Here is a 55,155-nt window from a genome sequence, read left to right on the forward strand (position 1 = left end):
GGGTGGGGATGACAGAATGAGAGCAAGGAACAAAGAAACCACTCTCAGTATGTGTGTGATAATACAGTATATTAGCTTTCTTGCATACGTGCATATTCTGTTGCATGCACATTTTAGATGTTTCAATATCAGTAACATCACGGGTTGTTTCTCACAAGTCTGTAATGCCCATTAAAGCTCTACATGCACTAATGCACGAACTAATTTAAAATCTGACCAGCTTTAAACTCTTGTACCTTCTTTTAAAATAGGCCCACATGCACGGACGAGCACATCTGCTTGAGAATTTAGCTAAGAGAACCAAATTGCATTCTGGGTCACTCACTAAGCCCTAATACCATTACGTTTGCTCCAGCTGATGTTTCCTCCTGACTTCACATCATGTTTGGATGGAACTTGTTTGTTGTAATTTGGTAATTTGATGCAATTTACCATGGGTTATGCATTTGTGTTTATGTTTCGAAATAAACTACGTACTGTAAAATAATGTGGAAGTAAAACAATACTGTTTTTTAATTTTGCATATAAAAAAACATGATTTTTCTTAGGGAGTTTAACTTTTAGGGGTTTAACGTTTTTGTCTCAGGCTTCTGAGCCTTCAGTCACTTTACTGACTAGTTGTGTAAATTACAAGATACATATTTACAGCAGAGTTTCATTGTAACAAATGAATAACGGTATTCCAATATATAAATCAAATACTGGTTACTGTTTTGCATTTTTAACAAAGAAAAGTTTTGTTTAGGATTGTGAAATTGTCAAAACTGCACAACAATTGCTTACAAAAAAGGGGATGAATTAGGCACTAAGATAATCTAATCTAATATCTAATATAAAATATTATATTTCCAGATAAACTGGACTCTAAGGAAAGTAGCAATCAGACACGATCAAATATAATATGATATAAAACATAATATATACACATGGGTTATGCATCATGCATATTTATGTTTCTAAATAAACTAGTTTAATAAACATAATTTGACATAATCAAATATATAATATTTAACATGGGTTTATGCTTCAGTGTCTATGTTTCTAAAACTAAAGGGAAGTAGGAGAAAACATTATTATTATATAATATTCACATAATTTAATATAATCAAATATATGACATCTAACATGGGTTATTCAATGTTTATGTTTCTAAATAAACTAGACATTAATGTGAAGTAGATTAGATAATATTCACATAAATTCCTATAATCAAATATGATATTTAACATGGTTTATATGTCAATGTTTGTTTCTGAATAAACTAGATTCTGAAGGAAAGTATAGAGGAAATGTAATATGTTACATGAAATAAAATAAAATATTTACCATGGGATATGCGCTAGTGTTCATATTTAAAAAACTAGACTCTAAAGGAAAGTAGGAGGAAATGTAATATTATATAACAGTCACGCATTATAAACGCAAATATAATACAAAGCACGAGTTATGCATCAATGTTTATGTTTCTAAATAAACTAGGAAAACAGGAGGAAAATGATTACATAATATTCACATACTATATACAAACAAGTCCACCCCTCGGTGTTAAAATCAAGTATGCGTGTATAAAGCCAAAGTTAAGATTTTTGCCTCCATGGTAACAAGCTAGAAGTAGGCTAATTCGTATCAGGGAGCAAAAGAAGCGACTTCCCGACATCTCCTGCGAGAACCTCTTTTGTCTTTGGCTCGCAGCGGTGGCGTAACGAGGGAGAATTAATTGGATTCTCTCGAGGCAAGTTTCCTGACTCTTTTCACCCCGTATGTCAGTAACAACAGTGACGGCGTATCAGGATGGATGGTGGTTTTGTTGAACATGTAATTGGGGTGTCATCAGTTAATTAGGAGCTGCTTTGTGTTTTATACCCACAGCCAAAAATACGTCGCTATTATATGTCGCCGCGATCACGTCTAGACTCGAAAAGACTTATCTTTCCGCACCTGCACCGATAGATAAGAGGCTTCCAATAAATCTTTGAAGATATGGCCTAGTTGCCATTCTCCTCTTCATCATCTGGTTCATTAAGCGAGGTCCACTGTCAGAGGAGAAAGAATTACAAGTGACAGGAGCATATTGAGCCCATCCAAAACTCATTTGCTCCAAAAAAAGGGATCTGCTCTCTTTTCAAAGGAAACAAGTGCAGCCATAAAATAAAATCAATGCGGTTACACTTTGTGTGACACCGTTCAAAAATAGACATGATGGCAGAATGATGAGAGAAGACATTTTAATGACGTTATATATATTTTTTCCCAGCCGCAGGCTTCAGCGTACTCAGAAAAATAGAGCAGTTCGACAATCTGCCTTCATCTTGGGCTTCTGAAGATTTGCGTGGATATCTGACAACACCTAACCCCCTAAATTCCTTTGTGCAGACTTGCCGCTCACATCGCGAGCAACGAGGAAATCTGCTGGTTTCAGATGACACATCTTTCGTCACTGAGGAGTTGTGGTTTTGTGTACTAATGATGAGAAGAGATAATGCTGGTATACTGGAAATCTCATTTTCACTATGTGTTCCAGAAAATAAGTTGTTTGCAGCTTATACGGAAACCGATTGTTTCATAAAGTATGATGCATGCTTTTTTTATCCAAATTTCTGTGCAGAAAGGAGGCCAAATCTATCTGCATATCTAGCATTATTTCAATTTTTTTATTTATTTTTCCCAAATACGTCTCTCAAAATAGCACTGCATATTTTATGCCTAAGCAGTCTGTTTCGCAGGGCTTCATTACTGCTGGAGCTGCTCGGAGGTGTTTTGGAGAAGACTTTGATTCGTCTCTCTTCCCTGTGCTGTGTTTGACTCTTCATCAAACATCACCGCACTTTTGATGAATTATAATTTCTTATTTGATGACAGTTGATGACTATTTTCCAGTTATATTTCAATAACAACTGAACTCCAGTTACTATGTTTTGCTGAAACTATAATTACCATGGTACTCTTCTTCAAGAGTTGTCAATGAACAAGAACATGTAAAATGTATACACTAAGCGAAGCTAGCAATAATCACTGTTTATTAAATATAAACATACCCCTATAAAGCCTACTGTATCATATTTGAAACACAAAAGCTGCAAACTGATCTGCATGAACACAGCTTTGCTGTCACCATCGATTACATGCCTTCTTTCATCTGATTAATAGTTTGTATTTTTTTTGTAAGTAAAAAGTCTGTTAGTGTCATTGTAAAAATTTTCACCTTGATGTTGTAATGTGATTTTTTTAAAAGTAAACATAAGAATAACATTTATATTGTTAATAATTATAATAATAATAATAACTAATTCATTTGATTACCAATACGATCATTTTTTTTGTTGCTTTTTGGAAAAACCCTGTTAAAATGTAAGTATCAAATGTGATCAGGCTTTTGATAAACGTTTATCTCGCAGTCATCATCGTGTTGCATTGCATTATAGGCTTTGACATCTATAAAACTATAGAGTTCTACTTATAAAACAGAAGCAATTAAATATATATCATCTTACTCTTACTAAGACATTACTGGGAGATGTCAAGTGATAACTAATATGCATTGTTACAAAGATCTTATTGATCTGCATTACATCCTTGCATATATAAATATCAGCATCTGCACCAAATTGCACATTTGTACTCAGTTTGGGCCTCTGAAACTGAGTTTTTTTCCTCGAGTATGAGCTCCATATTCCCACTATATCATACTATTTGAGCCATAAAAATCTGATGTACTCAATTCTTTTTAATTTGTTGTCTATAGGTTCAATAAACTCTTCAATTTCAAAACATATCTGACTATATATATGTGTGTGTGTGTGTGTGTGTGTGTGTGTGTGTGTGTATGTCAGGCTTTGCAGGGTAGGCTAGGCTAAAGAAAACATAATGCATGTTTAGTCAATGTTAAAAAAAACAAACATTTATGTTGATTATATAATAGCACGGAATAAATCTTATAACAAAACTTCATAATATTATCTTAGCCTGAAGTCACCATTTCAAGCAGTAATATCACATAGCCTATCCAATTTAACAGGAACCAGGATTACAATAACGTCCATTATTTTACAGTTTTATTAGCCATTAGGCTAATTAGGCTATCTTACATTTTTTGATATTTCCTGTTACCTGGACCGGTTTCGTTCGGCCAACGAAAATACCTCAAAAACGACCAGTTGTAGATATTAATAAAACACAATTTAGTAGGTAGAAAATTAAACTGATTGTTAGCTTCTGGTTTTTGCTGTAGCCCTTCTAGCCAGAACCCAAAAACATCGCGCGTCCTCGGCAACACGTCACGTGTTTCGCTCCTGAGTGCATTGATTTGCTCAGTCTGTGCCTCTGAATAAAACTGAGGAGCTCTTTTCAAGAGTCATTAAATATGACCAAAAGCTTAAATCAACGATGACAGCGGTTGTCAACCTCATATACCGCCAACACTCATTTGAACTTTAATGCATTCTTAAAAATATATTGTTCAATAAGGCTCAATAAACCATTCCATTAATAAGAATAATAAAAAAATCATTACATCCATCAGGAATATTACAGGGTTAAATACAACCATTATATATATATATTTTTTTAGTTTTTTCAACATTCTTGCGGTAGCCTGAGTCCTTCGAAGCAACAAATTATAATTTATTATTGGCTTAGGTTTTTCTCTTTCAATAGACTGTATACAACAGATGCTAACTGAAGAGCTCTGACTTGTCATGAAGTGCAAGCCCACCATCTAGAGGTAAACATTCAGCAAGACTGAATATACACAGGACAACCTTTTGAACAATTTTGTCGAGTTTCATCTGGTTGCCCGTTGAAGGCAACAATGCCCAAAAAGTTGCCCCGTGTATCATCAGCCTAAGAGCACCAGCTACAATCCTGTGGTTTTCAACCTTCAAACATCTGCCATTAGTGCTGATCTAGTAAGGCATGATTTAAGATTATTAAAGAAAGAAAAATAAACCACAAGCAACTGCACCCATGGTTTTAAGATGTTTATTTAAAAAATAAAATAGAAAAAAAAATATTACATAAAAATATTGAAGGAAAACAAAAACAATTCCTCCGTCTGACCTCTTGGATGCTGAGCAGGCCACACTGAGGGCTTTCAGTTAAGGATTGACAAAGAGTGCTTTTGGCCACTGCGACATAACAGACGTCAGCAAAAAAAAAAAAAAAAAAAAAAAAAAAATTACATTTAAAATCCATCACTGAGATTCAATGAGGAGCGTCACACTGTATCAAGTACATCACTACAAATGTCAAACCATTACAGAGTGAAACACTTCCACCTTTCCAGCACACCTCCACAGATTCACTCGGGAAAAACAGGGAGCCGTTTCCATTCAGACAAAATCACCTGTAAAGTAGGTCCTTATGTGAACCGAAGGAGGGGGAGAGTTGCCTCAATGTCTGACCCATTTTGCAAAAGATGCTGGTTCTATCTAAAGCAGAAACTGCTTTTAGTGTTACATTTGCCCTATTGCATTGAGAGGCAGGCGAGTCAAGAGTTACAAGGACAATCCGCAGTCTCTGTATCACATATGACTTTGTAAAAACAAGTCACGTAAGCCTGTGGCAATCAAAGTCATTCCATACAGACTGTAAGTCATGGTTGTAACATTGTAACAGCAGTAAAATAGTCTGGTTGATCTTCAGGAGGAAATATCTGCTCCGCAAAAACTCCAGACAAGACGTCTGGCTGTTCTCCCTCCATCGAAACAGACTGAACTTGCATACAGGAACGGTTCACGTGTACCTTGATGCGTTGCTCTCAGGCCTGGGTCCGTCTACGGTCACTTTGACAAGATTTACAAGCAAACGGCCGTCGTGAGGGACACAGGAACAGAGGTTTTCAAAACTCCACTTGCATAGTAACTATAACCTGTATGCCTGTGATGTTCAGCAACGGCAATACAGTTTTAGTGTGCCATATACAAACAGAACCCTCCCCTCCCCCCAAAAAAACAATACAATACAGTACAGGAATAGGTAATTACCAAAAAGGCATATATTAGAGCATGTACCTGGCAATAAATGCACATCAAGATTCCAGAAAGGAATCAAAATAAATTCCCGTTCTCCGCTAATCTGATTCGGATGCCCGTTCAGAACTCGAAACGGTCCGATAAGGGCACCTTGCATAAAGCTGCACTGATCTGGAGTCTGCTCGCACGTTCATTAGAGCTTCCCTAAAATAATTCACGTCTCACACTTACCTAGAGCGATTAAAAAAAGGACAGACACACATATAAATGAAAGCGCGTACAGACTAAGGGCTTGAGAATTTTTTCAATGTCTATCAGTCGGTTCTCAATCGGTTAAATCCAAGGCCTAAGGCCTCAATGCCACACAACTACAACCTTAAAGACGAACGAGACGAATAAAAGCCACAGACGAGACTCTGAAGCTCAACACAAAGTGGGAAATGGTGACACCTACAGGCAAGTCGTTCTGCGAGATCTACACTTGGCCGCTTTAACTCGCGCTCGTCCAGGTGCAATTTATGCAGAGAAAAGGGGAAGAGGGAATATAAACTCTCAAAAACAGTTTTAAAACTGACTTTTCCCCTTAAGGAGCCTGTCTGACAGGAATCTGTAAACGATGAACGAAATTAAAAACATTACAAAAATAAAAACGTTTTTACAAAAACAGAATGCGGGACACAGAAAAAAAGCGAACAAAATCAAAAAAATTAAACATGTTTCTGGAGTGAACAAAAACACACAGTTATTGCACAAGAAAGTAAAGGTTGTGTGATGTGAACAGTCAATATGGTGGAGGATCTGGAAGCATCTGGAGTGCAGGATTCGAAGCCAGCGTCACACATACATACACCCCGAAACAACAAAACACACACTTGAAATCCACTGAATCCAGGTCGTCCCACATGTGAAGGGTGTCACGTTTAGACTGAAAATATGAAGACAGATAAACAACGGAGCATGAAACACACCAACAAACAAACAAACAAACAAACAGGAAGTTGTGGATTAGACGATCAAAAAACAAAACAAACAAACAACAGTTCCTGTTCTCGAAGCTTCCTCAAGAAGATTGCACAGGTCAAAAAACCCCAAATCGAGTCAACATATACATGCAGAGATTCAGTGGCAGACTGAACTACTTAGCACCACCATCACCACAACTACTGAACGAGGAGCTGGGTGGCAAACGCTGGTCTCTCAGTGCTCACACCATCAGCAGGAGGGCTCAATGAGTTCTCATCGTCTTGAGATGGGACCGGAGGGGTGGAAGAGGAAGTGAGGGGTGGAGGGGGAGCTTCTGGAGGGCAGGCGCGAGGGCTTTATCTGCTGAGGTTGTCCAGCACATTGTCCCTCTTCCTGCGGCGCCAGGTGTTGCGGTTGTACTGCATGTGGCTTCGGCTGGAAAGGACGGGACTGTGCACCACGGCGGGGTTGTGGAAGCCCTTCCATGGGAACTTGGGACCTGTCTGCAGGAGACAAGACGAGACAGGGTAACTTTATCTGAAAAACGACTCAGCACACATACATAAATGGATCATAAATAAATAAAAATGAAAACACATGCATACCATTTGAAAGTCTGGGTACAGCATTTATTCTGACAAGTAATTTGTATTATTTTTACTCTAATATATTTTATTATTTATTTATTTTAAGATGACAAAAGTAACAGCAGAGAGATTAATATAACATTGTAAAAGATTTATATTCCCACACTTGTGATCTTGGCCACTTGAGGACAGGAACTAATAGCATAACGCCAAAGCACAGTGCCCTTGAAGCACACTAAATACACACACGAGCACTATTCAAGACTTAGTGTATCCCATCATTCATCCTGTTTTGGAAATTTTGCTGAGATCTCGTGAGAGGTCACGGAAACCTTTCCAATGCAAGTTAAATATTAATATAAGTAGTAGTAGATAGGCCCTATCATTACATATCATTTGGTAGAAAACCAAAGTGATGCACATTTTATTGGTGCAAAGGTGAGTAATGGTGATATTTTGTACAACATTTGCAACTGATAATCAGACTTAATTAGAAGCATCACAAATTATCTCATGTTATAGGAATAATGAACAGATATTTAGACAATGATTTTATAAATGTAAAAATCCAAGTGTTTACAATACTATAAGTGTGTCCCATCAAGTAATGAAAATTTCTACAAACTTGTGGTCCTTATCCTTACTTTCCTTATCCTTACTTATTCCCACAAAAATATTAAGCAGCACAACTATTCAAATGATATTAAAACATTCACTTTAAAGCAAATTTGAATAAAAAAAAAAACACCCAATAATTAAATTAGTTCTTAATTTTTTAATTACATTTCAATATTGCTGCTTTTGTTGTATAATTGGTAAAAAAAAAAAAAGGGGGGAAAAAAAAGGAAAAAAATACCCCAAACTTTACATTAGTAGTTTAAATAAAAAAATCCTTATTTTTATTTTTAAATGCAATAAAAGCTAAATGTTGCTTTCCATGGAAAACTGCAAAAAAACTGCAAAAAAACTGCAAAAAAAAAAAAAGGATAAGATGAAATGGTGTGATGCAGCACAATTATCTCTACCTTACTCACTGTAAGGCATTTTTAAAAAGATTTTATGAAAAATGTTTTAGAAATATAATTTCTATTTTTTTTTTATAGTATTGATACATGGTTAGAGCAAGCCAAGCTGATGAAACATTACTCATTTTAGAAAAAATAAATAAACTTTCCATTTATATAAAGTTACTTAAAACCTGCATTGCATTCTTGATGCTGATTTGACATTGAGCATTGCTGAATTTTTTCATCTTAATTAAAAGTATAGTTCACCTAAAAATTAAAATTCTGTCATTATTTACTTACCATCATGATGTTGCAAACCTGTATGACTGTCTGTCATCTGTGGGACACAAAAGATGATAGTTCTGGATCCCATTGACTTCCACTGTGTGGTCAAGAAATACAATAGAAGTCAAAGGGAACGGAAACCGTTCTGTTACCAAAGTCTTTGGAAGAAAGCGAGTCATACAGGTTTAAACGACATGAGGGTCAGTTAATGAAGACATTTAATTTTGGAGTAGACCGCCCTTTTACTTCGTCATTAGACTAGACTGTGAAGTCTTGATGAAGGAAGGAAGGAAGGAAAGTTGGGCTCACTGTCAAGATTAGAGATGCACTGAAAAGATAACTAGCCTGAAAAATAAATCAATTAGTAAGTTGTAAGTAGTATTAGTAAATTAGTATTAAAAATAAAAGTTATGTAGCCTATTAAAAAGCACAACTTGATTTTAAAAATGCATTATTAAATGTTGAAATTTACATTAAGATTAATAAATGCTGAAGTAGTATTGTTTATTTGTTAATGTTTACTAATGAACCTATTATTAAAAAAGAAAAATGTTCAATTTTATTGCTACTTTTAGTAAAAAGTATGAGGTGTTTTTTTATTTTTTTTATTTAGCATCATTAAATATTGAGTTAAATTGAAAAGTCTTATAAAAATACTTTGTATTATTTAATAAAATGATAAATAATCAGAATCTGCGCTTCGGTGCACCCCTAGTCAAGATACACACAACATCTAGAGGGAGGCACACGCAGGACACCGCCTACCTTGGGATGGTGGTGGGGACTGGGTAGAGGGCTGGGGGGAGCTGGGGGGGGCATGTGGAAGTATGGGGGTGGTCCATCTGCCATACACACCTGTCTGCCAGGTAGAGCGTGGACAGAGAAACTGCCGGGGATTGACACTCTCGCCTGGAGAAAAACACAGAGAGGAAGCAACCTATCCATCAAAGAATCCTCATCAAATTCAACTATTAAGCAAAACAGCTTCTCACCTGGGCAGCCGGAGGCATGCTGAGTGCTGCCGTGATGCTGGCTTTGCCCGTGTGCATCTGAAGCGCTGGGGGCAGGGGACCGGGTGCCAGGATCTGGAGAGGGAAGGGGGCTACAGGTGGAGCCACATACGGTGTGGAGTCAGAGTCCTGAAGGAGCAGAGGTCACATATGAGAGAGTGAATGACAAACTGAACATCGTATAACCCTGACATATGAAATAAGTCAGAATTATATATAGAAATATTTCTTTTCTGACTATTATTTCATATGTCAGTCTTTTACAGGGTATATATATGAAGAGTTCAGACGCAAAAGCCTCCAAGTGCCATCTGAAATGTTCTTCTAAAATGAGCAGTTTCCTCAGGTTCCCTGGTGTTTGTTCAGTCATTTCACTTCAATGGCAATGAATAGGTAGTAATGGAGTAGTGTTTTGAACCGCTTGACAAAATAGTGAAATAATATTTTGGATATTTTGAGTATCATATCTGATAAATCGGGTTTTATAGTTTTTATAATGCCCTTGGTGCATTAGCTGAAATTAATATGGGCAAAAGATGAAATTCTGATAGCTTGTAATGCAAATCAATGAGCGCTTTATAACCACATAACAGTTAACGTACATAAAATACATATAAATATCAGTTGTCACTATATCTCTCAATATGACTTCGTAAGATTATATTTAAATGCTTAGTTTTTGCTTAACAGAGCTCTACAGCTTTCATATTAACAACAAATTTATTGAGAGATGAACAAAACACAATCCTCATAAGTCGGATGCATTTTTAATATGGACATTTTAACACACATTCTATAAAAACATAAGGGATGGATAACCAAATAAAGCTAAGTTTCTTTAGGTCAGTAAATGGTCAAGGGTCAAAGACAAGAAGGATCTTCAAGAATAAAAACAAAAGTTTAATACAGTTTAATTACATAAATCATTTCATCCATATTCTGACATCTTAAGTTTTTGAAGCATTAAAGCTGACACTTTCCTTACTTTTAATATACTTTTCATGCAGATAAAATCAGTTTTCACGATTTAAATTTAATGCAGACACCAAATTGGGACCTTTCGTCTTTGACCCTCATCTTAAAATGTCACCAACAATATTAAAGCTATTCTTACATACGCTTTCTAAAAATCCTTTATACAGCAAAACGACACATGAACAAGAACCTTATAAGAGAGGGTTTTACAATTACTGAAAGGCATATATATGACAACAGAAGGCATGTAGTAGAGACGGTGCACAATAGCTGTTGTTTCACAAAGTTCGGATTGAGCTCATTTAGAGGCCCTAACATGTTGAACATCCCGTGTAATGCATTATGTTTGTAGGGTTGAAGGGCAATGCTTACGATATCACTGCCTGACAGCGAGGACGCAGAAGAGGCGGAGGAGTGCTGCTGAGGGCTGGAGAGGGACATGGGGGAGTCTGCACTGTGAGGGGACACCGAGTCCCTCTGCTGCTGCTCCTCCACACCTACACCCAGCAGTGTGCCCGTCTCCACCTGCTCCACCGAGTCTTTAGGAGATGCACCTGCGCTTCACAGACAGGACAGCAAAAACATCAGCCATACACGACTACAAGTTACGCTGAATCAGAGCAGGTTACACTATGGTGAAGACTATGAGGAAGACTTCAAGTCATCCTAACATTGCTGTAAAACGTCTTGAACAGGACATCAGTGACTGCTCCGCTCAGATGGTCTGTAATGCCTCAATGATTACTGCACATTATGAAGTACCATCAAAAACACAAACACCCTGAATGAAGTTAGGGTGGTACATTATGAGCAAGTGTCTTCATATTCAGACGCACCTTTGTTCCTCTCAATGCGGGCGTTGTGTCTGCAACCCCACTTCTTTATGATCCACTCCCTGTAGTTGATGACTTCCTGGGTGACTTTAATAATGCGGCCCAAAGTGCTGAGGGGACGAGATAAGTGGCAAATTAAGTCAAGAGTTAGAGAGGACTAGGGTGAAGGTGCTTGTATGCAGATGAGATGTACCTGTCACTGTCTTTATTGGGGTAAGAACGTGCGAGAGGTGAGACGGCGTGACCCAGTATTATATACGCATAGTCGAAAGCCTCCTTCACCTGCATGGCACCATACGAACTTTTGCCCACGTCATTACCTAAACAATTATTGAAAAGTAGTAACATACAAACATATTATATACAAATGCATACACACAAACATACAAAACCTATTAACAAAATTATTTTTCACCGTTTGATTTTTGTAATTATGTGGTGCTAACTATTGTACACTTTTTTTTCATGATTCACTATATAATGATTCACTGCACTATTAATGATACACAAAAGGTAAATTGATTTTTGTATTCAGCATGACAAACTTCAAAAGAAAAACTAAAAAGTGAAAACTTAGTTTCCTGGTGTAATGAGTTATTAACGGCTAACTAAACTTTCAGTAAATTGCTTTCAGTATTGCTTGCATCAAATTACTTTTATTGCTTAAAAGCAAACGCCAGCAATCAACGGTCATCTCATTTTCTCAAGCAAATTGCAACGGCTCTTTTCCAAAACCTAGCGAGCGGCCTACCTAGACAGCATCTTAAGACATCACAGACGAAGTTAATCTGAAATCTGTCCTAAAACATTAGTAGCTGTGTTTCTAGATATCTTATTCAGGCCAAATTTGGATTCACTGAAAAAGCAATACAAGAATGCATGGTGAAAGAACATACATTTTATTCCATGCCATAAATGCAGGTTTTCCAAAACTACACATTAAATCATAAAACACAATGATCAACCGAAATATTCTCTGGGGGAACTTCAAGTAATATTTAAAGAGTCCTGCAGACAAAAAAATAAATGATAATAATCATAAAATAATGGGCATAAAATACATGTTTTTCTGCATATTAGATTAATAGGTTGAGCATCATGCTAAACCAAACTGTACTGAAATTGAGCAGATTCTTCATGTCAGAAATGAGTGAAATTGGTCATTTATGAGGTTCCAATTCATTTAGGACACGGTCTCAGAAAGCAGTTGCCAATGTAGGCAGTAGACAAGAAGCTCACTAGGTTTTGCATTATTGGACCGATTATTAGATAAAGAGCTTGAACAGTACCTGGAAGAAGAGGGTCCTCGATACAGAGCATGGAGGGCCTGTAGCCATTACTCATGGCCTTCATGATGTCCTCTTTAGCCATGTAAGCGCCGCCGTTCTTTATCCTGATGCCCGTCTTCAGGTAGTTGAAGTGTCTTCCATACAGCTCGAAGAACTCGATGAGCAGAATGCCAAGGTTCATGTTGGGATTCCTAGCATCAATCCTTGGGTGTAACTGTGGGTGTAGGCCAAAAAAACAGCAGGCAAAATGAGACTCTCTCTTTATTTGATTTTTGGCACAGTCATTTATGAAATGAGTGCGACTGACAGTTATACAAGGGTAGTAAAAAAATGCTCGACAAGTAATGACAGATCTCTAAATGAGACGAGATCAAGCTATTATTATTATGAAACCCTCTTAACGCTTCTCTTGGGCTGCTAACGCTGCACCTGTAAGAAGCTGATGACCATCAGGATGAGACTGTAGGAGCTGATTCCTCCCGTGAAGACTTCGTTGAGGTCTCGCTGCAGCAGGAACTGCTTCAGCACCAAGATTAAATAAGGCAGCACGGTATACTTCTGTGTGGGAGAACAGAAGAAGACATTTTAGACTTTAGCACATCAAAAACCAAACAAACCTCATCTACACCACACATGTCAAGAGCGACTCCATTTAACACTTGAATGATCACAGCAAGGTCTTTTTTTTTTATTAACCATACAATAGTGCCTCATTACACGTTGACGTCAGGAATATCGAAAGGGTTTCGTGAAGCCTTGCACATGTATGTGCCTAAAACATAGGAACTGCGCACATGGTTGTCTCTCACAGTAGATAAAATGCAGCTGTTCGGAAGCTGCAGAAATATTTACATAAAGGTGAAGTGTTATGATAACTGGGGACGTTCCTCCATGCAAGATCGACACAGTCTTGAAGGCATTGGGTGTCATTCACTATTGAAGTGTTTCAAGTCCTCCTGGGAAGTTGGAATTAAGTTATGAAGTCAGTTGCGATGTATTACTTTAGTAAAAAATGATAAAAAAAAAAAACTTCAGATGCTCTCCACTGTAGTCCTTCATAGAAAATGCAACATTCGGACATTACCTTTGCATACAATTTTTTTTTTTTTTTGTTTTACAAAAAGCAAAATTTTGGACCAAATATAAAAAAAAAATCTTTAGGACACTTTAGGACAACGTGACTTGTAAAATCCATCTGAAGGAGCATGTTTATCAATATTTTATTACAGAAGTTACTGTTAAATATTTGTGCACATGCACGTTTGGTGAATCAGACGCTTCACCCCTAAATGCAGTATTAAGGAAACATCTCCTGAAGGATGCACAGATGAGAGCCATGAAGGTGATCTTGCAGTCACAGAGGAGTACTGCAGGTCTGCTCATGGAAATGAGCTTGGCCTTATTCAAACATCTGCACTGAGAGCTTGCTGACAGATGTTCAGTTATGCTTCACCCTCCTGCTCTCTTTAGTCTGACACTGATACTTTAAGACTGACATCAAATGAGCAAACATGGAGCAAATCTAGGACACCTCAAACATGTAAATACAAGTAGAGTTCAAAATGTACATCCTGCCTTTAGCAGGTGGGTCAAATTAACTGAAAGAATATTATAGATTTATAAACATTAATAGCAGCACCACACAGTGGTCAGTCCCATAGCAAAACGCTTCTTTTCGACATCAAAACTATTCGAATCGTGTGCATATTTTCATTTTGGCAGCTGAACACAAGGAACGCCAGCACACAGAGTTCCAGAGACACTACAATAACAGAATTCATTTGGACTTTGAAGCCAAAGCCTTTCATTTGTATATCCTTTGTGTATAACGAATCCGGTCAGAGTACTTTTATCAGTGATGGCCAGACTGTCATTATTGGCTTGGGACTTAAAGTACAGCATTAAAGAACAACGCAATGGTCAAGGCCCATAAAATGTTTTCACAAGAAAATGTAGAAAGATTTATGCAAAAATGCAACCACAAGCCTGTTGGGAATTGCCTGCATGTGCTGAAACAACTGAAGACTGGTAAACTGAACTGCTTTGCTTTTGTTCACTAACACGCATGCATAGTCTATAGTCAAGACACAAAATGTACAACTCACATTTACAAAGAACAGGAAGTTTTGCCAAAACAGCAAAACAATAATACTTTGAAATATAACAATTTAAAATAAGTTTTCCATCTGAATATTCAAATGTTATTTATTTCTACCATGCAAAGCTGCATTTTCTTCAGCCAGTACACATTGGCGTTTTCAATATCACATGATCATTAAGAATTTTTTTTTTGGAAATAATGTCAAATAAAAAGTTCTTCTTAGAGACTACAACAAAGTGATATGCTACTTTAGCAAGACTAAAATTATTGAAAGACATGTGCTTTGAATTCAGTACTAATTTAGTTCACACAAATAAAAACATACAAAATTAACGACAAATAAACCAAAGCAAACAATATCCAGATGTTCTGCACATCTTGAAACTATACATTTAGTTATTTTTTTTTAATTAGATTTTCTAAATATGCCAAAACCTTTTTTACCTTCACATATTCTTTGATGAAGTTAGCAGCTTTGATGCCCGTCTCCACGTTAAAACTTATGTCCACTTTCACCTCGGTATCCTGATCTGTCAGTTTGATGATTGGTACCTTCAGAATTCAAAGATATGAACAGAACACAAGTAATGACCAAGAATCCCCCAAATGTTAAAAATTAAAGCAAAACATCCAAACTGATGAAAATACATTAAGCCACAATCACTGAAAATGAAGCTGTTTAACGGAGTGTAGTTGGTGTAAAAGCAACAGAGGGAAGCTGGTACCGTAGCTTTGTCCAGAACTTTGATGGAATATGGTTCTGCCACATTGTGTTTTCGGAGCGCCTGCTCCAGCTGCTGCAGGGGAGGTTTCTCCCATTTCCCAAACACCACCAGGTCAATGTCACTACAGTGGAAAAGCAGCAGCCAGGTTAACTTTAAGCAATTTGTTCAAATCAACACTCTCGATTAAGCCATTGAAAGCCCAAATATCACATGAAAACAAAAACATCTTCCAGCAAAGCAGTTTGCTGTAAAATAAACTAACATTCATTTGTCTTTTTAGAAATGTTCAGTCAAATACACGAGGCCTACGGACTAAAATTAACAAGGAAAGTCTTTCAAGCTTTAGAGACCTTTTTTTTTGGACCGTACAAGTTTTGCAAGCTACGGATCTAAGATCATTCGTGCAATCCTCAAATCTGGAGTAAACAAACTGCAATTAATCATAAAATGTCAGTTTAGTTATTGAAAGACAGCTCAGAAGGCTAGCAGTCTATGGTTGTGATGATGATGATGATGATGAAGCACGTGCTCCAATCCCACTAGTCTGTGAGAGTCATCCAACTGTGAATAATGATAGGACAACAACAGCGTTGTCACTGAATGTGTAAGATTAAACATGCATTCATTTACCTGGTTGGGAGAAAGAGTCCAGTGCTAAAGCTGCCAAAAATCTGGACCTGAGTACATAACAATAATGAAGAAAAAAAAAAAAAAAAACATTTGAATTTTTGACTTGCATTTATAATAGCTCCATTTGAAAGACATCATCTCTTAAGCTGGCTTACTTCAGCGGTCGGCCACAACTCTTTGATGACCGACTCTATCCTGTCCACCACCTCTTGCCTCATGGTGGTCTCCTCAGGACGAGGAGATATGAAATTGTAGAAGTCCATGATTTCTTCATGCAAGCTTGAAGAAATGAGAAGGATTACAATGGAAGGTCATTGGTACAATTTAAGAGGTCATTGTTGCATTTCCTTCACAATGAGTCAGAGCAAGAATCTTAACATTGTTTTTCTTCAATTGTTTTAACCAAAAATCAGTGCAACAGGACAAAGAACTTGACTGGTTAAATGCTAACCAATAGCCAGCCGTTCAACAAATTCACATTTCCAGATCTGGCAGAAAACATCCACATTTCACAATCCAATCAATTCCCTATGGATAAAAATCAACTGCCGGTTGTTAACTGCCAAGTATTTAATGCATGAACCATGGAAAAGATACTCCAGATTCCAGTACAATGAAGTAAAAATCACCATTAGGAAATTCCAAGTGTGAAAATAAAAGAAATTAAAAAAATATGCACGGAAATCCTACGAAAATATAACCATACAGAGAAACATGATCAACAATGACATTTAGTGTGGTTAACAAATTTAGATGGGATGTATTGTAAAATTTATTATCCAAACTTTACATTTGGTCGTCCAAATTGTGAATATTTCGTAACATCACTGATGAACTGATTGGGCTTTCATTTTTGTTTTTAATCATTTTTACACTACCACTGCATATTAAAAAAAAATTGCACATATGAAATACTCATCACTTGTAGTTTAAGGGATACTCCATCCCAAAATGAAAATTGTCATTAATCACTTACCCCCATGCGTTCCAAACCTGTAAAAGCTTTGCTCGTCTTCAGAACACAATTTAAGATATTTTGGATGAAAACCGGGAGGCTTGAGACTGTCCCATAGACTGCCAAGTCCATGGTTTTCTTTCAAATCAAAGCATAAATACTCGTGGAAACAGTGCGTTCTTAAGCCACGGCTGACACAGAAGAGCATAGTTTGAGTGATGTGGAGAGACACAGAGGAGACCGTTGACAAAAGGAATTGTTGAATGAAGTCATTATTTGCTTTATTCGTGTACAAAAAGTATTCTTGTCGTTTCATAACATTACGGTTGAACCACTGACGGCAGATAGAGTGTTCTGACGATGTCTTTCATACTCTACTGGACCTTAACAGTATTATTTACTTGCTAGTCTATGGGACAGTCACAAGCCTCAATGGTTTTCGTCCAAAATATCTTAAATTGTGTTTCCAAAAACAAACAAAGCTTTTAGGGGTTTGGAACAACAATGGGGGTAAGTGATTAATGACAATTCTCATTTTGGGATGGAGTGTCCCTTTAAAAGTTCTTATTGATTTCCCTAGAAAATTAGAAATAAGAGCTGGAAATACCAAGAAAACCAAAGCCCACCAATCTTAAACACCCAAACAGTATTTTGTACCTATGAGTGTATGACACGGTCATTGCCTCATTCGGTTCCAGATTCTTCCGTGGAAAAATTCCAGCGGTCTGGAACCATCCACCACAAATATCACAAGTTTATGCAACAGATTGGTCACTTCTTACAGGCCTACAATTGCGGAGTTACTAAAGATTTAAGCATGTATTGTATTAAGTGTCCAGTGTTATAGTCATAAATCAGCAAACACCAAAACTGGATCCAGCAGACAGCCAACATTAGCGTACAGGCGATGACAGCAAATGTAACACAAAACTGTTAGTTAAAAGCTAGAAGCAAACAACAAACCACTTGCTGTATTTATAAATGAAGTTACTCAGGTTTGAACAGGTTCAGGTCATAAAAAGTCATGTAAACCATGAACCAAACCAGCCAGCTACAAGAGGAATCAAAACATTACAAACTGTGACTGGAAGCAGAAAAAATATTTGAGAATCAGAAATTGAACAAGAATGTGAGCTTAATGGTTTTAATGCGGAAAAGAACTACAATCCCATTAAGAATTCCGAATAACAATCAAATTAAAAAGATAAATATAAAACCACTGATTTAAAACAGTTGATTATACATATAGAAAAAAATACATTGTGTGTTCACTCACTGCAAATTATAAATAACTATAACTGCACATCTTGCAGTGAATAATGTACATGCATAGTCAAGTGTTTAAATCAATAGTTTTATTCATGAACTGATATGACTTTATATGAAAGGATAAAGGAAGATGTCACTCAGTCCCAGAGTTTTTCCAAAATTGGGCCAAGTAGACTAACAAATTTTGTCTCAGTTCTCAGATTGGTTGGGATTTCTCTGCTGAATCATGGGGCATTTTTCCACCAAGTGGTCAATGGCTTCAACATTTGCCTATACTGCTGATTAACAACCTTGTGGCTTCAAGTAGATCAGTCTTTAAAAGATGTATTATAAGTTATCACTGAAAATCACTTTCCTTTAAGAAAATGAACAGGCTTTTTACTTCTGGAACCCACATTAAAACGATTGAATAAGCCTATTATATATTTATTTTCCATCAAGTGTTAAAATGACTATATATCCTAACCTGAACTTTAAGTTTTTGCTTTGATTTAGCCAATCAATCATAATTCACGTAAACAAAATTGTGACCCTGGGCCACATAATTAGTCATAAATTGCGCAGATATATTTGTAGCAATAGCCAACAATACACTGTATGGCTCAAAATTATAGATTGTTCTTTTATGCCCAAAAACATAAGGATATTATCAGGTCATGTTCCATGAAGATATTTTGTAAATTCCTACCGTAAATATCAAAACAATTTTGATTAGTAATATGCATTGCTAAGAATTTGGACAATTTTAAAGGCGGTTTTCTAAATATTTTGCACCCTCAGATTCCAGATTTCCAAATAGCTGTATCTCAGCCAGATATTGTAAATGAGAAGACATTACATGTTTGTTTCTCGTTTTAACGAGTCGGTGAGCTGTTGACTGGAAAAACCCGCTCTAAACGATTCGAGAATGAATCGTACACACCGATTCACTGATCTAAAAGATCCGAATCAAAAGATCGAATCGTTGACGAATCAGATTCGCTTCAAACGGTTAATCAGACGCTCACATTCCACAAGTGACCCAACCCACAGACCGCAGCGGTTCCGAACCGAGCCCAGGACACCCCTGCTAACGTGCTAAAGCTAATCCCCGGCCCAACACGACAAAAAAAGGCCCACTGACACTTATCACACACGAAAAGGCCACAGAAAGACAGCGCAACATAATAACGCCCCGCTGCTGCCGTTATAAATCAAGCTCATCTCACCCGTCCACTCCTGGGTTATATTTCCTCGTCTTCCACGGCGTGCCGGTATTGTCATAATTGCCATTAGCCCAGTTAGAGAGCAGGTAGTTTATCCCATAGGTGCTGGCCTTGTTGTCGCTTTTCCTCCGGCCCGGATGATGATGGTGGTGGTGATGGTGGCTGTGAACCGCTGCTGGATGGGACGGATGCCGCTTCATGCAACTCTGCTGCTGCTCTTGATGAAGGAGATGCCGTAGATGAGGAAGAGGAGGGTGATGATGATGATGGTTGACATTATTCAGCACGCTCTCGCTGCAAGTAAAAAACGCATGTCCCTTGTTCATATTCCCAGCGATTATATTAGGGCTCGTAGTCCTTATTTTAGAGCAGCTGGAGGCCAAATTCGCCACCGAGCCGGTCTTTTGGGTCATTTCGCCGTCTCCCGTGTTTCCATTCAACGCGTGAGCCGCAGAGCCGCTGCTCGAGTTCGCAGTGCCGTTGTTTTTAATGTTAGTGCTGTTATTCGCATTGGACGCTAACGTTACAGTCTTATAACCGTCAAACGCCGGGGAGTTGACACAGAGGTTGTTGTGGTGGTGGTTCTGGTGCTGACCCGTGTTAGTCCGGTTGACCTGAGACGTCTCCCACACACGCATCCATAACGCGTTCGCGGGACCCTTCTGTTCCGGCTGAATCCAAGCGACCCTCGGATCCATTCAACCCGTCTTTCCAACACCCCTGTCAAACAAACGGACGCCTTTCCCCCGTTCAGCGGAGAAGTTTGATTTCGGACCGCGAGAACGAGCCTGTAAACGGGGCTACGCGAAACGACAGGGAAAATAACGACGTGCCGAACGACACAACCAACGGGAATCAATTAGTGGCTCTTTCCCCCGCTAGCAATAAACTGTTAGCTAAACTATACAGTGTTTCCAATATGGCGTAGCCTATTCCCTTGAACCCCAAATCCAGTACGCATGTGTAGGATTTAAACCATCGGGGCAGCACACACCCCCAGACTCCAGTCCACACACCGAGCACGCGCAATCGAGCAACCCCACCCTTTCTGAACGGATTCAGAGCGAGGAACACACATTTGAATTTACAACCTTGCCTAAAATCGATATGCACCGCGAGCGACGCGGCGCGCTTAACACACGCGACGCGCGAGAACTGAGAACAGCTTGTACAGTGGCCGAGTGGATGCGTGCAGTAGTAGCTACTGATGCATCTAGATTTATTTTTTATTTTTTACATTTCAGTTTCATAGTCATCATCTATTTTATATTAGACTTCCAAGACACCAACTAAAAAAAAACACAACAAACAAACAAGAAACAGAGCACAGCTTATAAATATGGCAAGTAACCACAGGGCATTCCACATACATACATATATATATATATATATATATATATATATATATATATATATATATATATATATATATATATATATATATATATATACACACACACACACACAATTGCATATGCATTAAAATATATAATTATATTATAAAAGTGAAAAATGCAAACAATAATTTGGCATCTAAAATATTTAAAGCATTTATTTATTTCAGTATATATATAAAAAAATATGCTTCTATGTTATTAACGTCTGTTACCCCAAGGTCACCTATGTTGAGTAATTATTGAAGGTCTCCCTAACTATCCTATTTTTATGCTTCTGCTGAAAAATTATTTCATTATTTAAACAAATAAAATCTAAATAATTAAAATAATTATGATTAACCTACATTCTAAATACATTCTTCCTTTAAAAAATAAAATAAAAATGTGTATGAAATTTTTTTTAATGTGTTCTTGATGCTGAACTAATGCAGAATGTGTTAAACAATCAAAACATCGGAGAAAAGAGCTCCATATGTTTTTATGACCAATTATACAACCCGCTGATTTAGTGGTGTGCCAAAAAAAGCTGCAAATCAACATTTTAATGTTTAAGAAAGCTTTATGAAACTGGAAGCAATGCTGATTGTACTATGAAAAAATGTACAGTAATTTCAAGTAAAAGTAAAAGAAATTCATGCTCCAATTTGAAATCAATTTATTAACAGAAAACACTGATGAAAATCTTAATCATAAAAAACCTAATAAGCAAGTAGCAAATCCGTCACTTTTTCTCATAAATAAGAGAACCCTAGTGGTTACTTTTCCATCTTGCTTTCGAGGAAAGAACAGGCAGTCTCTGTTTATGATAATAAATCATAATCTGACACCATGAAGAAGAAAGCAGTGATAAGCTCCTCCCACGGTGATTACACAACCAGTGCTTTGCCTTCAGCTCACGTGCAGCGTGTGTAACATGGGGGAAGCCAGGTGTCCTGACATTTTATCCTACCCTGTCAGATTTTCCTACGCGGGTTTACTGCGCACGCGCACATCAATATCGCGTCCTTTGTCTCATGCTAAACAACGATATTTAATGTATCTGCATTACTGTAAGGGTAGGTTTAGGGCTGGGGTAGTTGTAGACTTTAATAAAAACGCAATCTAATTGGTAGAAAATAATATTTATTGTTGGTTTCCTGCAACTGTATCCCTTCTAGCTACAACCGCGAATATAACACATAATTACTGTATTTGCAGTACTGTAAGGGTATGATTAGGGTTGTGGTAGGTGTAGACGTTAATAAACCATAACTTTACAGTAAAATTTTCGTTTTGGAATTGTACTACCCACTGTTTTGGTGGGAGGTAGGAAAATCTGACAGCGTAGGACAAATCGACAGAACACCGGCACAGTCAGAACACACACCTCGTGTTCATCTGCATTGAGTCACACTACATGCAGGGATGGTTCATCCATACAGCTGAATTTCAGTGCTGCTGGTCTTGAGGGTTACATTTTTTTGTGTCAAGTCTTTTGCATGCTTCTACATCACTCAAAGCCTAAAACCCAGGCGAGGGGGTTGCTCAGTGTTGCAAAAGGTTATGTATGCATGCAATGCGGTTTGCAGAGGGATTTCATCATTGCTCTGCTTAAGGCTGGGGTTATTTCTCCAAAGAACGGTCAGATTGCTCTCTGCCTGACATGACACCTCCAACAGCTCCAAACGGACCACGAACATCTGAGGGGAATCAACTAGAAGGATTTTTTTTTTCAACTTTAATGTCAATAAATGAAAGCTGAAGTACATAAGTGACTTAGAAAAAAGTGAAAGACACAATACTTTTTTCCAAAAAACTAAAAATCAAAATTTTCCCCAACTTTTGAAAAAAAATGCATAAAATACTTCACAGTTACACACTACAGACAATGGGATGTTTCTAAGCAATTTAGATAAGCTTCCACATTCCAGCGTAAATCAACCATCACTGACATTTAACACATAACTCTCGCCATACTTCACACATTACACCTGAAGGTATTATGACAACATGTTAAATCATGTCGGCGATGGTAAATGATGATTTTGCAAGCATAACTTATGTACAAAAACAGTTTCAGCTATTTGGATTGAGCTGAAATATTATGACATAATGTTGTTGTACATTCATTGTAAAAAATATATTACGGTAATGCTACCATGATTTGTGTGATTTTTACTATTAGTATGCATCTTACTATGAAGTAGAAGAGCAAAACAAATGCTTCATAAAAATAACTATATCTGTCCTTTTAAGGCAAGGCATGCGCTTCTTTTTCCTCTGAGAGCAGCATTCGCTCTTGGGATACTTCTGGTTATTGATCTTATCTTAATACTTCATTTTGCCAGCTTCATGTATTGACCCTATTGCATATCAGCCATCTGTTGACAAAAATATCTTGGTAAACATCAGGGGGAAAAGTGTTTGGCAGAAGGTGCGTTTAGTTTGTTTAGATGGAATCGATTGGAGGCTTTATGGTAATGACAAATGATGACATCCAATAATAAATCCATGCACTGCTATGCCCCTGTTGAAATTCATCCAATTTCATTTCTTAAACCTTCTAAACAGTCCACTTTGGGGAAGGGGTTAAAGATCGACACATGAATCAGTAAACAATTTTAAATTGAAATCTATTTTCATAACATTTAAAGAGATTTTATTTGAACACATGTATAGCATAGCTTTTCATTAAATAGGGAGTTTCAGAAATGTTCAGTCCAAACTGACACGGAGGGCTGACTATTTCAGATCAGAAGATTAACGGTTCTGTTATCGTCACACGTGCAGTACATGGTTAAAAGTTCTCTCTCTTCAGAGGATAAATCATGCGTTTCCTTGCTTTTTCTGAGCTTGGACAGCCTTGTATCCGTCACGATCCGTCCATATTTTGTTACCTTCCTGAAGAAGAGGTGGTTTATAAGCAACGTCTGGATTATGGCAGCAGCTGCCTGGCATGTGCATTTCATCTCATCTGAGACACTGTATGATATCTCAAAGTAATGCTGTTTTTGCACTTCATAAATGTGTGTGCTGCTATAGAATATAATTAAATAATTTATCCTGTAGAGTTGAGTTATTGTTATTGTGTAATGCTCGATCTCTTCCCAGTCTCTGTACAGTATTATAGCACTTCCCTTGAAAACCATAAAATATTTGTTGTGCAATCATAACGGGGAAAAGATCACCGTATTGTTTCTGTGGAAGTGTGGCATATGGGCTTACCACAGGATCAGAACACAAACGGTATTAATGCTTTCCTTGATTTAGGATAGTCTTCAAACTTTGTGAGATACCATCTGTAAAATTAAATTACAACACATTACAAAACAATCTCATATAACGATGTCATCATACAATAAAAATGTGTATTGGTGGATCTGTCTAGGACACGTCTACAAAAACAGAGACATAATAAAAAATAAAAAAAAATAGTAAAAGCTTTCTTTTAATGAAATACAAAGTGGCTTTATATATATATATATATATATATATATATAGAGAGAGAGAGAGAGAGAGAGAGAGAGAGAGAGAGAGAGGTTGAAATGTTATTTTAGTTTCTCCTAGATATTATTATAGTATATACATTAATATTTTAATTAATATTAAATTATTAATATTTTGACTTTAGTTATTGTTTCATTTCATTTTAATTGGTTCATACTATTGTCTATAGATTTATTATTAAAAAAAATTATTTAAAAAAAATAATAAATTTCACAATGCACATAGTCCTAAAATGATTCTTGAATTAATTATGACTCAGACATGAGAATTGCAAGCATACAAAGTTTTTTGTTTCTTTGATAATTGCAATCAGATTGGGCAAGAATGTTTGATATGGTAATGTCTTACTTGTGGTGGGCCACTCCTCTGTTGCACAGCACAATGAGAGTGAAGAGAGCAAAAGCTGCACTGTGGACCGAGTGAGCAGCCAGAGCAAATCCACTCCATTCCACGATCTCCCCAAAGAAGTTTGCTCCTGATACATACTCAAACAAGCCCCCTACAAACAGAAATACTTATGTAGAGATATTTGATCGGAAGACATCACAATAACAATGTGTTTCCTGAACAATAAAAAAACTATTTCAAATCACATCACATGAGTCTTATTAAGTGTGAAACCATCGGACTAGCATGTTGTCTTTTTTTATATGTCAGAAAAAAAGCATGTTTTTATTCATATTTTTTAAGGGCTTACCGACTCACATTATTATGCATATTGTGATTTTTAATTTAATTTATTTATTTGATAATACCCTCTAAAGTTGTGATGGTAGCTTTGAAACACTTAAAGAAAAAAGTAAGTGAAGTAAAAGATGATTGCATTTGCATCTTGCACGGACTGTATGGGAAAAGAGACAAACTACTAGCATCTCTGGAGCAGGGTGGTCCCGACAAGTTGATAAGGCAATGAGTCACGAACAGAAAGGGCATCTATTCTTATTTTCTTTCAGAGGCAAAGTCAGATTCAAAGGGAAATAGATTTTTTGCATTGTATTAACATTTAAACCAGCACTGAAGAGGACGCCTTAGCACTGAACAGTGTGTGTTGTGGTTCTTCAATGCTCTTATTCAGTACTCTTGAATTTGCATGTATATTGGCACTAAATTTTATGATCATTTTTGTATTTAGAATATTCATATATTGTGGTAAAATCAAAATGCTGTTTGTAAAATTCTGTGATTTTTTTATGTGAAACATTTTAGTCAATTTCGATCCATGATTTTATGCCACACTTCCCACTCTAACACATTTCCAATTCATAAATTTGTGTTTTACCTCTAGGTATCTTATAGTCTGTCTCTCCAGGCTTACGGAGGTTCCTGAGAATATGGTCAGAGTGAATATTAATGATGCATCCCAGGAACCACATACAAGACCCTGAGAAAAAAACAATACAAAAAAATATAAAATACAGTAAAAAAAAGAAAGTACTATTGTCAAATATTATTATTTTTTACAATTTAAAATAACTATTTTCTATTTTAATATATTTTACATTGTAATTTATTTCTGTAATGCTAATCTGAATTTTTCAGCATCATTACTCCAGTCTTCAGTGTCACATGATCCTTCAGAAATCACTCTAATATGCTAATTTGGTTCGCTCAACCATGACAGGTCAGCGAGAGTTCAGAGATTTTACCAATATCTCTACTCTGCAGTGGTCAACGTTACAGTAACCAGTCAGCTGACCAACTATAAGGTCAAGAGAAATGATCTGGAACCTGAGACTAACAAAGACCCTGCCAAGTAACTATTTATGTATCTTCCTTGACCAGTAGAGAGCATGCATTGTGCTGTGTCGTGTGCTGATGGATGAATTCCAGCATCAGCTCTTAAAAAGTATATAGAAACAAACACTATATTCTTGTATGAAAGAGGATAAGCAGAATGATGGAAATGACACTTACACACTGAATATTTACTCCCTAGCACCTACCTATGATGAAGCAGGGATGTGTGACCCATCCAGGTGGGTAATCTGCATAGTGACTCAGGTATCTCGCCTGCAGGTACCCATTATAAATACAGAAGACAAAGGCCAGGACAAACGAGATCAATGGTGTGGATTTCCCTCCTCGAATTAAAAATGGGTAGATGAGGGACCTAAGAGAAATACATGTTTCAGATATAGTGTATAAAATAACACATTTCATGGCAAAATGAGGTTATTTATTCATGCATGTCCAATGTCCATAGATATTTTTTTTCTTTTTTATGTTGTAGATCATAAAATCTAAAATCATACCTTTGCAAATAATGGAAAATGAACATGAGCAGAAGTAGCTGATTGGGCAGGTGCGTTATCTTTGCACAGTGACTCCAAAGCACTAAACTCAAAGGCACCAGAAAAGCAGGCAGCTCCTGAACAAACCAGGCAAGTTTAACATTCACAGGGAACCCATACCGGCTGGATGCATATCTGCCATAAGGCACGTGCTCATAGAGTAAAGTCACAAAAGTTATGAATCCCATAACCATCATCAAGTACGATAAACAGACCAAAACGTAAACTTCTTGCTCCTCCGAGAGGAATAATGTCTTATGAATAGCGTCCATTATTGCTTATACAACTTAAGTAGAAGCAAGGTACAGCTAATGTTTGATAACTCGTGCACATGCACAAAACAAACTGACATCGCGAAGAATCCTGGAAGACACGCCCATAATACGGGTTTCGCCAATCAAGAAAGACAGTGGGCGGGGCATGTCAGAAACACGCCTTAATATAAGCAATTTCTAAAAGCTAGTGCTGCATAAGCTTTTTTTTGTTTATTTATCTTTTACTGTTAATTTCCTATTTCAATATGTTTAACAAATTTAGTCAAATGCAGAATTAAATATTGAAATGCAAAACAACATCCACATATTTCATATAATTTCGATTTTGTTTTTATATAGCTGTACCATGGTAAGTTGTATATTATTCTTCTGACAATTAATTAATAAGGATTGAAGGTCAAAGGTATAAAGGCAGAGAAGCTTCTGCATTTAAGTCAGGCAATATTGTGGACACCGAGTAAGCGGTCTTTCAGTCGAGTGTGCGCTTGTTTAGATTGCGTCACGAACACGTGAATTCAGCAGGAGCTCAGAAGCGCAGTTCAGTTAAAACGCATCGTTTATATCCAGAGTTATATGCGTGTCCAAAATGGGCAGGAAAAACAGAAACAGACAAAGAGCTCAGCAGAACAGAGACGGAAGACCAGAGGGGAAAAGAAACCGAGATGATGCTGTGAGTTTGCTAACTGCTCTAGCTTCTTAATTTTCTGCCCCGTGCCAACACTGCAGATTCATTTCTGGATATGATTTATGCTGCACGGTGATTGCACTCATCATATAGTTCTGTCATTGTGATTGTGCATCATATAAAACAGTTTGAGGGTAATCTCAAGGTAAATGACATGCAGGAAGCTAGTAATAGTCACTCACGTGGGTTGTTTTGGCAGGGCTGGGGAGCTGGATACTCTGAGATCATCAAGGAGAACAAACTCTTCGAGCATTACTACACAGAGCTGAAGATCGTCCCCGAGGGAGAGTTTGAGCAGTTCATGGAGGCCATGAGAGAGCCCCTGCCAGCTACAATACGCATCACTGGATACAAGAGGTGACCTGATGCTTTCTGAAGTTATCATAGAAGGACAGACAGTGCTTTGACTGCCACATCGTTTGAATTAGGACTTAATTGGTTGAAAAATACTAGTTAGATTATTTACTGCTGTCCGAATCGTGATTTACCACTTTTCCAGTTACCACTGACCATCATTTTAGATTGACAACTTTCACGGATAGTTGAGAAGACCTTGTGATTTCATGAGCTTGAAACGATATGCTCTTGTCACGATTCTGTTTGATATATGATACTGATACCATAATATGATACTCTTATGATACTTACATTTGTTTAAATTATTGCTTATAAGGCATGACTAAAGTACTGTTCATTTATATCCAGGGATGCAACGTAAGTTATTTTTATTGACTTCCATGAAATTGTTTGCAAAATATTAGATAAAAAAAAAAAAAAAGCAATGTTGTTTTGGCAAGGGACTAAAATGAAATAAGATGAAGTTGTACTAAAATGACAAACTCGAATTAAAAAAAAATTAAAGCTACTTAGAAATATTTAAAAATGTCAAAAGCACATTACAATTGCTGCAATTGATCCTGTTTTAATTTTAAACATGAATTTATACCGCGATATTAAATAACACTGCACATATGATAAACAGTTAAAAGAAAGTACTGTTTATTAAAATGCTAGATTTGCTGCGATATTATATTAGGGCCGGACTTAATTCTATAAGATTGGGCTTGGTCCTGCTCTCCCATGCAGAGTGTGCGATGACGACACCAGAATAGAAATATTCATTGTTCTGCTTTACTAAAAACATAATTATTTAAGACACACTCTGTACCTCTCTACATAGGTTGAAAAAGTTTTGAAGTTTATTAATAAACATGAAAGCTCAAATGTCTGACTTTCTGGGTTTACCATATTTGATGCAAATTTTTTGCTTAAACCTTAATTTTAGATCGAGTATACACCGTATATTTTTTTGGTCCACAATACTTCTTGCTTGCATATATGCATGCATGTGTGTATTTATATATGCATGATAAATATACACAATACACACAATGTTAACACACTTATTTTGGATGTGATTATTTGCAATTAATTGTTTGACATCACTAACAATTCAACTTTTTTTTCAATTCAAGCTGTTTATTGAGCTGTAACAAAACATGAGTGTAATTCAACAATGTTGTAGTTGAAGAACAGTAACACAAATAAATAAAGAAGAAAAAACTGGCACTTTATTTGTGTTTCACAGTTCTTTGTTCCTTTTTCAACCCCTGTAATCAGTCACGCCAAAGAAATCCTTCATACTCTTAAAGAGAAATACTTCAAAGAGGTGCAGGATCTTGAGGTGGATGGGCAGAAGATCGAGGCTCCTCAGCCCTTAAGTTGGTAAGATGAATAAAAAACTATTTGATTATGTCTTTTACCTTTTAAATGAGTTCTGAATGTCTTTGGAAATCTGTAAAACGTTAGTCTCACTGTGCTATTACAGGTATCCTGATGAACTGGCGTGGCACACTAACCTGAGCAGAAAGATTCTGCGCAAATCCCCGCTCCTGGAGAAATTCCACCAGTTCTTGGTCAGCGAAACCGAATCGGTAAATAAAAAATCAGCAACTCCTATCATGGAACTTCATTTTTTTTTTTTTTTTTTTTTTTATGAATGCAAATATTGTTTGTGACAAGCCATTCTTTTAATCCTGTTTCCTCAATCAGGGGAATATTAGCAGACAGGAAGCAGTCAGTATGATTCCTCCTCTTCTACTGAAAATTGAGCCTCAGCATAAGGTACATCTTCAACAGCACCATCACGAGTTTCCTTAATTAAAAACCAGCTGGGTGTTTTTCTGTTCCATGTGTTTTCTGCACCTAGAGAATCTTTCTAATTGTGAAGTCTCCTCTCCATCTTTCTGGCTCGTCTGACTAGATTCTGGACATGTGTGCAGCTCCAGGATCAAAGACTGCTCAACTAATAGAGATGCTTCACTCAGACATGGACGTACCTTTCCCTGGTAAACAGTTACTCATCAGTATGGGTTTAAGTTTAAGATGATCATATCTCATAAGGTATCCTCTACTGGTCTCTTCTGTGTCTTCAGAGGGTTTTGTAATTGCCAATGATGTGGATAACAAGCGCTGTTACCTGCTGGTCCACCAGGCCAAGAGATTAAACAGTCCATGTATTATGGTGGTCAACCATGACGCCTCTAGCATCCCACGTCTGCACTTTGATCAGGACGGGAAGAAGGAAGTCCTGTTTTACGACCGAATCCTGTGTGATGTACCCTGCAGGTGAGTTGTGTGGTTGCCAGGTTGGGAAGTTTAAGTAAACCACAGAGCAGAAGATGGTTTTTTTCATGAGAAAAGCACTGATTGGGGGATTTGAAGTATTGACATCTGGCAACCAGATCCATGAACGGTTGTGGAGGCTTGTTACCAGTGCAATATAATGGAAATGGCAAATTAAAGTGATGCACCTTCAAGATATATAACTAGCAGGCAAATATCGAAAACGATTACTGGTATGCTTAAATCAAGATGAGCAGAAACCATGATCATGATTAAAATGCAATTTATCTTGCAGCCTTAAATGACTAAATTACTGAATTAAAAAAATAAAGCCATATTGAAACTGAAAATATAAAAATAAACGGTCTTTCAAAATATTAAAATACTATAATAGTATATAAATGATGCTACACAAACCCCCATACACTTACACTATATACAACCCAACTTAAAATAATTATTATTTTGGCAAAGTATAAGGTCATAGATGCCATACAGAAAAATAAGTGGCTCAATCTTTTAATTATAAAACCTGGAACTGATTTTAGTGTATATGAAATGAGTTTGTGTGGCTTCTGATTGGTTTTAGTTAGGTGTCTTTCAACCCGCCCAATCTTTCTGGAAAAAAAACCCGTCTTAAAATTCGGTGTTGATCTTCTCGCAAACTTCGCAGAAGCTTCAACCTTACAGTCTGGTTCGTGATTATTGGTTGCTTAAAATGTCATCTGCTGGTCTCTTCTAAGCGGTTATACGTCAAAATAAGATGCAAGGAGATCAGTCTGGGTACTTTTGATGTGGATTATTAAAAATATTCTGTAGATGTATAAACTGCTTTCTTGTACACAGATAATGAAGTTCAGATTGTCCACAGTGTATGTAGGGATCATAATTATAGATGCGCACACATACCAGATCTCTGTGTTTACAGTCGAGCAGTGAATCTCTTCCCAGTGTGTAACATCATATAGCAGGGTTTATAGCTGGTGGAGTCTATACTCGGTCTGCAGCAGAATCAGGTGCCAAGCACAACACTGTCTGCCTCCTTACCAGCAGGCCAAACAACACACACACACACACACACACACACACACACATACACACATACACACATACACAATGTGGTCAGCCTGGTTTTGCTGCCTAAACATTTCTCTCCATCGGTGAAATGATTTGAAGTGGACTTTAAGATGTGATTATGGCTTGCCTTTTTGCCTGAGTAGGATTGTAGTTTCCTAACTTTGAGTTCATTCCTGAATGAACGAATGAAAGCACTTTTATTTGATTCAAAATTTGCTGCATTGTTAACCAAACACTGATGCGGTTGATTTAAAAAAAAAAAAAGGCATATGATCTCGTGAGATCACAGGAAACTCTTAAAATTTAATACAGTCCAGTTTAAAATTAGTTGAAGGAAATAAATTTGGTAATAATACCACTATCTGTAATCTAGTAAAGAATCACTAATTATAACAAGTAACTGGAGTTACTTACTTTGTAATCGTAATCAGATTACTTTTTCAAGTAACTAATAAACAGGGTGCACGGAGGTATGCAAATACATATGTTGACAAGCAGGCATTACAGCCTATCATAATGTTCGGACCGAATAATCTGATTGGTCGAGCATTTTATGGTCCTACACCTTCCACAGATTATATACATGCATATAAATACATTTAGACCACTTAACTTAATGATTGTTATCGGGATGTCAGGAGACTTTCAACCAGCATAACAAAAACATTTTTTGATCCAAATCACATACCCTGCCTTTAAATGTAATAAGGATACCATAAAATAAAGTGTAACATGAAATGATATGAAATTGCATTGCAATTAAACTGCAAAAAATAAACATTTTCTCTACAGTGGAGATGGAACGATGAGGAAAAACATTGATGTGTGGAAAAAATGGACAACCAGCAACAGCCTCCACCTCCATGGGTAAGACTAGTCCAGTTCATTTGGCCAGTGTTCAGAATAGTGTACTATAACTGTTTTTCCAGTGTGTAATTTGTGTGCTGTGAATACAGGGTTTCTGCAAACACGCAGAGCTTTAAATGTGAACTGGTGGATCGATAAGAAGACATTTGCATTATAAAAATCTAAACTGTATAGGGGTGTGTGATATGCATGGCCTATGATACAATTGTAGTATCTGTTTTAATGATGTACGATTTGATATTGTCGAGTATATCACGAAAAGCAGACAAAACACACCTACAGAGTGCATGCATACATTAGGTGAAGAAGTCTAGTAAGTTAAAGGGTTCACCCATAAATGCAATTCTGTCATTAATTATTCACCTTCGTTCATCTTCAGAACACAAATTAAGATATTTTTGACAGAATCTGAGAGCTCTCTGACCCTCCATAGACAGCAAGGATATTACCAAGATCAATGCACAGAAACGCACCAAAGACATCAGTAAAGTAGTTAGTGTGCCATCAGGGATTCAACTTTAATATTACAAAGCTACGAGAATACTTTTTGTGCGCAAAGAAAACAATAACATTTTAGCAATTGAGCAATTCTTATACTTAAGTTACCGTCTTCCGCCATTTTGGAGAGTACACCAGAACGTAATCCGCAGTGTTTGCGTTCAGTAGACGGCTTGCGCATGCTGAACTTAAACAACGCTTAACAGTCTCTGACAGCAGATGGCGCTAGACTGCATTAAATACAGCCTTTGCTCTAGAAACCCCATAAATAAAGCAGCTGCTACTTTCTAAAACACATTTAAATTATAGCCATTCAGATTTGTGTATTTACTGTGGTGTTCATCACAGCGCCAAATACTTGAACTTAATAGGCTATTTATTTTCAACTTTTTTTCATTTTAATCTGGATATTGTTTGAAAGCATTTTAATTCTTTATTGTTCATACACATTTACATTAGGGCTTCATTAGTTAACATTAGTTAATTCATTAGTTAACATAAACTGCCAATTGAAAATTCTTCTGAACATTCATTAATCTTAAATATTCCAATATTTAATAATATTTCATTTGAAAAGTAGCAACTGTATTATTTAATGAGCTAACATGAACTAAGACTTTCATTTTTTTTAACAAAGATTAAAAGCTTCTGTAGCAAATTGCTCATCGTGAGGTCTTGTTGTAAAGTGATACCTATGGATCTTTATAGTTTTTTAGCACTTTAATCAGTGTAAAACTTTTTATTTTTAGTGTTTATTGTATTTAAATGTTCAGTTATTTTTGTTATTAGAAAAAAGGTTATTTAAGCTTTTATACTGTATTATGACCACTTTTTTAAAACTAAATTTCAAGAAACTTTCCAATGTCCAATGCATTATTGCTGAATAAAAATATAAATTTTACATACACATACAGATTATTTATTTTATCAGATGACTTAGATCAAGACATTTATTTATACTACTTGTGTACACAACTGCATTGAAGTCAATATATCATAGTTTTGCACTACAGAGTATACGGTTCAGTTAGCAGTACTCCATTCTGAACGTGTCCCAGTGTCTTCATGCTCTCCGATGAACCCAAAGGTCTTGATACATGAAGATCAATGTGTCTGGAGCTTAAGCACTTTGGCAGCAGCAGTGAATCAGCAGTGATGTGTTTGCTATACCTCGTTATTGAAACGAGATGTTGTATTCTTTTGGTTGCACTGTCAGCATGGGTCTGTGTGTGTGTGTCTGTTCTCAAGCTGCAGTGGTTGCAGAACAGAGCAGTTTGTTATGCTCTAAGTGTGCGTGTCTTTTCCATTCCTCTGTTTGTCTGTCAGGCTGCAGATCAGGATCGCAGTGCGAGGTGTGGAGCAGCTGGCAGTAGGGGGCAGGATGGTGTACTCCACCTGCTCTCTGAACCCCATCGAGGATGAAGCGGTTATCGCTGCTCTGCTGGAGAAGAGTGAAGGTATGTCTGCTGTCCTCCGGCTTCTGCCTCAGAAACATTTCTGCCCCGTTTCCTAAGTTTTATTTTAGGACCTTTCTTATTTGAATTTATCACAATATTTTAATGAAAGTTAAGAAATTTTCACCCCAGTTCTAATTACCATTATATAGCTTTTAAGTGTTTCCTACTTTTTTTTTTGTTTGTTTGTTTTTTTCTCATGTGGCTTTTTTTGTTTGTTTTTACTTTCTGCAAATTTTTAAAAATAATTTTAAATCTGCAAATATAAAAATAATTTTAATTAATATTTCTGTTTTAACTTTTGAAGTCTTAGTAATTTTGTTGTGTTTTTGTCAATATGAATGAAAATTTTTGATTTTTTATGAATTTATTTTATTTAGTTTCAGTTAATGTAGTCTAGGTTGAGGGGAAAAACTGGTGTTTTCCTTTAAGCTGCATGTATTAGTCTTATTTCTCCTTCATCTTTTATTTTCTAATCTCACTCTTCTGTGGTGGTTTCTTCACTCTTATTTATTTCCCAGGTGCTTTAGAGTTAGCAGATGCCTCTGCAGATCTCCCAGGACTCAAATATATGCCTGGAGTTACATCTTGGAAGGTAATGAAGCATTAGCCTCCACTCTCTGACATCAGTTTCTGTTTCTGCTTATGAATGTTGAGTTTGCCCTGGTTTACGTCTTTTGCGTTTCCCTTCATTGACTGCAGCGAGGGCATTAGACTCTAGTTAACAGTAGTCCTCACTGGAGCCCACAATAAAGCTCTTTTGATAATCCAAGATATCTTGGTAACATTATTAAAATAACATGCCTATGCTCGTGATAGCCTCTCTAACCAAATTGAAAGTCATCAGATCTTGTACTCTGGTTTTGATATTGTAAAGTTCAGACAGTGATGCAGAGTGAACATGACATGTGTGGTTGGCAACTTGGAGGCTAGTCTTTAAAGGAGACCTATTATGCCCCTTTTTACAAGATGTAATATAAGTCTCTGGTGTCCCCAGAATGTGTCCGTGACGTTTCAGCTCATAATAACCCACAGATCATTTATTAGTTCAAATTTCCCCCCGTGGCGTCAGAGCTATTAAGTGTTTATTGTACATTAATCACCAATAGGACCAAACACAAACATTTCAGCTCCATGTCGCCTTGAGCAGAAACATTTGTGTTTTATCCTATTGGCTATTAATTTAAAATAAACACTAAAGAGAAGACTACTTTGTGCGGATCGTGGTCTTATATACCTACTTAATAGACTGACGCATAAAAATAAACGATTAAGTGACGGAAGAGCTTTCTGGAAATGTTTTTTGTCACTTATGATCAGTTTGGAGCATGCTTGCTAAATAAAAAAAACTAAACAAATTGCTTTAGAAAAAAGGTAGTGTGACCTAGCTCTGTGCTCTTTTAAAGGTAATGTCCAAAGAGGGTCAGTGGTTCTCTGACTGGTCAGAGGTGCCAGCAAGTCGACACACTCAGATCAGACCCACCATGTTTCCACCAACAGACCCAGAGAAGTTGGCCAATATGAAGCTGGAGAGATGGTGAGTTTGTTTCGATCTTATATATCGGTCTATAACAGAAACATAACTGCTTCAAACCGTTTCTGCACATGTTTGTGTTGTTCCAGATCTCTCCTCCAGATGGTAGTATAAAACCACAGTAAAAGTGACTGTATACCATCACTGTGTGTGATCCTAACGTACCTAACTCCAGTCATTATGGTACATTTGTCTGTGTTTTCAGTATGAGAATATTGCCCCATCACCAGAACACCGGTGGGTTTTTTGTGGCTGTGTTGGTGAAGAAGGAGCCCATGCCATGGAACCGGCGTTACCCAAAGGTATTAGAAACCTCAAATACATGCAGACAGAGCACTGAAGTTGTATGGGAGTACATTTATGGTATCTTTTTGTCATTTTAATATTATATATATATATATATATATATATATATATATATATATATATATATATATATATATATACTCACATTTAGTATATATTTTGAAAAAAGTAGCTTTATTATATTTATAGTATTATATTTAATATTATATATAAATATATTTAATATTTATATATACATAATAAATAAACACCGTACACATGAAGTCCACATAAAGATTCATCATCTGACAGCACTAGTTTCCATCATAGTTTGTGCGCATGTTTTCCTACTGGATAGGAAATGTATCCTACATAGTTGAGTGCACAAGTTTTTTTTTTTTATGTGCATTTTTTAGAATTTATGCACATTTTTTGTGTTTTCATCAAGCGTTTTAAAAATAGGTGGATGGAAACATGGCTGTTGTCTCAGTCCTCTCTCTGTCTGTAGCTTCGTAATAAGGAGGTGAACTCCTCCAGTGAGGCGGCTGCTGCTAGTGAGGAGCTGCAGGAGGGGGAGTCTCTCGCTGACGTCCCACCAGCAGACGGCTCATCCACTGACGCCCCTGTGGAAGCGCTGGAGGGTGAGACTCCTGCAGAGGGAAACCCGTCTGTCCCAGACACCCCTGACCCTTCAGAGGTCAAGAAAGATCATGTCTGTGGGTGAGTATCTTCAGCTAGGTGTGTATGCGGCTGCAGCAGTCACCATATTGTTCTCTCTGAGCTGTGGATTTTGGGACGGACCAAAGACAATGTTTTGGCTGATGAGTGTTTTAATAATCAGTAGATCTATTATCTATATATATATATATATATATATATATATATATATATATATATATATATATATATATATATTTGTTGGTTTTAAACATTTATAATTAACAAGATATTGGTAAAGTAATATTAAATATTAAAATAAATCAATACAATGGCAAGAAAATCAGTAGCATTTTTAGGGTGTCCATTATCACGGCAGGATGGTCATGTCCATAGTTCCCAAATGAGAAAGTTTGCGCAAGAAATTTCAAACACAGTCCTGTTAACATCATCTCGTTAATGTGTAATAATACTACTACTACTAATAATAATAATAATAACTAATGGTAATCAATTTGTCTGTTACATAATATTACAATAACAATAGTTAATATTCTAGCAACGACATAAATAACAAGCAAATCTAATTATTATTATTATTATTATTATTATTAGAATGGTTTAAAACAACCATTTTAGCTGTTAATAACAACCATTTAATAATAAAATAACTATTTTATAAACACTACTGTATTATAAAACAAATAACTGATAATAAGCAATGCATGGTTATTTGTATTATATAACATACATTGATTATCATATTATATCATAGTAATGTATTACTTTAAAAATATTATTAAATTATTTTTTATAATTATTATAACCGTTATTAATTTTTTTTTTTTTTTTTTTTTTTACTGTTACATATTAGACACTTGGACAAAATTAAATTAATTTAAAAATAACGTTTCCATCTGGAAGCTACGTGAATTGCTCTGTAAATATCTCCTTACTGTGAAAATAATAGCACTATATTTAAGATAAAGAGTATGAATGTGTTTTAATTGTTGAACATTGTACTTGTATAATTATTTGATGACAGTTTGAACCATTTATTGTTTCTTAACCTGTTGTGTCCCATAATAGTTAGGTATAATAGAAATTCAGCAACTGTGCAGTTTTCTTTAAGAATTCCGAGAGAATCCATTTCAATCCGTTGGCTCTCAGGCGTTGCTTGTGCTGTTGATTTCACCTCCCCCTAAAGGACGGTGTGTGCTCCTGCAGTTGTGCTCCACATTGACATGAAGTGCTCTGTCTGTTCCAGCCCCCCTCCTCCAAAGAAGATGAAACTCTTTGGCTTCAAAGAGGATCCTTTTGTGTTTCTGACAGAGGATGACCCCATCTTCTCTCCTCTCCAGTGAGTGCCTTTCCTCTCCAGTTACAAAGACTCGCTGCTCAATACAAATACTGTCTTTACAAAAGCTCTAATATCTTGCTTTTTTTTTGTTAAGCAGTATTTTAGTGTGTGTTTGTTAAGCCTGAATATATATGCTCTGAGTGGGCTGGGACCTGTGTGTGTGTGTGTAGCATTTATCTGTTATTACACTATAAATCCAATGTGACCAATCAGATGAATGGATGATATGATCATTATCGTTCAGTCACTGTGACTCTGTCTTTTGTTTGTGATGAATGTGATTTATTTTCTCACACAGATGCACAGTGCCACAGTGCTGGAAACCCGCCATTTTGACTTGTTGGAGACAACGCCTCTGCTCCATATGTCGCAGCGTGTTCAGCGCTGTGTGCATATGTGCGTTTTTTTTCCTTCTGTCTAACCATCATTTATTTTATGCTGTGATATCTCTTTGTCTGCTGTAGAGCTTTCTACGACCTGTCTCCAGATTTCCCCAAGCTGAACGTATTGACTCGCACCCGCGAAGGAAAGAAGAGGAACCTGTACATGGTGTCCAAAGAGCTCCGCAATGTTCTGCTCAACAACAGCGAGAGAATGAAGGCAAGAGCAGACACACACACACACACACACACTCTCTGATGGGCCTTCGTCAGTGCTAGCAGTGATTGAGGATGGCGTACAGACAGATGGGGACAGCAGCCTCGCTATGATCTCATCTCTATCTGTGCTCTACTGCCTCCACATTCATCAAGTATGAAACAACCATCTGCTGCTAATGTAAACAGACATCACTGGAGTTACGTTACAACAAAGAAACACTCTGTAAACACTTACACACCCCGTCCTTTGTTGTATTGTTTGTGTTAGGAGTAATTCACATGCTGTAATGTTAATTTGGTAGTAATGCAGAACTATTAAAACTTTTTTTAAACTTGGTTTTAATTTATTTATAAACAATTAAACAAAGATAAAGATAATTAAATATAAATTTTATTATTTTGTTATAATTGTCATTATATATAATTATCATATATATATATATATATATATATATATATATATATATATATATATATATATATATATATATATATATATATATATATTAGAAAATATCTTTACATTATAGTGTGAGTAATATAGTAATAATTCTATATTAATATTATAGTATAGTAATATACACAACTAATTATTAGTAACAGTAAGTATTAATAGTAATATTAGTAAGTGATATTAAAACATAATTATTAAAATCAAAAGCTGTATCTATTAATGTTACTTAATGGACTTGCATTGCTAACATGAAGTAACAATAAACCGTTGAATTTTAATAGCTAATGTTATAAATATAAAACATAAGTACTGTTAGAAATGTTTGTTGGTAGTTGGTGTTAGTTGATGGATGCATTAACTGATATTAACCTGTGGTACCTTACTGTAAAGTTTTACCAAATTAATAAAAAATAATAATAATCTAGCTGCAAAGCACTGTTGTAGATGGAGATCTTCATGTCAAGTGTCTGTCTTTCTGCAGGTTATAAACACGGGCGTGAAGGTCTGGTCCAGAAATAATGATGGAGAACAGTTTGGTTGTGCTTTCAGACTGGCTCAGGAGGTGGGTGCATGTAAAAAAACAAAAAAAACAAAACAAAAACACGCACCCAAAATGGATTACTCCTAAATGAATTAGAATAAAGATAGGGTTGTTTGTAGACGTGTTTTCATTATTTAAAAATCATATTAAAATATATTTTTCAAGTTGAAAAGCAGCAGCCTAATCCCAAAGATATGTCTTCAAGATATAATGGTTTGATTTCACACGCAATTTAGACCAGAAAGGCTTTGGATATTAAGTTGTACTGCAGTAATCCGTCTATAACTAAAGCAACACTCCGATATCTCCGTTGTCTCTGATGTTTTTTTGCTAAAAAACTAGGTTTAGTGGTCTTTAGGGAAACAAGTTAATCTCAATGTGCCGTTTATAACCTCCTGTCTGCTCTAGAGGGAACTTCCATTACCATTTTCCACTACAGTCTATTGATTTTTAGCTAGAGGAAGATCTGTTCTGCAAATTTTGTGTGTGTATTTATTCTTCCCAAAGACAAAGGAATAAATTAAAACATGTCTGCTGCTTTCCAAGGCTGAGTTAATGGCAAAGGGGAATGCATTTGTGCACTAGACTTAATCATCCTGTGGTTACATGATTTTCTAAATGCTATATATGTGTTTCAAGAAGTCTTTTGAGTTCTTGACTCTATGCTGCTGTCTGTCTTTAGGGTATTTACACGCTATGCCCCTACATCAGAGGCCGAATCATCAAAATCGGCGTGGAGGACGTGAAGGTGCTCCTCACGCAGGAAAACCCCTTCTTCAGCGAGCTTGGAGATGATGCTCACACTCAGGCCAAGAAACTTGGTCAGTGTCATTCAGAGTCCTGCTAATGCCACTTGTGTTTTAAGACCATGAACGCTTGAAATCTTCACCATGTTAAAATGTATAGGCTTTTTTTTTTTTTTTGCTGTTTTGAATGGTAAAAAGTTGAGTGAACCTTAACAAATTATATGCATGCAATCACATTAGATTGAATTTTTGATATGTAACAATTTATAAAATATAGAAATCATTATAGAAAATATGAAAATCCCCAAATCATGGAAAAGGTTGTTGCCACTTAACCGATGTGATTTCTAGCTCTCAAAAACTCAGTTTCATATATTTCAGTCAGGATTTCGCTTGCATCACAGTACTGAAATGCTTTAGTAAGGGTTATTAATGGTCTCTTACTTTGGGCAGTCTTTCCATACTCTTATTACTTGATCTCAGCTCATCTTTTGATACTGTCTGTCATAAGTTATTACTCCTACGTCTTTCAGAGATTGGCATCTCAGGAGCTGTATTATCCTGGTTTTCCTCCTATCTGACAGACAGAAAATGCTACATCACCTTGCATAACTGTATATTACCCACTGTCATACTCGAACAGGGTGTTCCACAGGGCTCAGTTCTCAGCCCTTCAGTATTTACATCATGCCCCTTGGATAAATTATTTGCCACCATGGTTTTCAGTACCACTGCTATGTCGACTATACACTGCACATTTTACACATAAATTTCATGTAATTAATTGTATATATTTTATTTGCTAAAATGTTATAATTTCTATATGTATATATTTGTGTGTAGATATTAATCTGGTGTTCTAGTAGTTGCTGTGACACTTGTCAATATGGTCAAACAGCCTGTGACATATTCCCATGTTAAGACCAGAACCTTTGGCTTTTACTCTTTCATGAAGCTCATGTGATGCACATTACATCCAACAAATGCGTGATTTTTATTTTTTTGACATTGCTGATGTATTCAAAATCTTGATCTAAAAAGCATATGTTGTTCTCTCTTTCTCCAGAAATGGGCAGCATTGTATTACGATACCTACCAGATCCACAGTAAGTGCTCATGTTCTCAATCCATATTATGTCAATGTTCTATCATTCTATCATTTATCTGTACTAAAGCCCAGTGAACTATGTAGAGTACTTTCTTCTAAGACAAAATGGAACTAGTAATTTTTCCAATAGTTTGGTGTTAGCATGTTGCTAAGCTAACAGGACAACATAATGGAAAAATACTAAAATTCACATTTTTAAATATGTTGTGCACAGATATTGAGTAAATCAAGCTAGAATCACAATTCATTCTGGAATTTCTTTATATGTGTGAAGGCTAAATGTAGTTCTGCCTTGGATATGAACCAAAATCAGATCGGTTTTCTGTATTTTAGAGATCAGGTGAAATCTTAACGTGCGCTCTAGGTAGACGTCTGGCAATGTATTTGAGCGTCACTCGTGCTGGGACTCCTGTGGCGGTGGCTGGGAGGTGTGCAGTGTTGTATGTACACAGAGGGCTCTGTGATGCCACTCCTACTATTCTTCAGCCAGTCAGAAGACAAATGAATGGAGATTGAGCGCTTTGTAGCCATTATACCCCTTGTCTGATAATTAAAGGGCTCGAACTGATGCACCGGTTTCCTCTTCACAGATAAACAGCTCTTCATTGTCTCTCTCAGCAGAAAGCTCATTGTTTGGCCCACCAGACAGTCATGTTTCTCGTTGATGGGCTCTTACTGTGTAGAAAACTAGTCAATCCAGCTGGAAACGGTGTCCTTTTATCTCTGTCCCTCTCTTTCTGTCACACACACACATACACACCCACCATTTTAATCAGTAAACTCTGGTTTTGTGCCCATGTATGGCTGTTCTTACACCAGATATTTCTGTAGATTGGTTTGTTTGATTTGATATTTTAAGTAGTTTACATATTTATTTTTGATATTCAGATGTTAATTGTTTGATTTAATTTGTCAGATTGTTTATTATTTTAACATTTATTTAGATTTTCATTTAAATTGATATTTTAGACATTTATTTTTTATTTTTTTGGATGTTTATTAATTTTTTTTTTTTAATTATGTAAACTTCTATTCTAGACACTGTATAAAATGTGTTTATTTAAATTGAAGAAATGTACAACATAGACGTAAATGTTCTCATAAGGGTTAAACAACCCTTTGCTAAAATATTTCCAATTTACTATTATTTATAGCAAGGAATATATATGGAAGCCATGTTTCAACCGTGCAAAAATACCATTGCACAGTTCAGGTCCATCAAAGTTCATCTGCTACACTGCTCGCTCATCTGTGATCTGTGATCAACTCAACTCATGCAAGTTCTTTGTTGTGCATCAAGGAGTAGAATAGAGTTTTGAAACTGAATCTCAAACAGCCCTTTTCAGTATTCACAACAAATGGTCTGTTTGATAAACGTTCGCCACACAGCATTATTGCTCCATTCCTTTTTGTGCTAGACAACATGTCTAAATTAGCCTCATGGCATCATGGGAATCTATGAATAGGTCCATTTATTTTCTCATTAATATGAGCCCCCACAAAGCACATACTTTAATATTGACGTGCATGCACTTGTTCTTCACCGTTTCATCACAGTGAGTGACACGAGCCGAGAGTAGCTCTGATGTCACTGTGATTAGCGGCGCGTGGCGCTGTGGTGTCATCCTCCTCTGCTGGCAGAGTGCTGCTGGCTCCCCACATGAAAACATGACGGCCCGTTCCAGCACAGCGTGCCTGATCATCTTTCACTCTCTTTTTCCATCCGTCTGATCACAGGCGCTCTTAAAGTGCCCCGACCGCCATCCCTGTCACACTCCACTTCGGTTCCTGGCGCTGTCTGCACTGTAGCTGATCAATAATTTGCTCATTTTCCTCTCCCCTTCTTCTGTCTTGCTTTCTCCTCTCCTTGTTCTCTCCGTCACTCATTCTTCGGCTCTTTTCCCTCTTGTATAAACTTAAGTTTTCTTTCTTCTCCTCTCTCCAGGGATCTTGATGCTCCTCAGTGCCCTATAGATTTGTGCGGCTGGAGGGGAAAAACTTCCATCAGGCCTTTCGTCTCACGTAATGAGTGTCTTCATTACCTCCGGATGGTGGGGGTGGAAGTCTTCCGTGACAAACAGGGCAAGAGGAACGGCGGTTCAACAGAAACCCAGGAAGGAAGCACAGAAGATGCCGAGGGACTGAGCCGAGAGGCAGATCTCTTAGAACAGGAAGGTGAAGAAACGGAGCCAAACAGTTCAGAGTGCAACATTAATGGCACAGAACCTGTAAGCAGCACTTGTGATGGGCCTCCAAGTTAGCGATCTAAGCCGTTAGTATGGGTCAGGAGAAAAAGAAAGGCTCCACTAGACCTTCCGGTTTTGTATTTTGTTTGTTTTTTCCCCAGACTGCACACTTGTACAGGAGCATCTGGTTGGCTAACTTCTGAAGAAATCCATGCAAGGATTTTTATTTCATCAGAGCTTTTTAAAATATTGATTAAAGCATTTGCTGTTTGTTTTTATAGTTATTTTTTTTTCAAGGGACAAATTTAATGTTTTGCATTAGTGTCTAGGGGCTGCACACTAGCTCAGTCTTAAAATGCTTTTCATTTTCTCAGATGTATATGATTTACACATTGTACATTGTATCAATTTGTTCATTGTTACAAAACTTGCAATAAACAGCATTTGTCAATATTTCAGTATAGTTTGGCACCATTTTCAGTGGTGTATATATGCCACATTTAAGTGTGCTATAGTAAGAGGGAAAAACTGTACATGAAAATAGTATGTTCAAATTTGCATTTAAGCCACAGGAGAGTATTTTGAATTACAGTGAAGTGATTCAACTGATGCTGTAGATCACATAACCATAGCATTGTTTCCATTACCCATCAAATTGGGCAAATTGAATTTAAATTACACAAAAACTTGCATATTTTAGGTGGTTTTTCAGGCAATTCAAAAAAGGTATATATCGTAAAACTGTAAAACTTTGTTAAATCCTGGAGGGTTAGTTTCCTGGTAAATTGAGTTCTGACCATGACCAAACACACCTGAACAAGCTAACCAATGTGTTCAGAATTCAGGTTCATTTGTGCCACTTTGTGTGTTGGCTTCCTGAAGAGATTAGCGATGTCACTGTCATCTGAGTTTAACATGTCATAAAGCCCTCTCAACTTGTTTGAACATTTTGGGAGGAGTACAATTTACATATGTGGTTTCGACAACCAGATGCATCTACACTTGTCCAATTTCATCTGGAATGTGTCCCAGACCACCCCTGAAGTGGTTTATATTTATGTTTGGTGTTTAATAATCATTAGAAAGCAAACCGGCAGCTTCAGCGGTGATGAAAATATTTATTTTGAACTCGGCCATGGAAACGAGCATGCGTAGACCTAATTTAAGCTATTTAATAATCAATTAAAAAAATGTATGCCTGCATGCCACTGTATCCATATTGAACAAAATGTTTGGACAATGGATTGATGTGTCACCATCTTCTGGCGAGACATGGGAATTCATTCGGTATGACCTTCTCAATGCATTATGGGTATTCTCAAGCCATTGAGTGTACATCGGTTGACACTCGTTATTACAGCCAGGACATTGTGGGATTGAATGAACCCACTTGATAACATCCAACATGGTTTGGGACACCACTACAAATGACTGTCCTCTCAAATGGATTTCACACACAACCCGAGAAGGTCTTCAGGATTACCAGAATCCTGCAGGCAACTGAGTCTGATCAGGTTTGGTGCTGAACACTGCAGGAAAGTGGATCTTGAGGGTCAGAGCTATAAAAAAAAAGGTTGCCAAAAAGGAGGAATGATACACCTCATTAACCCCTGCACTGACAGACGTGAGTGTAAGTGAGAAAGGGAGGGTGATTCACTTTGGTTGAGCGAGAGAAATGCCAGATCATTTTCTGCCAGATCTACGATGTCTTACCCAGGACACACTGTCCACCCCCTCCTCACTTCCTGCTACAGTACTCTATCTCATACCCTTCTCTGCACAGTTGTCTTATCAGTTTCGTAAGTATCCTTCTTCCTTCTGTCTCTTTCACTGATTCATCAGTGTCAGAATCAGGCCATTGTCTGTCTTGGTCCAATCCCAGTCGGTATTATGTCACTGTCCTTCTCTGACTCAAACTTGTCGGGTTAGGTAACACACTCTCGCCTTTTTTTAGCCTTTAAATCTCTGTGTCTGTCTTTGGTTGACTGCTGGTTGTTTGGTTTATCTCCCTTCATTAGCTTATGGTGATTATGTTTCCCTGCAGCCGTCCATTTCACTTCCTGTTTATCGGTCAGTGTTCTTTCACTCGGGCTGACAGGATCCATCTCGTCTCCTGCTTTGACTGACAGACTCACCCCTCTCTCTCTCTTTTCTCAGGCGTGTTGGTTTGTTCTAGAGACGGGCAGAGAGTCTACAGATTGTGGAGATTGTTACTATGGTCACTGCAGAGAGCTCTGAATGTAATTAACCACAGTGACACAACCAGCTACATGCAGCAAATGCCGTGGCACAACATGTGAGAGAGATCTGACATAACCCTTTAAAACTCCTAATTATACTCAAACGCATTGTGATCTGGCATGCAAATAACCCAAGGAACTATGTGAGCGGACATTGCCTTACTGCTTTCAAGCAAGATACTTAAACCTGGCTTGGAACATCCTGTGCCAGCTGTTCTCGGTCCTCGAAATATTGAAACAATTTGAATTGCAGAATTGCCATGAAAGTTTTGCAACACCTTGACAATGTGGCTGCCAAAGAAAAGTGGGGTCTTGTAGCTGGTGATGGCTTTCAGGCCATTTCACACCGATGTACAGTCTTTGCTTGAAGATCTTTAACTAGATGGCGCCGCAGGTTTGTCGCTCCTTGGTGCTTGTACTTTTTTTGTTTGTTCGTCCTGTCTTAAGCAACTTTTTTCTGTTCAGCTAAACTAGTAACAAGCACCTGGACATCAGAAATAGCACACCAAATAACTTTCTGCTGCCGTTCAAGCTGACGTGTTACATCTAATGGGCTTCCAGCTGTCGTCGGGGAAAACGTGGTGGTGGATTATGTTTTCATATCTATGAAGGCTGGTGTACAGACGTGAGAGTTTTAAAGAAGGTGTGCTTCCCAAATTTGGAAGCTCTCTTTATTAACTGTAAGCCTTTTTATTCACCGCGGGAGTTCTCCTTGATTGTTTTGGTGAGTGTGTACATTCCACCTGATGCGCGTGTGAGCGCATGTGGCCGATCAGATCACACACACAGAACAGTGTTATCCGGACTCTTTCATTATCATTCTCTGTGATTTTAATAAAGCGATTCTCACCCGTGAACTGCTTCAATATAGACAGCACATCACATGCCCCAACAAAGACCGCAGTACACTGGACTACTGCTACAATGTTTTAAAGGATGCATATCAATTTGTCCCCCGAGCAGCTCTGGGACACTCTGATCACTGTTTGGTTCATCTTCAACCAGCCTTAAACCAATATTTAAAACAGCAGCCCTAGACAAAGTGAGTTTTAGAAGATAACAATATAATCCTCAGCTTTCAGTCTCTCTATTTCCTGAACTGAACGCCCCCACGTTCATGCTTGGCTTACTCGTGCTCTTATTTTAAATTCAAAATAAACCTGGTATGTGGGAGGAGGGTGAAGCATCACTCGAGCATCCCTCTTATGATGATGATGCTGCTGCTCAAACAGGACGTTCGGAGGTGTTAGTATTGTTTTTTCTCTCTCCTCCCCTTCTTTCAGATGAACACTTTAGGATGCCTCATACCAGAAAAGCGCTAAAGATAAACCTCTGATATGAATGTACATTTGGGATTATGTAATGAAAGTGTTACGCAATGAACACCAGCCACGTAAGGAAAGCATCAGTGGATGGGCTTGTGTTTTCTGTGAGGATTAGACAGATTTTTCCTCCAAGTCTTCAGTCGTTTAGCAGTTATATCCACTCATATGTCTTTTATTCACTCCAAATGTCCCTTGCCCTAGTTAGTACATTGAGAAGCTATAGTCTAATCTTTAAACAGTCACACCTGTTCAAACATCACATGACCCCTAATGTAAATATTCACTTTAACATTGCAATATGATAAGTATTTACAATTATTACGGCTCTTGTGAACATCTAGAACACCCTAGTAACTGCATAGTGATGCCTTTTTAATCATGTATAGCAATGCGATTCCCAGGTTTGCTCAGAAAAACACTAAACACTTTTTCTTTTTTTTACTGGGATTTTATGTTTATTGGTTGTCCTTGGCGTTTTTTTTTTATTATTTTTCATAAGTAAAGGAAAGCAGACTCTATTGGTCAAAAGTTTGGAATAATTTTTTTAGAAAAAAGTCTCTTAGATACTAACCAAGGCTGCATTTATTTGATAATTAATAATTTAATGTTTGTGCAGTTTAAAATAACTGTTTTGTACTTGATTTGATTTTAATACGATTTATTCCTATGATGTCAAAGCTGAATTTTCATCATCAATGCTCCAGTCTTCAGTGTCACATGACCCTTCAGAAATCAGTCAAAATAGCATTTAAAACTTTCTATTTATCAAAGAATCCTGACAAAAATATTAAGCAGCAAAAACTGTTTTCAACATTAAGATGTGTTTAGTATTTCAGCAGCAAATACGTTAATTGCTTTTATTTATTTGTTTTTTTTATTGTGTTGTTGATCAAATAAATGCAGCCTTAAGCATAGAGACTTTGTTCGAAAACCCAAAGAATCGGAATTATTTCAAACTATAGGTAACAGCAGCATTGATTTATTTGGGTTTGTTAGTTTCCTCAGGAACTAGAGCATGTGTTTTTGGCTGTTAATCTGTAATATCAACGGTGGACGTTGGGAGTTGTAAGGAAGCAGGAGCTGTGCTTTTGTGTCTCCTACATCGCTGCCAGGCGGCTCGCTTGGTGCTAATCTTTATTTAGCACATGCCAGCAGGTGTTGCCTAGTAACAGAGGACTAACAGGTTGGGGGCTGGAGGCCCGAGGGGACATAAGTCTCTCTACTAGCTTCTCAACCCCTCAAACCCTCAGTCCTAAGACCCATCTCCCCTCTGACTAACTCCAGGGGTGGCACCAGAGCCACATCAGAGGAATAAAGAGTGTTCATTTTCACAGATATCGGTGATATTTCTTTTTTTCTGAATTAGCAGGGATACATTAAACTGATCAAAATTGATAGTAAAGATGTGACACAATATTGTTTTTAATGCTGTTCTTTATATTCATCAAAAAACCCTGAAAAAAATTAAGCAGCACTTACTGTTTTGAACATTGATGATGATAATAAGACATGTTTCTTGAGCAGCAAAATATTAGAATGATTTCTGGATCATGTGACACTGAGGACTGGAGTAATGATGCAGAAAATATAGCTTTGACATCACAGGAATAAATTACATTTTAAAATATATAAAAAAATAAAATGGATATTTTACATTGTAATAATATTTTACGAAATTAGTTTTTTTTAAATATATTATATATATATATAAATTACAGACCCCATGAGCATCAGATTATTTTTAAGGTCATCATAAAGTCAGTGTGTCCACTATTGTTTGAATGTTCATTATGTTTTCCAAAGCATATGAATATTAATGCATCTTAATGAGTGATGGTCGCCCTGTGACCCTCTGCGTGAACCTGTTCACTGTTACATATGGAAATCAGCTTTTGGTTTACCCTTACTGACAACTGCACTGACCTCAACTGCACTCTGGGTTTGTCACAATTTTACTAATGAAGGACAATAAGTTCCAAAACTTCCTTAACTGTATTGCATTATTAATAATAACAAATACAATTTGTGCATGTTTTTTTGATTATTGCTTCAATAATGTATGACATTTCTATTGTTGGAGACTGTCACATAAGCCTATAACACTTCACTTCTCTGAGCTCCCATTTGATTCAACCTCGATGAAGATTACAGAGCAGAATCGTTTGGGATTATTCAGCACATTGATGCACTGAGATTATTTGCCCAATATAACCACCCCAGATTATCCTGACCTGTATTACCCTGGATTATTATCTTACTCAACAACACCGCAGAGCCATTATAGAAACCTAAATGTCAACAGGTGCAGTGTGGATGATCGCCTTTGCCTATGTTGATCCATGGAGTATTCCCTACAGTGCAATGTTTGCTGAGATCAGCAGCTCAATATGTGCATGAATGTATTTTGCAAATATTGAACTGAGCATGCTTGGACTGTTTGGATGGGAGGATCCTTATGTAATAATACCAAAGTGTTTTTAATAAAAGGTATTTCATTATTTACTTACCCTAAAAAGGCATATCTGGGGGGGGGGGGGAGGGGGGGTCTGGATTTGTATCTCGCAATTTTTACTTTTTTTTTCTGTGAACTTTACATCTCCCTTTTTTCTCCACCATAAGATAAAAAATAAAAGAGTTTTTTTTTCACAGTTGAGAATTTCAAGTTTATGTCACAAATGTTAAATAACATCTTGCACATAAGATGTTAACGTAACACATCCAGAAATTGTCTGAATTGTAAAGTAAAAAACCACAATTACCTTTTCATTTATTTATTTATTAGCTTATTATAAATATGCTTTCATACATATCAGAAAGTTTTTATTTGACAATGACATTTTGATGCCTTCTCTTTCAATTCATCTGTATTTAACATTTGAAATATTGAAATAGGCTATTTATTATAAAGTTATAGAAGTTACTTAATGAAAACAACAACAACTAAAAAGTCTGAAATTTGCAATTTAGGTTTATTTAAAATGAGACTTCACCTCAAAATGAAAATTCTGTCATCATGTAGATTGCCTTTAATCTGTGAACCGAAAAAGGAGATAATATTTATGTGCTAGCTGCTCTTTTAGGACCAGGAGCAGCTTTGGTCCCCACTGACTTTCACTGTATGAAAAGAGCAGCTTGAACATTGTGATAAATATCTTCTTTTGTGTCTTACAAAAGAGAGGTTACACAGATTTGGAGTGACACATGACTGTAAGTATATTGATGACAGATATTTTTTTTTTTTTTTTTACTAAAAAAAAAATAATCATAATACATTTTTCCTTGTATATTGCAAATACTTTCTGATAAATATATCAAAACTGGTCTTGAAAGTACTTGGTACCACATCGAAAAGAAAATATTTGTTATGACCCATAGCCAGATCGTGGTGTTCTAGCTCTGCTTATGTGATGTCATTATAATCCCCCTCCTTCCTGTCCTCTGTGTCCTTTTCCTACTCAAACTGGAGCATTTCATAAATCACGGCAATCCTTCTGTAGAGCAGAAAACTGAAGAATCCTGGATTCACCTTGAGCGAGATTTCCTGCATGATGCAGCGGGACAGCGACTCATTTATTACTGTCCTCATCCTGGCTGAAAAAAAAGAGAGATGTACATACAGTATGTTCACGATTTCCAACTGAGCTTTCAAAATGGCTCTAAAAATACATCTTTCCCACATGCACTGTGCCATAAAACATTTATAGTCCACCACATTCTGCTACACTGCCATTGATGCAACAGCCTTGAAATATTCACAAGGTTTCTGACTTGTTGGCTCGAAGAGAACTCTGCGAAAAAAGGTAGAGGAGAAAAAGAGAGATAATGTGCTTACATAATACACCAGCCGCAGTCTTGAGATGAGGGTGCAGGTTTAGACACGCGTCTCCACGGCCAATATCAAGCTGTCGATCTCTCTTCCTTTCTGCAGTCGTACAAACGCACAGCTTTATATTGTGCAAGACAGAGGTCAGACAATGACTAAATGCACATTCATGTGGCTGCTGTTTTACGTAATTAACAAAACTGCATTACAAGATATTTAGGACAGGGAACAAATTAAACATGTAATCTAAATGTCTACTATATTTACTTTTGTTTCTTCCTGTTATTATCAATACATACGTAATATGCACTAATAAATACTACAAAACCAAAGGGGAAAAAATAAATAAATAAATTGCATGTTTTTAGTTCTTAATTATAGTAGTTTCGTAGCGTACTGCAAGTCAAATGTTTGGGGTCGGTACATTTTTAAAAAGTTTTTGAATGAACTCTCTTATGCTCACCAAAAGCTGGATTTATTAGATCAAACATACAATAAAAACAGCAATATTTTAAAATATTATTTAATTTAAAATAACTGTTTTCTGTTGTTTTGCTAATCCTTGCTAAATACATGTATCAACAAATCTTACTGACCCATTTTAAACAGTATTGTACATGATAAAAAAAGTCTAATCCAATATTTGTCAACTCAATGCCAACAGTATGTCCATTTTCCAAAGCTGAATTATCGCTTAGTTGTGAAAATTGGTAACTTTTGAAAATGCATGTAATCCCAGCAAGCTCTGTTGGGCTAACAATATCTATGACATCCAGTCAGTGACCACTGGATATAAGATCCCTCAGTTTGTCATAACAACAACAAAACAGTTACAGTAATGCACTTACAGTGGATGTGTATGAGAGAAGGTACTCCACTGAAATAATCATGCTGAATTCTTAACACACTTAAAGTAGTCACATACTGGATTAGTGTGAAAAAATAAATCACTTGGGTAACTTCGCTTGTGCAAAGTCATATCCAATTTCAATTACTGTCAAGACCATGTAAAGACACTAAACTTTGGAACTTGACACATGCAAGGATACAAGAGACTTTTACATATTACATTAATAAGTTTTAGTAACCAAGCATAGACCTGCAGTTCCACTCCTAAAAGGACAATTAAGACAGTCTTACAGCTCAGATTATCACATCTTAAAATATATAATAATTTAAGTGCTTTATAAAAAAATATGAGGTGTACATACATTATGTGCATTACAGAACACATTTTCCTTTACAGACTAAGAGATGTCTAAATAATTTTCATGCCGTACTTTTAGTAGAGTTTAGTTGTGTTGAACCCGGACCATTCCTTTAAGATGTGAGATTTACATGGATGGTATTGCTGTGCAAAAGACTGCTACATACCACAGCATCGTTTTTTTACTAGATAAACTTACTTGCATTAATTTCAATTCATTTAATTTGAAGTCCAAAGCTTTGAATATAAGAGCAAAATAAGAAATATTTCCCATAGGCTCACTTCTCTACATTCTGGATGTTTACGTTTTTGCTCATCTCTGATATGTAAATGTATGTACGCCTTTTCCATTAATAATTGAACTTATGTCTTTGCTATGAGCAGCATTTACTCGGTGGGGGTTGCACAGCTTCTGGAGTGTTCTGAAGGCCTAATATTTATATGGGTATTAAAGAGCAGTATGATTTGAAACACGGCGTGTTGATCATAACACTTCGCCAGCCGTGACACAGTCGTTGTGACCCAAAGGTCAGGAGGAAATCAGAATTGCGGCTGTCTTTTGAGATGTGCAGCAACACTGCAAACCAAATTAGCTCCACCCAGAAGCATTCAAATGGAAATACACCCACTCCTTTATCTCAGCCAACTGGGGTTTGTTGTTGTTATTTTGTCTGCTCTTTGAAGAAGTAGCCTTTAGAGGGCTGGAGAAAAAGACAGGAGCTGTATTGTCTGCTATATCTGCTGTTTGCCATCCAGCGGTGTTTGTTTACTGCGTTTAAAGTGAATCTAGTCTGGTCCGCACTGCAGTCCGGGCCTTTAATGCCGTAGATGAAATGTTCTCTTTCTTATATTGTTCAGATGTTCTCTATGGTATTGATTATCTGTTTTTATTCAAAGGAAACCGTTTTAGTCTTTGATCGTTTGCAGTAAGGCTTTTCATCTATGTTTATCCTGAACACAGAGACATGGTGTTAAAAGAATTTTCAATGTTGTGGAAAAAAAGCTATAAACTACTTTGAAGAAAAATAATTTAAAAGGAAAGGACACCCAATAATAAAAAATGTTGTGTTTACTCACCTTCAGACCATTCAGGATGTAGGTGACATTTGTTCTTCAGTAGAACAGTAAAGAAGATTTTTAAGTGAAACTGTTTTCCATGGTGATTTATAAACTGCATATCTGTGACTGCTGGTTTTTGAGGATCAAAAAAACATATGCATAGAAGACCATATCAATACCCATGGCTCCAGATGATACACTGAGGTCTTATGAAGCGAAACGATCAGTCTGTGAAAGAAAATCATTACCTTTAATCAACAGTCTGTGCAAACGGTTCTTCCCTGTATATTTTGTATATTATATTACTTGTATTTTGGCCTGAAGGTGAGTAAAATAATAGCAAGTACACAATTAGATAATACCAATTTAGGTCAACCAATTACCAAGCGATGCTTCATTTAAGCAAAACATGGTCAGTGTCTGAATATATTTTTTGATCCCAAATTTTACAGGTAATGACATTTTTTGGCTTATAATATGTAACAGTTCACTTTATTTAGTTACATTTAGTGTCCTGCACCCACTAAAAATCATAAATTATATCTGGTGTCTGAATAATTTTTGGTTTGACTGTATGCATACAATAATGCACAGTTTCTCTCCTAACATGTATTGTTGTGTCAATTTCATCATATTAGTGTGTTTAAAGTGTTTTTTCAAGTTAGCTTTCATTTTTATTTGTATCCAGAAGATGAAGATTGCAGAGATTTCTGTCACTGACATAGCTTGTTATCATTCTAACTAGCCAACTGAGAAACAGTCGAAAAATCTTTATTGCTGAAATGTTGTCAATACAATGTAAAAACCTGGCTGAATTGCATGATTTAAAAAGAAAACAGCAATGCTAATCACCTCTCTACGGAGAAATACTGTTAAACTATGTTTGTTTGCAGCATATCGTCAAATAAATAAATGAAGCTGTTTATTAATTAAATCCAAGGATCCAAATATATTTCTCTTATACAAGAGTTTGCAACCAAACTCTCACACTTTCTGCATGGCAAGTAAGGTTTGAGAAAACTGCTTTGTGCTCTGGGATCAATTAGAGGTGCTTTCAGCTCAGACAGACTGTGACTGAGGCCGGTTCTTGTGAGAAGTGTGTTTTGTTTGGGTGAGAAATGTGTTTGGACCTCATGACCTGTCCACACGCAATTATCAGCGTCCCTGTGAGCCCCAGGGCAGAGCAGCCCAGACCTGCTGTCCTTCCTTCATCCTGTACACACTGTTCCTGCATCTGGAACGCAACTGCTGTATTCTGTCTAATCTGGGACTGGAGCTAATTACATTTTCTAACTCAATTTGAAGGAAATGAGCACTGCAGCCCATGCAACACTTACAGCCATGTTGCTGATCTGAGTGGTTGTTGCACATTGCTTTGCAGTATTAATTAACTCAAATCAGAGCCCTAATTTTACCAGGTCTCTGTTATTTTTGTTTTCTCTGTTATTGACTTGTGTCCATTTTTTAATCTATTGAAGGATTTTTTATGCATATTTTTTATATTCAACCAGGTAAATATTGCATGCCTAAACACCTGAAATTGCCTGAATTCACATTACAGGCAGAAGCCTCT

The 55,155-nt window shown here is 36.8% G+C and overlaps 3 protein-coding genes across 5 annotated transcripts; 1 reads left to right on the forward strand and 2 right to left on the reverse strand.

Annotated features, from left to right (window-relative positions):
• Positions 1-4,963: 4,963 nt before the first annotated feature.
• tent4a (terminal nucleotidyltransferase 4A) lies at positions 4,964-20,820 on the reverse strand. Of its 2 annotated transcripts, none has more exons than XM_026289096.1 (13): positions 19,807-20,820; positions 16,530-16,653; positions 16,375-16,421; positions 15,745-15,865; positions 15,464-15,571; positions 13,348-13,476; positions 12,919-13,132; positions 11,823-11,949; positions 11,633-11,739; positions 11,169-11,350; positions 9,804-9,950; positions 9,667-9,720; positions 4,964-7,435 (listed from the first exon to the last, which is right to left on the reverse strand). In XM_026289096.1, exons 1-13 carry the CDS (start codon positions 20,499-20,501, stop codon positions 7,289-7,291), a joined length of 2,202 nt encoding a protein of 733 aa, XP_026144881.1. In that variant the 5' UTR covers positions 20,502-20,820; the 3' UTR covers positions 4,964-7,288. The 2 variants fall into 2 exon arrangements, with proteins under 2 accessions (XP_026144881.1, XP_026144880.1); XM_026289095.1 differs by having other exon boundaries at positions 9,577-9,720; positions 19,807-20,817.
• A 2,978-nt stretch (positions 20,821-23,798) lies between these two features.
• On the reverse strand, positions 23,799-27,348 carry LOC113119538 (3-oxo-5-alpha-steroid 4-dehydrogenase 1). Of its 2 annotated transcripts, XM_026289098.1 has the most exons (6): positions 26,939-27,348; positions 26,630-26,796; positions 25,966-26,067; positions 25,035-25,185; positions 24,405-24,478; positions 23,799-24,080 (listed from the first exon to the last, which is right to left on the reverse strand). In XM_026289098.1, exons 1-5 carry the CDS (start codon positions 27,247-27,249, stop codon positions 24,412-24,414), a joined length of 798 nt encoding a protein of 265 aa, XP_026144883.1. In that variant the 5' UTR covers positions 27,250-27,348; the 3' UTR covers positions 23,799-24,080; positions 24,405-24,411. The 2 variants fall into 2 exon arrangements, with proteins under 2 accessions (XP_026144883.1, XP_026144882.1); XM_026289097.1 differs by having other exon boundaries at positions 23,799-24,478.
• A 356-nt stretch (positions 27,349-27,704) lies between these two features.
• LOC113119539 (NOP2/Sun RNA methyltransferase 2) lies at positions 27,705-44,381 on the forward strand. The gene is made up of 19 exons (XM_026289099.1): positions 27,705-27,922; positions 28,137-28,294; positions 29,558-29,662; positions 29,766-29,871; positions 29,990-30,061; positions 30,201-30,285; positions 30,373-30,565; positions 32,432-32,506; positions 34,331-34,461; positions 34,980-35,053; positions 35,865-35,995; positions 36,198-36,294; positions 36,786-36,997; positions 38,202-38,294; positions 38,759-38,894; positions 39,829-39,909; positions 40,571-40,709; positions 41,701-41,740; positions 43,688-44,381. Exons 1-19 carry the CDS (start codon positions 27,839-27,841, stop codon positions 44,001-44,003), a joined length of 2,328 nt encoding a protein of 775 aa, XP_026144884.1. The 5' UTR covers positions 27,705-27,838; the 3' UTR covers positions 44,004-44,381.
• The last annotated feature ends 10,774 nt before the right edge of the window (positions 44,382-55,155 follow it).

Source organism: Carassius auratus, chromosome 19 (assembly GCF_003368295.1).
Source record: "Carassius auratus strain Wakin chromosome 19, ASM336829v1, whole genome shotgun sequence".
Classification (NCBI taxonomy): domain Eukaryota; kingdom Metazoa; phylum Chordata; class Actinopteri; order Cypriniformes; family Cyprinidae; genus Carassius; species Carassius auratus.

Excerpts from the sequence above, each read along its gene's own strand:
- tent4a (XM_026289095.1), bottom strand. The coding sequence starts at position 20,501 with ATGGATCCGAGGGTCGCTTGGATTCAGCCGGAACAGAAGGGTCCCGCG. Across the intron at positions 11,351-11,632 it reads CCGCATTGAGAGGAACAAAG|GTGCATCTCCTAAAGACTCG; the intron begins GTGCGTCTGAAT and ends TGTGAAGCGCAG. Across the intron at positions 9,951-11,168 it reads CGCTGTCAGGCAGTGATATC|GACTCTGACTCCACACCGTA; the intron begins GTAAGCATTGCC and ends CTGCTCCTTCAG.
- LOC113119538 (XM_026289098.1), bottom strand. The coding sequence starts at position 27,249 with ATGGACGCTATTCATAAGACATTATTCCTCTCGGAGGAGCAAGAAGTT. Across the intron at positions 26,797-26,938 it reads ATTTTCCATTATTTGCAAAG|GTCCCTCATCTACCCATTTT; the intron begins GTATGATTTTAG and ends TATTTCTCTTAG. Across the intron at positions 24,479-25,034 it reads AGAGGAGTGGCCCACCACAA|ATGGTATCTCACAAAGTTTG; the intron begins GTAAGACATTAC and ends TTAATTTTACAG.
- LOC113119539 (XM_026289099.1), top strand. The coding sequence starts at position 27,839 with ATGGGCAGGAAAAACAGAAACAGACAAAGAGCTCAGCAGAACAGAGAC. Across the intron at positions 35,054-35,864 it reads CTGGAGTTACATCTTGGAAG|GTAATGTCCAAAGAGGGTCA; the intron begins GTAATGAAGCAT and ends GCTCTTTTAAAG. Across the intron at positions 40,710-41,700 it reads CACTCAGGCCAAGAAACTTG|AAATGGGCAGCATTGTATTA; the intron begins GTCAGTGTCATT and ends CTCTTTCTCCAG.